The 70,987-nt window shown below is 38.3% G+C and overlaps 6 protein-coding genes across 7 annotated transcripts; 4 read left to right on the top strand and 2 right to left on the bottom strand.

Moving 5' to 3' along the window:
• The first annotated feature begins 34,180 nt into the window (after positions 1-34,180).
• Positions 34,181-35,630, top strand: LOC128857946 (abscission/NoCut checkpoint regulator). Its single transcript, XM_054093804.1, has 4 exons — positions 34,181-34,328; positions 34,394-34,632; positions 34,695-35,208; positions 35,269-35,630. Exons 1-4 carry the CDS (start codon positions 34,281-34,283, stop codon positions 35,548-35,550), a joined length of 1,083 nt encoding a protein of 360 aa, XP_053949779.1. The 5' UTR covers positions 34,181-34,280; the 3' UTR covers positions 35,551-35,630.
• Positions 35,631-35,722: 92 nt separating this feature from the next.
• LOC128857945 (glycosyltransferase-like domain-containing protein 1-like) lies at positions 35,723-37,932 on the bottom strand. 2 transcript variants are annotated; one of them, XM_054093803.1, is made up of 5 exons: positions 37,627-37,932; positions 37,456-37,543; positions 37,071-37,353; positions 36,487-37,002; positions 35,723-36,425 (listed from the first exon to the last, which is right to left on the bottom strand). In XM_054093803.1, exons 2-5 carry the CDS (start codon positions 37,532-37,534, stop codon positions 36,185-36,187), a joined length of 1,119 nt encoding a protein of 372 aa, XP_053949778.1. In that variant the 5' UTR covers positions 37,535-37,543; positions 37,627-37,932; the 3' UTR covers positions 35,723-36,184. The 2 variants fall into 2 exon arrangements, with proteins under 2 accessions (XP_053949778.1, XP_053949777.1); XM_054093802.1 differs by lacking the exon at positions 37,627-37,932 and having other exon boundaries at positions 37,456-37,620.
• A 106-nt stretch (positions 37,933-38,038) lies between these two features.
• LOC128857947 (CAAX prenyl protease 2) lies at positions 38,039-39,405 on the top strand. Its single transcript, XM_054093805.1, has 3 exons — positions 38,039-38,564; positions 38,622-38,858; positions 38,978-39,405. The coding sequence occupies exons 1-3, from the start codon at positions 38,165-38,167 to the stop codon at positions 39,241-39,243; spliced, it is 903 nt and encodes a 300-aa protein (XP_053949780.1). The 5' UTR covers positions 38,039-38,164; the 3' UTR covers positions 39,244-39,405.
• Positions 39,406-39,427: 22 nt separating this feature from the next.
• LOC128857948 (glutaredoxin 3) lies at positions 39,428-40,547 on the bottom strand. The gene is made up of 4 exons (XM_054093806.1): positions 40,357-40,547; positions 40,120-40,279; positions 39,813-40,060; positions 39,428-39,748 (listed from the first exon to the last, which is right to left on the bottom strand). Exons 1-4 carry the CDS (start codon positions 40,416-40,418, stop codon positions 39,571-39,573), a joined length of 648 nt encoding a protein of 215 aa, XP_053949781.1. The 5' UTR covers positions 40,419-40,547; the 3' UTR covers positions 39,428-39,570.
• Positions 40,548-40,882: 335 nt separating this feature from the next.
• Positions 40,883-42,996, top strand: LOC128856440 (succinate--CoA ligase [GDP-forming] subunit beta, mitochondrial). Its single transcript, XM_054091743.1, has 4 exons — positions 40,883-41,145; positions 41,216-41,357; positions 41,419-41,518; positions 41,595-42,996. The coding sequence occupies exons 1-4, from the start codon at positions 41,086-41,088 to the stop codon at positions 42,562-42,564; spliced, it is 1,272 nt and encodes a 423-aa protein (XP_053947718.1). The 5' UTR covers positions 40,883-41,085; the 3' UTR covers positions 42,565-42,996.
• A 13,494-nt stretch (positions 42,997-56,490) lies between these two features.
• Positions 56,491-62,502, top strand: LOC128857504 (uncharacterized). The gene is made up of 3 exons (XM_054093256.1): positions 56,491-56,605; positions 61,078-62,111; positions 62,182-62,502. Exons 1-3 carry the CDS (start codon positions 56,491-56,493, stop codon positions 62,500-62,502), a joined length of 1,470 nt encoding a protein of 489 aa, XP_053949231.1.
• The last annotated feature ends 8,485 nt before the right edge of the window (positions 62,503-70,987 follow it).

Here is a 70,987-nt window from a genome sequence, read left to right as displayed (position 1 = left end):
CTATTGTGAGTAATTTTGTCTAGAATAAAATATTTCCGACAGGTACAAAACAAAATGTGAATAAATTATTGCATGTTTAAAATAATTAAAAATCATATAAGTGCATGCACACAACAACAGCAAAATATTGTGTAGGTATTAAATATGGCGTTATAATTTCAAGGTATTTGTTCTTTGGCTTGCCTTCACTTATAAATATTCAGTTTTCCTGTGTGGGTTAGATAAAAGTGAAAAACACAACTATTTTTAATTGGCCAAATTCATTTTTCTACAAATAAAAATGTTAATTTTGTTGCTGTTTTGAGAAGATCAAAGGAAACAATACCGAAACTTCATTTTGAAGCACTCTAAGGGGACAATTAGTTGATTTAGTTTGCTAGTTATTTGTGAAAACTACGAAATTATTAAAGACTTTTCCATTTCGTTTTCATTTATTTCATTTACTTGATTTATTTATTTAAATCTATGATTACAATATTATTTACTTATTAATTACTTACTATTTACTTAGAATAATTACATAAAACAATTACAATAATGGCGTGCGTCTTGATGTTTTTCTACGAAATGGAGGGACCGACTCCGAACGGCAGATATTTTTTATGAGGAGTTTTTCATAGCAGAAATCCACTCTGAAGTTTGTCATTGCCTGCCGAGGGGCGACCGCTATTAGAAAATATTGGTGACTACCCACCAACCCATTCGGCTACGGTGGCTGCCAAAATTACAAATAATTACATAAATAAATATTTGAATAGCAAGCTCTATGTCGAGGAGTCTGTATTTAACTCAGTAAGAGCCCTCGTAATAGAGGCAAAATTATAGAAGTTTGATTTGGCTGTTTTGACTTCAAAGGGATAGTAAAATCGTAAAGGTTTGTGAGGAACATTGAATATAATCTGTTCATTCTTGGGACAATCAAAAGAATCGCAAATAGAGTGTAACCAATTAAAAAGGTCATAATGTAGTTTGGAAAATTACTTTTTTCAATTCAAAGTAAAAAATGTGTGAAAATAATACAAAAGTAAGAATCAATTTTCTTTTGCACGGTATGGCCACCTTTTGCCTTGACTATGGCCTTGAGACGGTCCAGAAACGAATCGCAAGCTGCCCGAATGTGACGTGCAGATATTTTGGCTCACTCGCGGACAATGGCTTTTTTCAGCGCCTCGCGACTAGTGAATCTTTCAGTTCGAACCCTGCTCTCCAAAATGGCCCAAAGAGAATAATCCACGGGACTCGCGTCTGGTGAACTTGAGAGCCATTGTGTGTAGGTTATGAAGCTCGGAACGTGGTTTCTAGCCATTTTTGGTTCATTCGAGCTTTGTGAGATGGTGCCGAGTCCTGTTGAAACGTCCATGGTCTGCCACCGAAATGTTTGTCTGCGCACGGCTTCAGAACAACCTCCAAAATACTTTCCCGATAATATATCGCGTTTAATAGCTTGACGCCAGGCTCGGTGAAAACGATTGGAGAGCTCCCATCTGCGGTTATAGCGGCCCAAACCATTACCTGTGGTAGCCAACCGATGACTCAAATTCTCGTATGAACGGTCGGTCAAATAAACCTTAGAAATGGAGGGACCGACTCCGAACGGCAGATATTTTTTATGAGGAGTTTTTCATAGCAGAAATCCACTCTGAAGTTTGTCATTGCCTGCCGAGGGGCGACCGCTATTAGAAAATATTGGTGACTACCCACCAACCCATTCGGCTACGGTGGCTGCCAAAATTACAAATAATTACATAAATAAATATTTGAATAGCAAGCTCTATGTCGAGGAGTCTGTATTTAACTCAGTAAGAGCCCTCGTAATAGAGGCAAAATTATAGAAGTTTGATTTGGCTGTTTTGACTTCAAAGGGATAGTAAAATCGTAAAGGTTTGTGAGGAACATTGAATATAATCTGTTCATTCTTGGGACAATCAAAAGAATCGCAAATAGAGTGTAACCAATTAAAAAGGTCATAATGTAGTTTGGAAAATTACTTTTTTCAATTCAAAGTAAAAAATGTGTGAAAATAATACAAAAGTAAGAATCAATTTTCTTTTGCACGGTATGGCCACCTTTTGCCTTGACTATGGCCTTGAGACGGTCCAGAAACGAATCGCAAGCTGCCCGAATGTGACGTGCAGATATTTTGGCTCACTCGCGGACAATGGCTTTTTTCAGCGCCTCGCGACTAGTGAATCTTTCAGTTCGAACCCTGCTCTCCAAAATGGCCCAAAGAGAATAATCCACGGGACTCGCGTCTGGTGAACTTGAGAGCCATTGTGTGTAGGTTATGAAGCTCGGAACGTGGTTTCTAGCCATTTTTGGTTCATTCGAGCTTTGTGAGATGGTGCCGAGTCCTGTTGAAACGTCCATGGTCTGCCACCGAAATGTTTGTCTGCGCACGGCTTCAGAACAACCTCCAAAATACTTTCCCGATAATATATCGCGTTTAATAGCTTGACGCCAGGCTCGGTGAAAACGATTGGAGAGCTCCCATCTGCGGTTATAGCGGCCCAAACCATTACCTGTGGTAGCCAACCGATGACTCAAATTCTCGTATGAACGGTCGGTCAAATAAACCTTACCGTTTTGGGAGTAAGGAATATCTCAATTTTAAAAATATTCTCGTCAGAAAACACATGTTCGGAAATTGACCGCTTTCGGTCATGCGAAGCAACTCCTTCGCTCTCTCAAGTCTAACTTGTTGCTGCTTTGGTGTGAGTACGTGCGCCTTTTGGATCTTGTAAGGCTTTACTTTGAGATCTTTCGCCATTTGATTGACACTTTGCCGGGGATTTCGCTCAAGTTGCTTACTCACTCTTTTCACGTGACTTTACAGTCTTTTGATGACTACCTCCATGACGTTTCGCGATGCTACCAGTTGTATCGAGTAATGGTGCGATGAACAAAAACTTGATTTACTTTAAGATGCTCGAGCTCACGAACAATCGCTGGTTGTGATTTTCCAGCCAAATATAATGCAGTCAAACTATTACGTTTGAAATCAATTACTAATTTTCTTTTTTCGTGTTTACTCTCGGCAAAATGCTTTGCGCGCTTGTAAACAATACTCTGGACTGTCATTTAGCCAATTAGCAGACAGCTGATGCACTTCGAGTGCCGTAGCCTGTAAAATTAAAAACGAATATCAAGGACTGAAGAGTACGTCTATTGGCAAGGAACGCCAGATTTACTAGCATTGACCGAGTACTGTAGGGCGGTAGGGGATCAGAGAAATGAAGAGGTTGCAAATCCAATCGAATAGAATGTCATAATACCCTTTCAATTCTATTTGAATGAGTGACATAAATTGGATTCCAGACCAAAGATGCATATTCCAGTTTAGAGCGAACTAAGGAGTTATATTCAATTTTTCTAGTATAAAGACCTTTAAAATCCATCGCATAGTGTCTTGGAAATGCTAAATTGTTAATTTGAAAAATGTTTTCCCACAATGTGGCATTGAATTTCTCTCAAGTAACCTTAAGCCATTAGGTGACTTGGGGAATGAATTTGGCGTTCGATGAAGGGGGTTTTTCGATAAATCCTGCCGCGCAAGAGTGTTCTTGCTGGATGCGTAGCGCACTAAACAAGCTTCGCTTATCACGAGCGTTTTATTCATATAGTGCCTTCAGAGATCTTCATAGGTGTCTTTTTTCGTCATGATGTCACGCGTTTTCTTTCATGCAAGCTACAAGTATATCCTTGATTTTTTGTACGGAAGAAAAAGTCAACATCATTTGTAGTTAATAGGGCTTTATTATACTGAAATTCAATGAGCGCTAAAACTGTGTACCCAGAAAAAAATCTAAAAACTAAAAAAGTTGAAAGTTGTAATTTGAATTTTTTTAAATTATGTAAACAGTTTGAAACTTTGTCTTAAAGTAAAAAAATTAATAATTGGCGCGTACAGTTTTGTTACGTGTTTGGCCGAGCTCCTCCTCCTATTTGTGGTGCACGTTTTGATGATGTGGACCTAAAGTTTTAAACCGACTCCGAACTGCAACTGGTTTTTACGAGGAGTTTTTTCAGGCAGAAATACACGAGAAGGTTTACCATTGCCTGCCGCATTAAAAAAAAAACTTTTTCTATCATTTTGCTGTTTCATGCACGGAGACTCGTCATGGCGGTCACCAAACTTGGAGTTACAGTTGTCTAATATTTAGAAGCGTGACCGCCATTACTTAGAATTTATTTGACCAATTCTATTCTCACAAACGATTCACCCAAAAAGAAGATTCATCCCTTAATGTAACGTTTGGCCAATTCCATTCAGGATTTGTTTTAGTCCATGCAAGCCTTTTTTCAATATATTCTGGAATTTGAGGTGTACTGCACGTCAACGTCCCCGAATAGTGTTTTTGGATGCATTAACACCACTTTTCCATAAAACTGCTTCTGCTTTACGTAACGATAACTTCGACCTTGATCAAGCAAATTAATAATTTTCTGAACTTGCTTTGGAGAGGTATTTTGTTTCTTTCTTAGTTTCTCAAATTACACAACGCCTATTTAGTAACATTTACATGCATTTTTTTATAATGAAGTTCTAAGTTTGAATTTTGCCGGTCACGCTTCTATTAGACAGACTGTGCCTGAGCAAAAATTGTGCCTGAGCGATTAAGTTCTGCGGCTCGCATGATCGGCAGGCAGCAGGTTAAAGTAGTCCCACGACTTCTTGTGTAAATAAATTTCAAAAAATCGTGGTTCAGTTCGTAAAACCTGCCTTGCGTTACGATGAGACTACGATGTGTTTAGCTTCGAGGCTCATTTTTTGCACAACAAGCAAAATCGCTGAATTTGGAGCGAAGAAAATCTAGATGGCATTGTCGAGCTGGCAAATAATGTTTGACTTTATACAGTCTGCTTTTTGCTGCGTAATAGTCCCACTCAATAGCTACGAAGCCAGTGCTAACTCAGGTTACTGTCGTTCGAAACTTTCTCGTAAACGCAACCAAATAAAAATGAGTGAGAAGTACGCAAAGCGTTTCGAGGCGGTATTTTTATGCACGCATTCGGAAGGCCCGAAATCATCTTACGCCGCGGGTGTAAAAGTGTTTAAAAAATCAAAAAAGTTTGTTGTGATGTGGAATCAGTGGTATAAAGTGTACCAAAATGTTGATGACTTTTCCGAGCGCGACTTGAAGTGAGTGACGACGAAGAGATTGTCCAACTTTTTAAGCAGGACCCTTCTTTGTGACTACGCCAAGCACAATCAGTTCTTGCTAGAAAAGGAATAGATGTGAATATCAACACCATCGAACGACGACTAAAGGAGGCGAACATATCCTACCGTCCCACATCATCAAAACCACTGCTTTCAGAAAAACATCAAAACAAGAAAATGGCGTCACAGTAATGGACTAGCCTTCCCAGTCTCCAGATGCCAACCCCATTGAAAACGTGTGGGGATTTATGAAAATGCATCTTGCCGGAAAGCCAGTTCACGATTTAAAGCAACTCGTGCTTCAAGCTCGCAAAATTTTGTCCTCTTTGTCGACGAGCTGCACTGAAAAACCGGTTCAACACATGCCGAGAAGACGCTAGGCTTGACACGATGGAGACTACATGGCTTATTGAGTAATTGCGACTTGTAATTTTGTATATACTTTTATGTAAAAAATAAGTTAAATATATATCTTTTATGTTCATGAATAATCGCTGTTCGTTTTTTCTGGCATAGACTGTATGTTTGTATATATATTCACAAATGATGTCAACCAGATTGTTCCAGTGAATTGACTATTCATATTCATGACTACTGTTCTTCGCATTAATGAAGAAATAATTTGGTTCCAACAATAAGGTGCAATATGAGATCCATTCCAAGTAGATTTAAAAATTTTTTTAAAATTAAAATCACAATAACTTACACTGCTTCTTTTACTGACTGCCACACTTTTGTGCAAAATGGCAAATAGCTGCGCATGGCATTACTACCCTTTATGGTGGATACATGGATAAAGCAGCGGAAAAAAATTGCGGGATATACGTAAATTAATTTCAATGATTTCATGAAAACCAATGAATGCTCGAATGAAATGTGAACTGTTCGGAATTAAAAACGAAATTTAAAAAAGTGCGCAATGGAATTTTATAGTAAAGAAAATATGATATTGTAATTAAATGAACCTGACACAATCACTAACAGCTACGCAAGAGATGCCAGTGTTGTTGTTTTCAAAAAATTGTGGGCAACCGCAAAGCGCATGGCTGTTTGTTGATTACGAATGAAACTCATATTCAATTGAGAGCTGCTGTTGATGCGCTGAAAACTCATAATTTTTCCATGTAATTAATATGGCCATCTTAATTGGAAGGTATATTGAAATGTCAGCATGAATGTATGGAAAATTCCACAGAACTACAAAGCTTATGGAAATATGTCAACGCAATCAGAAATGCAGCTGTGAATATGCAGTTGCCAACTTCGTAGCATCGTATATATGAATACTTCGCGAGAAAATGATACCAAATCAACATTTTGTCCAGCTTTGACCAGTTTTTTTTTTTAATCTTATATATAAAAATGAATGTTTGTCTGTATGTCATCGATGAACTCAAAAACTACTAAACCGATTATTATAAAAATTGGTATATATACAATATGTATTTTTCCACGGAGAAGGTTTGTAGAATATGCTCATTGATGCAACTCGCCACGAGGTGGCGCTGCAGAATAGCAACGCGCGCCGGGTACAGCTAATATAGTATTTAATATTTTTGTGTACAAGCATAGCTCACTGTCTAACAAAGAACCAAATAAATCCAATTTTAAAATTTTATATAAAAATTTGAAAAATATCTCAAAAAAAAGGCAGAGTTTTTAATTAAAATGTCAATATAGATTTTTGGCATGCCGTTCTATAGCTTATTACAATAGAATTTATCATAATGTACAAAATAAACAAATGCCGGGCAGAAAATGCACAACACGGATAAAAATTATAAAAAATCAACGGAGCATCTCCGACGCCGCTGTGTGGCTATCTCGAAAACTAGACTATGCTACCTGGGTGTTCACAGTTTTGAAAGTCTAAAATCTATTCCTGAGCTGGAGCTTGAACGACTCCTAAAATTCGCGAATAGTACGCGCATCTTAAGTGGTGCATATTTTCTCTAAAATAGGACTCTGATCTGGTATCGCTAAGGACCAAAAGGGTCTCTACGTGTCTTCGGCCAGCCGGTATAATCTAACCTAACTTAATGTAATATTTGTAATATCTGCTAACCTGTGTCTTATTACACTAAAATTTAAGAAACTTTAGAACTGCATACCAAAAATCTTTCCAAAAATTTTAATTCAAAACCGTGGAATTGTGATGAAAAGTTTGAGTAATTTTTCTAATTCATTTACAAAGTTTGATATTTATATTTAAAAAATGCACACGCATTCTTGATGCCTAAATATTGACGATTGGTTCGCTTAGGCATACCAGCTCAGGACCACCCATGTTAGAGCGGTTAATCTGGAGATGTCCGACTAATATGGGGCCCCAAATCCAGGATAGCATGAATCGTTCGAACTTGGTTGCAGTCGGCTGTAACAGACTGTATTTTGGCGTTGCATCTCACTTATATCTACCCACCTTAGTAAGTAACTGTTAGTCTATTACCAATGGCTCAGCGGACCTTCTTTCTCCTACCTCGCGGTATTCAGTTACGCACAAACAAATGATATAAACAAAAAATAAAAATAAAGCAGATGGATTCACAAATCGCATCTCAATTGGCCGATCTATTCCGAGCTACATCTCCAATATCGCCAGGTACTAACTTCTTTTTATAAACGAAGAGCAGCAAGACTGGCGGAGGGCAAAGATATCAAAGTACCGGTTAAATTTGGATCGGCGCTGACAGAATCTACGACTCGTAAAGTGACAGACTCACGGAAGGGAAGTGCACGGTAATTGGGCTTCAAAGATGTTTCGGCATTTCAAGCCCAAGCATGTGTACTGAACTGATTTCTATGCAAACTGCCAATTTCGGGGAGTACAATGACATGACAGGCCTGAATGGTTCAGGCACCAAGTAGCATCTATGCTAGCTCAAAGAATGCTTAGCGTCAACGGAGGCGTGCCAAATATATCATTGGCGCTTACACCCTTTTTATTAGATATTTGACTGAGCTCCTCCTCTATTTGTGCTGTGCGTCTTGAAGTTGTTCTACAAAAGGAGGAATCTACAGACTGCGAAAGGCAAATAGGTTTTTTACGAGGAGTTTTTTCGTGGCACAAATACACTCGAAGGTTTGTCATTGGCTGCCAAGGGGCGAGTGCTATTGAAAAAAAGGTTTTCTATTATTTGGAGATTCATGCACGGAGATTCGAACCTGAGCAATTCCAAATGGTAGTATCGCACCTATCCGTTTGGCTACAGCGGCCGCATAGCTTCGTATTTTGCAGAATATTTAGCAAACTGGAAGGATTCTAACCAAATTAGTCATTCGATCAAAAATGCCCTCGAATTTCTAAATTTGTATATACTCCACACACACTGAGATATACATATACGAGTATGTAAGTATACATGTTTGTACGTACATTGCCGTGAATGTCCTTTTGCTCCCACAATGGCTTAAAATGCCGAAAGTGTACCTTTACTGTCGAATATTCTTTGGTGCATACATACATACATATATAGTCATGTGACAACCCGCACGCATCGCCTCCATCAACGGCTACTCCTGGTGTAATATTTTTCGGGCTTATCGCTTATAAAGCCAACAGCATAGTGACACGTCAAACCCATCGAGGAACGCTGCTACGTCAAGCTCTTTGCCGAAAGCGACGAATTAAAGCCCATTCAGCCGCACATCACGTAAATTGGTCAAGTGGACGGTCAGTCTGGCGTTGTATGTAGTGGTGCGAACACTCCGAGAGGCGAGTTACATTTACCATTGGAAATGATGAAGGTCAGTCACCAAAAAGTACCGTAACAAAGCGAGAAAAAAGGGTCAGTGATGTTGGGTATGTGAGTGTATATGAGTGTGTGTGTGTGCGCGCTCATGTATTAAGTAGAAAAGTGGGATCAGTAGCATTTTTAGTGTGCCATTTAAATTCAATTACTACGATAGTCAACGCTTTTTTATAGACTGAACTCCATATCTTCTTCAATGTGTATGAATGAATAAACATTTTATTAAAGCAAGGAATTGAGGCTAACAACAAAATCTCCTTAGGTTTAATACGGGCCTACTTGGTTAACTAATAGTGCAATTGTAATCTTTCGTAGCCTAAGGCAAAACAAATATTCTAAGTAATAGTAAAAAATACAAAAAAAAGTAAGGTAGACTGTGGGTAGACAAAGTGGGTAGACTGAAATGACTGCCGATGGCGCAACAGCTCACTTATATTCAAAATAAAGATTCTGTAAAAGTATGATACAATTTAAATCCATCGCCCTCGCCGAAACAGTCAGTGTCTCTGGATGAATCGGATCAAGTATTCTAAATCGTTCTCCAGCATCTGATTCACATTTACATAGTGCAGGGTAGTTACAGGCCAGGCGGTGAAGAGTCGCTTCTTTCTATTTATAATTCTTACAGCTTCTGCTGTATCTTCGAAAAGCCACGAAGCGCCTTTGCGTATGTCCACCTCTTAGGCAATGCCTAGTTAGAGCGCTAGAAAAAGTGGCTAAATACTGTTATCTCGAATAATATACCCTTCGTGACCATTTCTTATCCTATTTAAGCCACGTTTTTCTTGAAATCCACCAGGCCTTACTTCGATTCTATCTCTCGACAGTTTGTCCAACTGGAAATTCGCAGAGAAGCTGTTAAAAAGTGGCATTATTTCTCAGAAATAATCTTTTTGGTCACCCCTTGACATGCATCTGTCATGCCAGAATTTTCTGGAATTTTCTCTTTGTTGACTTCCATTGTTAACGCCCTGTTACACACAACGGAATGGAACAAACAAAAAACAGTAAACGAATTTTTTAGTGTGAAATGTCACCTTGACAATGGCCATAAACTTTAAATTGTTTCAATCAACTTTTACTGCAGCCATCCACCGAGGAAATAATGGATTTCTATTTCACAAACTAATAATTGACGCTTACACCTTTTTTGGATGTTGGAAGGGCATACAATTTTATGCCTCCTCCGAAAGTCAAATAGCTTTTTATAAGGAGCTTTTTCATGGCAAAAATACACTCGGAGGTTTGTTATTACCTGTCGAGGGACGACCGCTATTAGAAAAAACTTGTTTTATTTGGCACATTTGGCCGATTTGGCATAAATAAGTCATGTAAAAATAGCTAAAATTTACATTCAAATTCAAAACTAACCGCTTCATTATCACAGAGTTCGAAGCCAGTGTCTTTTGTCGGTATGTCACGCCACACTTTGATTGTCTTTATTAAGTTTAAACGATTTAATTATGCTAAAACAATGAGCACACACACAAATCCACACAAACATGGGCAGGAATACACTATTGTTGTTTTTATGTACTACTGTGGGCAAAAAGTAAGGTGAATTTTGTAAAATGAAAAATCTTTATTAATTTTTGTAAATCAATTTCATCCCCTTCAAAATATTCCCCTCTCGATAAAATACACTTATGCAAACGATTTTTCCAATCCCCGAAACACGCCAAATAGTCCATTTACGGTATAGCCATCAGCACCTTCTTCGATTCAGCTTTTATCTCCTCAATCGTGATGAAAAAACCAAGAGTTGTTGGCCCATAATTCTGGTCTTTTTAGACGAATTGCTTCACGTAAACGACGCATAACGCTCAAATAATATTCCTTATTAACAGTTTGGCCAGGTGGAAGGAATTCATAGTGCACCACTCCACGAAAATCGAAAAAAAAACTGTCATCATGGCCTTTATTTTTGAACGACTTTGATGTGCTCTTTTCGGTCTGGCCTCGCCCTTAGCACGATATTCGCTTGATTGGTCGGTTGTTTTAGGGTTGTAAGCATAAATCCAAGTCTCATCTCCCGTAATGATGCATTTGAGCTTGTCCTGATAGTCTGTAAGCATTGCTTCACACACATTATCGCGACGACTTTTTTCCAAGAAATTGAGAGTTTTCGGTACCAAACGAAATTTGACTTTTCGTAGGCCCAAATGGTCTTTCAAAATGGTTTTTACAGATCCTTCTGATATTCCGATCATATCAGTAAGTTCTTTAACAGTCAACCGACGATTTTTGAGCACTAACTCCCTCACTTTATTGACGTGTTGGTCATCTGTTGACGTCGATGGTCGTCCGGAGCGCTCCAAGTCATCAACACGACATTGTAAAAACACGACACAGACATTGTAAAAATCGAAAAATACACCCTTGGTCAGTTGGTAAACACAAGCGTAAATATATTACTGATAATGACATTCACATGAAAGGTGGCCCAGATGTTATTAACAGTGCTGCCAACTCATGAAAAAAATAACTAGAGCGAAATTTTAATCGCGCGAAGTTTGACAAATAAATTCACCTTACTTTTTGCCCACAGTAGTATGTACATAAAGCAAACTTATATACACTTGAGTGAAGTGAAATAATTAATGCATAAAAAACACTTAATTCAGAAAATTAAAAGGAACATTTTGAGTGCCCCAAATAATGAATAACTACTTAATAATATTTACTTGCCGGTCTGATGAATATCTCATTGTGTGCATGTCTAACGAAATTTGTACACATCCAAAAATAAATGCCCTTCGCAATGTCTACTACTGCCAACTACAGCTTGTTAAATAAATGAATAAATATTATGCCATTTGTACGAATTTTCATCACTTAAATCACACCGCAGTGTCAACACATGGTCAGCACGCAAAAAAGCACCAACGAGCACACACACACACACATTGCAAGTCCCCAGCAACACGCATGCATACTTTTAGCAGATCTCTCCACTCGCGCTCACTCACCCATTGAACTGTGGGAGCGTGTGAAGTGAGGAGTAAAGTCGTTGAGCTGTGCTATATTAAAAACCTAATCCGTGCCATTTGCCTGCGTGCGTGCAGCAAATGATAATCGCACAGTTAAAGCCAAGGTCTTTGTTTCACTCACTTCTTTTTCAGATGACTTTTATGCGCCTAAAAGCGAACTACGCATGTGCGTATGTATATATGCATAGGTACATTTGTAAAATACATTCATTAGTTATGCACACGGGTATCGCTTGGAGTACTCGTATGAGAAATGGAGGCTACATGTCGGTGGGTGATTGGTCATTTTATTTGGGGATTTCATGTGTCTACTTAAGCTTAGACGCACCTGGTGAATTTATCACAAAGTTGCCGTGAGGCTACAGCTAATAGGCTGAATAGTACGAGCTCACTGTTTTCTCAGCAATAAACCTACAGTTACTTGGTAGACTAATATTGGTGGATTCTCCAAACTGGCAAACAGACATTGAATTTTCCAATATGCATTGCCAACTCGTTAGGTATGCAGAGTAAACGCTTTGAATGAAGTTATAAAAGTGTCACTCAATCAACACATCACTAAAGTGTGTTTATGCATGCATGTAGGCAAGCGACGGCGTATGCGCACACACACACATATGCACATAAGCACGGCCGTTGTTCATTCCACCCTGGGCTGAACGACTAAGCTGGGCTCTAAGCTACCGTGGGGGTCGGCAGGTTGCGGATAGCCGGAATGCCTGTAGTAGCAGGTTAGTTGCGAAATAAGTTTAAACGAATAAGCAATCCCCGACAATGAGCGGCCAGAAGCGGAGGAGGCGGCTAAATGATAGCCATCCGATGAGGCTCCCGGTGACAAAAAAAAAAAAAAAAAAAAAAAAAAAAAAAAAAATCCAGGCGCGGCGGTTTCCATAGTGGACGGCTTCCTGGTCAGCGTCTGTTCACCATGTTAGGTGCGGCTGCTAACTGACCGGTATATGCCGTGGCGCACTGGGAGTCTCTCATCACTTCAAGAACCATCTCTGTTGTTGAAGTGAAGGGAGTGATGTGAGCTTGCTCTGCCGAGGTGTTAGCTGCGGGGTATATCAGTGACCAGCCCCTTCGGGCCCTAGTCAGGGAGTGTGTATTGGACGCAGAGGTAGTAGTATGCGTTGCCCCGGGTGAGCTCCGGTCCGTCCGTGTTTTCCGGGACCGGTAAAGCGAAGAACAGGCCTCAGGGAACTGGGGTAGGGGCACCGTCCCCAAGGGTATACCCGTTCCTGTTTATTTCGGCCCGCCCCCCTACACACGATGCGCTGGTAAACAAAAAAAGAATGGAAAAATCTTTGAGAAACACAAACAACAGCAGTAATATTTATGGAGCCATTATGGGCAGCGAAAATGAAAGCCTGGAAGAGGCTAACAGAAAGGTACCAGGTGCAAGTGGATCGAGTGATCTACTAGTGGACCTAACTGAGGAGTACAAGACCCCCAAAGGCCGTATAATCACGGGGGCTGATCCCTTTAAGCGTGCACCAAAGCTGGGACGGAGTCCTATCAAGACGCTCAGTGTAGAAAGGCCTGAGAGAGCAAAATCGTCGCCACCTGCGCTGCAAGAAAGCAATGAGAAAGCAGCACAATCGAGTAATGATACCTTAACGCTTCTTGGTGAGATGATTGGGAAGTTGACTGAAGCAATGCGTCTACCGCAACGCTCGATTAACAACAACATAAGGGAACTCCTCGAAAAGATCACTAAGCTACACTCGAGAGCCCAGGAAGAAGCGAAAAGCAAGGAAGCCAAGCGAAACGTTCCTGGAAGTGTAATGGCTGAAGGCACACCGAAAAGACCACGCGACGATAAGCAGCCGGGCAGAAAAACGCCACCCAAAAAAAGCAAGACTACACACGAAGAAGAACACAAAGTGTCAGCAAGTGCAGACAAAAAAGCCAAAGGAGAGAGTAATGCCAAGAAGACAAACGGGGTTATGGAAAATGGCTGGATGAGTGTCAAGCGCAAACCAGCCAAGAAGAAAGTGGCAAATAAACCACCCCCGAGGCCGGATGCGATTGTCATTGCGCGTGCCGGAACAATGACATACAGTGACATTCTCAGGGCGGTTAAAAAAGATGGTGCCCTGCAGGAACTCGGCGAAAACGTTACGCGTATAAGAAAGACGGCCAAAGGCGAAATCCTGCTTCAATTGAAAAAAGAGCAGATGGCCAATACAGGAGTCTACCAGAAGAAGATTGGTAAGGTGCTAGGTGACCAGGCGCAAATCAAGGTCCTAACCCACGAGATGTTGGTGGAGATCCGTGATTTAGATGAAATCACAACCAAAGAGGACATAGGTGAGGCAATACGAACGCAAGTTAAGGAGCTTAACCTATTTAGTGCAAACGCAATAAAAAGCGTTAGAGCGGCGTATGCAGGCACGCAAACAGCGGTGATAAGCCTACCAGCACTGGACGCAAGGCGACTGCTTGAGAAACAAAAACTCAAAATCGGCTGGACGGTATGCCGAATAAGAGAAAAGCCTGACTTGAGGAGGTGCTACAGATGCCTGGAGTATGGACACCTAGCGAGGGCGTGTACAAACGAAGACGACAGAAGTCAGAACTGTCTCAAATGTGGAGAAAAGGGTCACCAAGCAAAAGTATGCGAAAAAAAGCCCTTCTGCGGAGCTTGTAAAAGGAATGGAAGAGAAGATACAAGCCATCAGATTGGAAGCAGAAAATGTCCCCTGTATCAAGCGGCGTATACTAAAACCAAAAAATGAGGATTGAGCAGATCAATCTAAACCATTGCGAGGCTGCACAAGAGCTCCTAAAACAAAGGGTATACGAAAATAAGGTGGATGTTGTGCTAGTCAGCGACCAGCATAAAAACCTAAACGCCGGAACGTGGGTCTCGGACAGGAAAAGTAAAGCTGCTATTTGGGCCTGTGGAGGAAATACCCTGCAGGACAAACCGCACACCCACAGTGATTACTATACCCGAGCAAAAATAAGTGGCATATATTTCTACAGTTGCTACGCGCCACCGAAACTGACGCAAGCAGAGTTCGAAAACCTGCTGGATGAACTTGTGCAAAACGCTCGTGGTACCACACCAAACGTAATTGCGGGTGACTTCAATGCGTGGGCCTTGGAATGGGGTAGCAGATACACCAATCAAAGGGGAGATGCCTTGATCAAGGCATTCTCACTGCTTGATGCGGTTCTGCTAAACACTGGGGGAAAAAACACCTTTGAAGTGAATGGTCGCGCATCAATAATAGACATCACTTACGCCAGCAGGGCGCTAGTACGATCAGCAAGCTGGCAAGTGTGTGATTTCTACACAGGCAGTGACCACCTTGCCATTCAGGTGGACTTTTCGCATGGAAAAGAAGCCGTACAGAAAAAACAGAATAAGGGCTGGAGGGTGGAGACGCTTGATGAAGAAATGTTCCAAATCATGCTAGAAGAGAACCCGACTAACACCAACGATGTGGAACTACAGGCGGAGCTGCTAGTAAAATATGTTAGCAGAGCTTGCGATGCCGCTATGTGCAGGAAAAGACAGAGCGCTCCCAGAAAGCCTGTATACTGGTGGAACGAGGAGATCAACACCCTAAGAAGCGAATGCAAAAAAGCAAGGCGCCTTTCCCAAAGGAGTTATGGGTTGGCAGAACACTGCAGGCTCCGCGAGAACTACAAAAAGAAGCGGAAACAATTAAAGAAAGCCATTAAAATTAGCAAGGCAGCCAGCTTTAAAGAACTGTGCCAGAATGTGGACGAAAACCCGTGGGGCGATGGCTACAAACTCGTTATGGCCAAGGTCAAAGGAGGCAGAGGACAGGCACCAACTTGCCCCATTCTTTTAGAAAAAGTTGTACGTACACTCTTTCCAAAGCAAGACATGCAACCAAGCCAGACACAGTCCCACGCAGCAGAACGCAGTGTCACAATCAGTGAAGCAGAGGTGATTTTGGTGACGGAAAGTTTCGGCAATGCTAAGGCACCAGGACCTGACGGCATCCCGAACAAGGCACTGAAGATAGCTGTCAGGCGCAATGCAAAGCCATTTGCAGAACACTTCACCAGGTGTATAAATGAAGGCATGTTTCCGAAAGTATGGAAGAAGCAACAACTAGTCCTACTTCAGAAACCGAATAAGCCAGCGGGTGACCCAAGTTCTTATCGGCCACTCTGCATGATAGATACTATGGGTAAAATCTTGGAGAAATTAATCTGCACGCGCCTGGAGCAGCATCTGGAGAAAGTGCCGGCTGAACTATCCGAACATCAGTTTGGTTTTCGAAAAGGTCGTTCAACCATCGACGCCGTCAGGAGGGTGACAAACATTGCAAGCAAGGCTATTCAGGGTGACAGGTGGATGCATGGTGATAAAGAATACTGTGCAGTTGTCACTCTGGATGTTAAGAACGCATTCAACTCGGCATACTGGCCACATATTATAAAGGCTCTTGAAGAAAAAAAAACCCCAGCATACTTAGTACGGGTTATAAACAGTTACCTGTCGGAAAGAGTACTTCTGTACAATACAGATGAAGGCCCTAAAAGATATGCAGTGACGGGCGGAGTACCGCAGGGATCTGTGCTGGGCCCTATCCTATGGAATGTACTATATGATGGGGTACTGCAACTCCCAATGCCGAGGGAAGTGCAAATAATAGGATACGCAGACGACATTGCGTTAACCATAGTCGCCAAAACAATCCCTCAGATTCAGAGTATCTGCAGCGAGGCCACAACGAAGGTCAAACAATGGCTAACGGCGGTTAAACTACAGCTAGCAGGGCAAAAAACAGAAGCAGTTCTCATTACGAGTAGAAAAAAGTTAGAAACGACCACACTAAACATTGATGGGTTTAACGTCACAACACAAGCGGCACTACGATATTTGGGTGTAATGATCGATGCCCGACTAAGCTTCAAGGAGCACATTAAAAAAGCATGCGGAAAGGCAGCCATGGTGACGGCGGCACTGTCAAGAATCATGGCCAACATCGGTGGTCCCACTCAGAGTAGAAGAGCGCTCCTGGCTAAAGTTACCCAGTCTACGCTCATGTATGCAGCACCCATATGGGGTAAAGCCCTGATACAGAAAACATACGCGAAGAAGGCGGAAATAGTTTTTAGACTTATTTCCCTTAGAGTTGCCTGTGCTTTCAGGACAGTGTCGTTTGAAGCAGTATGTGTCATATCGGGTATCATGCCACCAGATATAATGGCCTCTGAACTGGGTAGAGTGTACGACAAAGCCAAAAGCCTAAACAGGAGATTAACGGCGGAAGAGCGTAAAGAAGAAAGACTGGGGAGCATAATTGAGTGGCAAAATCGCTGGGACCTAGCGACAAAAGGGAGATGGACGCATAAACTCATCAGAAGCGTACAGGCTTGGGTTGAGAGAGGACATGGTGACACAGATTACTACCTCACACAGTTCCTGACGGGGCATGGATGCTATAGAGAGTATCTCCAAAGACTCGGCCACGAGGACGCAGCTGACTGCTCGTTCTGCGGCAACGGTAGTGAGAACGTGGAACATGTCTTCTTCTCCTGCCCGAGATACGCATCTGAAAGAATGTGCATTGAAGAAATCATAAAAGAAAAAATAACCCCGGGCAACATTGTAGATCACATGCTGCGGTCGAAGTTGGTGTGGGCCAAGATGAGAGAATGGTCCGCAAATGCGTTACAGGAACTGCGAAAAAAGGAATGGGAACGCAGTAAAGAAAGAAGACAAAGAAATAATGAAGGCTAAACGGAGAAAGAGATAAAAGTGAAGAGCCATAATGGCCAGCTTGGCCCTGCGATGCAATGCTTAAACGGCGGTACCGCAGGGCAAACTAAAGCTACAGAGGTCGGAGTTAGGGTTTAGTACGTAGGTGTACTGTTTCGCAAGTCCAGTTTAGTAGTAATACTGACTGTGCGTGGTCCCGAATGAGGTGCACCCTTAGCGATCAGTATGAATCGTGCATGCCATCTATATTGACGGTATCTATGTAAGATTCCCCCTTCGGATAAAAAAAAAAAAAAAAAAAAAAAAAAAAAAAAAAAAAAAAAAAATGCACATAAGCGCAGCGTGTGTGACAAAAATGTACAATTGGTACTTATACTTGTATTTCTTCGTATGGAAGTACTTTGTGCGTTTCGGTGTGAAAAGATGCTCAAAAGAAAAGAAAAGAAAGGCTCAAAATCCTTATTAATATGTGCTTGCGTATGCTTCTGCATTGTGCGCCAAAGCTGCGATTATTATGTGCTAATTATTGTCTGTGCTATGTTTCAAGCACAATTGTGCTAATAAATTAACTTTGCGCAAAGGAAATTAAGTGTCAGCAAATGTGTTTGTTGCATACCTGAGATGCTTAAGTGCTTTTAATGGCATGTAAAGCGATCTGAAGTGGAGTATGCAGATGCAATAAGGGACAAAGGATATTTGAGAATTTACAGTGGCGTACATAAATATATGTTTAATACTTTATTTATATTAATTTGAATGAAAATGCCAAGTAACAGGGATGTTGACGAGCTGGCTGTAAAGGGCACTCTTTCTCTTGGCTATCCGCTCGAGTGAGGAATGACATATCTGAGCGAAACTTTCCTAGACCCCGGTTAAATTTCTATTAAAAATTAACAAAAATCGAACACTAAACGCGCTTAACTTTCAGATAACGCTTACATTCAAAAATACCAAAATACAATGTTTCTAGAGTACACACTTACACAAAAAATTGTACAAATTTGATATACAAGGTGGCACAAAATGAATCACCCAATCGGGAAATATGTAAATATTATACCTGTGAGCTGTAACAGTGTAGTAGTAGTCGTAGTATATTTTGTAGTGTTTATTGCAAATAAAAGTAGAATATGCAAAATTTTGATAATTACGTAAATATTCTAGTGTTAGGTAGGTAGGTAGATAAGATAGCAAGACTACCCCAGGTATACTTCAAGTAACACTTACGTGCCGTTTTGATACCATAATGTGTGAAAAGATTTAGGGAAGAGAAAAACCGTCTACAGCCGTGCTGTTGATGTAGTGAAGGAGCGAAAAGGAATCTAGGCTGGAGAATTTCTTCAAGTCATCCCCAAAAGGCACGCTAAGGAATCTTAAGCGCCTAGCCGCCAGAGCCAGACATTTGCAGAGAAAGTGACTGTGGAACACTTTCTCTGCAGGATCCCCACAGCTTCAACAATAGGGGTTGTACGGAATTCCAAGCGGTGACGACAGGACCTTGATCGCAGCTTGACTACCAGAAAAATATTAATGTCTCCCTCTCAACAGCGATCCCGAAGCATTTTGCATGCCTATGAGATCGCCAAGACCTCTCCTGGTTTCCGACAGTTTAAAGGAGACCGAAATGCTGGCTGATTTAGAGTAAACCCCCGCTTCCACTCCAGACTCCATTTTGAATCCATCAGTGAAAACAGAAGTATCTATATCCCTGCCGACTCTCCCCTCTTTCCAATCTTGTCTGCTCGGAAAGATAGCCCTAACACAACCCTCAACACACAGTTTGCGGATGGAGAGATCAGTGCGAAGAACTGAAAAGGAAGAGGAGATCTGCTTCAAGATGCTACTATGTCCTACAGGAAGTTGTCTCCAAAGGTCAATCTCCTTCAACCTAATGGCACTCTGAGCAGCAATGGATTTAACTTGCAGATCCACAGGAAGTAAGTGCGGAATTCTAGTGTTAAGAAGTAAAAAATATTTACAAAAATTTAACGAAAATGGCATGAGCCGTCTTTCGATTTAATTTTCGTGCAAAACAATATCTGGTTTTCGGTTTTTAAAACCAGTAAACTCTTTTATTAAGTAATCTTTGTATTTAAAGGCATATTTATTGTAATAAAACGGAAAAGTGTATCCCAATGATCATTTCCGCCTTTGAAAAGCTCAATCAGTTCTGAATCGTTTAAGGTAAATTTTTGAAAAAAACTTTTCTATATTCTCTTTATATTGGGCAGCGGGCCAGAAAATGTGCTATGCATTCAAGCTCGCCTAAAATACACATTGAACAAGTTTTACTTTCTGTGTCAAAGCTGTTGTTATTTAAAATTACCATGTCACCTCTAGCCCTCATTATCCCCATGCTTGATTCTAAGTCATAATTTTTAAATAAACCAGACCTCTTGATCGGTCTAATTCCTTACATGTCCACCCTTGCCTGGTTGTGGTTTGTTAAGAACAATTTTGCATCTTCTATCCAGCTTTTTGATTATATGCTTTTTATTCGCCAGATGACATCGTTTTTTCTAAACAAGTTTTTTAAGTCTCTAATCCAGAAGACTTCTTTTTTTATAACAATTTTGGACAGATAATGTGGCAGCCGATTTTCTGAGTACATAAACAAAGTTCTGTGCATTTACTTAAGGAACAGTTTTAAAGTGAACAAAAGACTCTCTTTCATGCCGGTTTCCAAAAAAAGTATGTAAAGCGTTTTTCAGTAAGAGCGCTTCAACTTTTTTTTTGAATAAAACACAAACGGTTTGACTTTTTTAACTAATTTTTTTTTTATTATCGAGTTTGAACATATACATTTAAGTATGAAATTCGATTTCTTTTGCATGACCACCGAGTGCACGTTTTACGAAGTCCAATCGTTGAACCCAATTTTTGACCGCTCTTTTGCATAAATCGGCCGAAATTCCAGCAATTTCGCGTCCAATGACTTCACATAACCCCAAAGAAAATAGTCTAGAGGCGTCAAATCACACGAGCGCGGCGGCCATTCGACCGGTCCATTTCTGGAAATAATGCGCTCATCGAACTTACTCTTCAACAAATCAATTGTAGCGTGTGCTGTGTGGCTTGTGGCCCCGTCCTGTTGAAACCACACGTCGTCTAAGTCCATACCATTCAATTGCGTCCAAAAATAATCGTTTATCATGTCGCGGTATCGATTTCCATTCACAGTAACGTGGCGATCGTTCTCGTCAACGAAAAAATATGGGCCAATTACGCCGCCGGCATGTAAACCGCACCAAACAGTGATTTTTTCGGGATGCAACGGTGCCTCATGAATCACGTGTGGATTGCTTTCTGCCCAGTAACGCATATTTTGCTTGTTGACAAAGCCATTGAGCCAAAAGTGAGCTTCATCACTGAAGATGATTTTTTGGAATTATTTGGATTTAATGTAGCAGCAACAGAACGATTATTTTCAAAAAAAATTTGCACGATTTGCAATCGTTGCTCAAGTGTGTAGCGTTCCATGATGAAATGCATACTAATGAAGTTTACAAATGACAAGCGAAAAATAAAAAATATTGCGTCGTTCGCCCTCCCTATCGGAAAAAAGTTGAAGCGCACCTATTGAAAAACGCTATATGTAGGCATAAGTGATGGTAGCTTCAGAATTCACTTTACAAAATACTTTTGCAAGATATCAACTTCTTCAACCCACCCAAAACCCCACACCTGTGCTGCCTATGATTGTATTGAATGGCAAACTGCAAGAAAAAGTTTCCATTTAGCTTCAATTGAAATTTCTTTCTTTTTTAAATGACAAGTCCCCAAAGCATTAACACCATTTTTTGCTGCAGCTGTTCTGTTTATACGTTTTTTTTTTTAATTCATCTGAGGTGTTATTTCCACTCTTAAGTAAGTATATCGAGACACAGTCTGTATTTCTTCCTTACTACAATTCCACTTCTCCACTTTACTAAGTTTCCCACCTCTTCTAAAGAAACATTATTGGTGACTTTGAGCGGTTTACTTCAAGGTTCCATAGGTTGCAGTAGCTTTCAAGGTCATTAATCATCTCTTGTAGTGTGCGTGGGTGACCCGCTAACCAAATTATATCATCCGCATGCATTAGAAGTCTAATATTTTTCCCTTCTATGTTTAAACCTCCATCTAAGCTTTCATTTAACTCGTTTATGTAAAGAGCAAATAGTATTGGCGACAATAAGCATCCCTGTTTGACGCCTGAGTTTGTTTTGAATGTATCTGAAATTTCTAAGCCATTCCATACAACTGACTTTGTATTGTTGTATATATTCTCTATGAACTTCACTACTTTCATTGCAAGACCAATATGGCGTAGCTTATATATCAAGGCGTTTCTTGATACTCTATCAAACGCCGATCTATAGACGACAAAATACGCGTAAACTTTCTTCTTTTTTCGAATTTTAAATAGGCAATAGCGGCTAAATTGAATATACGACTGTGGAGTAATTCTTTCTGAAGCCGCCTTGATACTCGTTTAAAATACTGTTTCTTTCAGTCCAAGAGATTATTCTTTCATTAATTAGAACTAGCATAACTTTAGTAATACAGTTCATAAATGAAATTTCTCTGTAGTTTTCAACTTTTTTGAAGATACACAAAACTACGCTAGCTCTAAAAGCCTCGTCTAATTTGCATTTGTGTAAGCACTTGCCACAGCCACATTTTTTAAGAACTCATGGGGAATTCTATCAATCCCTGGAACTTTGTCTGGTGAAAAAACTGTCTCAAGCAGATCTTCAATGTGGAAGTTACTGCTGGAGTATACAAACGGATGAGTATTGGAGCTCGTAAAGGTCATTCGGGCGCCGTAGCCGAATGGGTTGGTGTGTGTGTACCATTCGGAATTCAGAGGGAACGTAGGCGTGAATCTCGGTGAAAGACCAAAATTAAAAAAACGGCAGGCAATGGCAAACCTCCGAGTGTATTTCTACCATGAAAAAGCTCCTCATAAAAAAATATCTGCCGTACAGAGTCGGCTTGAAACTGTAGGTCCCTCCATTTGTGAAACAATATCAAGAGGCACACCACAAATAGGAGGAGGAGCTCGGCCTTTCACCCAAAAAAGGGTGTACGCGAGCTAGTCTGAATAAAGATGTGATGGAAATCTACATAAAACATTTGTTTTTATTTAGTAAAAAAGTTATTCAAAAGGTAATTTGATGACAGCAATATCATCGGCATACACCGGCAATTATACGTTTTATAATAATTTGTGCCTGAGCGATTAAGTTCTGTAGCTCACACGCTCTTTCCTAACATTCATTAACACATTTGAACGACATTCGCGTTGTTATCTTTCCTTAACCATAATTTTAACGATTTTGCTATTCGGTAACCCATTTCATAGCAATAATCGGTAAAACAAATGTTGTTGGGTAAACCTGTCGATTATCGCAAACTAAGCGGCAATAATTTAATTAAATTAAACGAGAAAAGAAGAATTAGTAGTTTAGATTAAAATTTTTAAATTACAATACATTAATAAAAACTTATTAAAAAACACGAATATGTCCTTTGACTATATGACTTAACGCGTAGAGATGAGGTAGTGAACCCTCAAACGGTGGATCGGCGTTTGCCCCGGGATGTGGGCAATCCTTTCCATTTGACTGCAGGGGAGCTCCCCAAACCATTCCGGTTAGCTCCAGACTTGACTGAGGACTCTCAGGTTGACAGTCATCTTAGAGATTCCAGAATAATACCGATTTCGACTGAAAAACAGGTAAATCTTGTAATATTCAAGCTAATTTAACTCTAAACTCTGCCTTTATATTACAAAGCTCTAGCTACACTGCGATTTTTTACAACTTGTCCGTCCACCAAAGCATACATAATGTAACAGATACAATCAACTGTTCTATGTTTTGCGCAAGGGTGAGGTTTCCTATGATCCCAGTGGAGCGGCAAGCGACAAAAGAAATTTTGATTGATTGATTGACTGAAAAGATTATTTTAGTTTCTTACTTTGTGTAACTATTCACAACTATTCACTCATTTTGATATTTAATTTGACAAAGATGCCACTCTCTATCACTTTGAATAAATAGAAGAAGGCAGCTGTTTAATGTTAGTTAACATAGGTTTGTGGATAGCACAATCGATAGTGCAAACGGAAAATGCTGTTGACTAAAATATCAATTATCGAATCATTAAAAGTTAATGAATCGCACTATAGGTTAAATAAGTCACAACGTAGTAAGTCATCTATCTGAAACTTCGTTTGAATCAAATGGCTCGAAGACGTCTTTTTTTAAATTCTGACAGCACTGCTGGTATTGCTCAACGTCATCTTGCACAGTCGTACTAGTTTTGCGAGGATAACAAAATCAGTCATCGTGGAAAATATAGTAGGCAACTTATAGTCGTACGACAGTCTACATACACATTATTCCGCAAAACGAATTTTCGATTATCCTTACATGATTAGAGCTCTGACATGTCACTGAAAGTATGCGGCAAGTATTTAAAGTTCAGAAGCGCCTGTAAATAGATATTTCTGGACTAGGTTTTTAGTAATTTCATTGTCGAAAAGGGTCGCTCTGCAGTAAATTTCTAATACAGGAAAAATATTTGCATACGTTGACTTTTACACTCCTTAATTACAGTCCTATTTGCACACACACACACAGCAGAAGCGGAGCCCCATGCATGTTGATCTGTACACAGCACTTCTTTGTTCGTCACTGTACCTACATTTATAGGTATTGAGTTTCGTGGAAATTTGTGATTTTGTATGCGAAAGTTGTTTCTTATCAACAGCTGCAATCTCATTTCCATTGCAAACAGAGAATTCGCTCATTCGCCGTTTTGCAGATATGGAACGTAAGTGTATGTTATTGCATATGACTGCACAATGGATAATTAATTTTCGCAGAATTATAAGTCTACCATTGTTCCTATATTTGAAAAAACAGATGCAAACATTATTTTTTTTTTTTGTTTTTTTTTTTAGAAAAAAACAGGTGTGCATATAACGAATGAGGCAGCAATTTTTAATGGCATGCTTTTTAATTTTGCCAACACAATTTGCAACCTGATGCTGTGTTACGCGACAGACGAAGCAGCAGCAAGATTATTAGCGCCGTGTCAACTCTATACTTATGAGTGAATCGGGCTTAAAATTAATGAGCATGAAGAAGTCTATGAAGAATAAGCCAATACCAGACACAAAATAATTTGATAAATGTGCCTTTGAAATGTGAAAATTTAAATGTAAATTTTTTTGAATCAGCAAAAAATGCCCACGGTGAGTGGCGTAAAAGGTGGATCGCCTAGTTAGAAAGGGGCGAAAATATTATATACATATACATATATGTATATGCACCCTTTTTGAGTGTTTGGCCGAACTCCTCCTCCTATTTGTGGCGTGCGTCTTGATGTTGTTCCACAAATGGAAGGACCTACAGTTTCAAGCTGACCATGAACGGCAGACATTTTTTATGAATAGCTTTTTCATGGCAGAAATACACTCGGAGGCTTGCCATTACCTGCCGAGGCGATATTACACAATTAAATAGCGGCTACAGTAGCCGAGTGGGTTAGAGCATGACTACCATCACGTCGTGCCCGCGCTCAAAAGCCCGGGCATAAGCCATCAAATGATAGAACAAGTTTTTTCTAATAGCGGTTGCCCCTTAGCAAGCAATGGCTAGTGCATTTTTGGCATGAAAAAAACTCCTTACAAAAATCATTTGCCGTTCGGAGGCGGCGTAAAACTGTAGACCCCTCCATTTGTGGAAAACTCATCAAGGCGTACATCGGAAATCGGAGGAAGAGCTCGACCAGAGCGCCCAAAGGCGGTGTAAACACAAATCATATATATACCACCTTGATCAAACAGTTCCCGAAACAACCGTCAGGTGACGCTCTAAGTCAGCTGATTTGAGTTCAGTTTTCTTGTTAGGTTGCCACATCTGTGATTACTACATCCTTCCTACCAAAATCGTCATTGCATGACATTTGTAAAAGTTACGCCGTCTTGAGTAAATCTACCTTTGCAGCTGTTTTCGATTTTTTACAGTTATAAAAATGGAATTGAATTTGCAATTTATGCGTTAAAAAAGGATTAAATGGTAGGAAAACCTACCATTGGGAAACTGTTTCGTTAATTATACCCTCAAGAAAACACCCGTTTACGAGTGGCATGAACGTTTCAGAATAGATCGTGAGTACAGCGAGGATGACGTATAGAGAACGTAGTACCAGCCGGCTACATCGAAAACTGATGAAAACATCAACAAAGCGAAGGAAAAGTTGATCAATAACCGCAAATTAACCATCAGGGGGCTGGCAGAGGACATGAACATTGCTTATGGATCCATCCAGGCTATTGAAGTTAATGATTTGGGTTTGTCTCAAAAAAAAAACTGAATTTCATGCAAAAAAGGGACCGCGTTGATAGCGTCAAAGACATGATTTCCAAGGCTGAGTCCGACCCAACACTCATCAAACGCATCATTAGATTCATGTCTTTTATGACTACGACACATTATCTAGACATCTTGGGAGTGCATGAAGAGCCCCGAATTAACCAAGACCAAAAAACTCACGTCGCTTGTAGTCAAGATAGAAAGCTATGCTCACGATATTTATGGATTAGAACTGTATTGTGCACCACGCATTTTTGCCAGAAGATCAGACAGTTAATAAGAACTATCATTAGGACGTAAGAGACGCTTACGTGAAGCAATTCACCAAAAATAAAGGGCAGAGTGACAGAGACTGGACTGGACTATATTAGTGTTCTGTAGTTGATGTGCGCATATAGGTTTCGTGTGAAGAGCGAACTCGCTTAGAACGGCTGGATATTGCTCGATGACAATCCGCCGTCCCATGTCTCACTCATCGTTCAAGAGTTTTTCGTGCAAAAAGGCATCATCAGGAAGTAAAGAAAGCCACAATGAAAGTTTAGTAGAGAATGCTGTTTAGGCCACACTCTAAAATCCTGAAACCTCCAGCCGACCTAGTGTTATAACGTCTACAGTTCCGGCTGATGCAGAAGTTTTGCTGGAAAACCGTTTCAGGTCGTTGCAATGTTAAAGCCATTAACCCATTTCCCCGCCGAACAGTTAAAACGTTAACGTTACAACAACATTCAGCCAGCAAAGGGAAGTATCCAAAGGTTAATTAGACCAAATTTATATATGTATATGTACTCTTACGACGGCCGCCGTAGCCAAATGGGTTGGTGCGCGACTACCATTCCGAGTTCAGAAAGAACGTAGATTCGAATCTCGGTGAAACCCTAAAATTAAGAAAAACATTTTTCTAATAGCGGTCGCTCCTCAGCATTCAATGGCAAATCTCCGAGTGTATTTCTGCCACGAAAAGGCTCCTCATAAAAAATATCTGCCGCCTTGAAACTGTAGGTCCCTCCATCTGTGCAACAACATCAAGACGAACGCCACAAATAGGAGGAGGAGCTCGGTTAAGCACCCGGATAAGGTGTAGGCGCCAATTAGATATATATATACGTACACCACTTTCAAAGAAAATGGCTTCTATGTATGTTTCATTCCGCCTCTCCGCCTTTAAGCAAAAGTAGATCACATGAACTGGAGACAAACGTTTGTTTTACCAGCTTTATTCAAAAATAAAAAGTGTTAGGGAGACACTACAATAAGCAAGAGATTATCGGCTCGATTAGTACAGCTCAGTCTTTGATTTACAAAAGAAAATTACCCACAAACAAAAAAGTCAAAGCTCGTAAACTCTTTTTCAGCTGAAATGCAATGGCTAATCCAGAAGCTTATATAAAATATTTTTAAACGATCTACGCCGTAATGAAATGAACATGAAATTAGCAGGCGGCTGTAAATAGGCTATAAGCCGATGTGTGGAATATTTCTGTTACAACAAAATCTTCATCTTTCAAATGCCTTTCATAAAGTTCTACTTATAACGAAAACTAGAAATTTTCAAAATTCTGAAATTGTCTCTATTATTCACTATGTCAATCTCTGCGCTATGATTAATGATTATTAAGGTTAATGTCTTTCAAGTACAGGTAAATGCTGGAATGCAACTTGCATGCCGTAAACAAGTGAAAGGACTAGAAGAGTTTTGTTGTTATAATGCTTGCAGCAAAACCACATACATCCCACTACTGCATAGTAACACTTTATATACATAGCGCATACATGCACATATACACTACATAGCCGCATGTATTCATGTAAGTGTGTGTGAATGTATCGCAGACAAAAGCAAATTTTAGTAACAGATGAAAAAAGTGTTTGCCTAAGGGACCCAGCATTGCCCAATTGGACTACTAGCATTAAGCAGAGTGCACTTGTGTTGAGCTTTCGTAATCCATTCGCACATTCTACGCCATTTTAAGTCTTTTACTGCCTCATCTGCCCTATTTCTGTTGGCTCTCCTATCCAGAGCCACTTAACGCCGGCCAACATTGGCAATTCGAATAGCTAAACCTACGCCAGAAGAGTAGCGTCTGATAAAGGCTACTAAAACATCATCAAGCAGCGTTACTACAGCACAATGTTTGGCAATTCAATTACTTGGAGTATGAAACCATCACTTTTCAGGCCGTAAATAACATTGACTTGTAGCGCTCTGGCTATTTTTAAGCAGTTAACCCAATACTGATTTTTGTATTTTTTTTTTTTGCACGGGCGTTTTGCAGCGCGCTCCCTCAAATGGTCCTATGAAACCAGAACAAGTTTATTATTAGCACACGTACCTACTGCCAAGCATTTCTTTTAAGGGCAGGAAAAGCGAATTAGTCGCCACTCATACGCCGTACTCTTCCTTAGCCTTTTCAAAGTCTTTATTATTGCATCGCATGTTGTCGCCCATTTTTCGCTGTATCGCAGCATGAATTTCACAAATGACTCTGACGTGTAGCTTCCGCCAAATATATTGCAAAACTTGTATCTTTTTCTACTCTTCTCCTCAGTTCACAGTAGACGCAAATAGGATCTTGATCGAATTTGAACAGATGGAGGTATGTTTTAAAGTATCCGTGCCCAGTTAGAAAGGGAGTCAGGTGAAAATTTAGCACTTCAAGTATGGGTATTTTACGTACTACGGAGCGTTTCGTCCCATTCCCAGGAATAATTGAGTGCATTCCCGCAGCTCCCAGCACTGATTCATCTAAAACAATGTTAAAGGCGCAGCATAATCGAAACGTTATCTTATTGCTACGAACGAGCATTGCGTGGTCAGATGCCAGATAGGAGCCCCGTATAGGATTTTACTCATTACAAATGGAGGGACCTACAGTTTCAAGCCAACTCCGAACGGCAGTTATTTTTACGAGGAGCTTTTTCATGGCAGAAATACACTCGGAGGTATGCCATTGTCTGCCGAGGGGCGACCGCTATTAGAATGTTTTTCTTAGTTTTGGTGTTTTACCGAGATTCGAACCTACGTTCTCTCTGTGAATTCCGAATGGTAGTCATGCACCAACCCATTCGGCTATGGCGGCCGCCAATCTTGGCTTACGTGCCTTTAAAATACAGCTCGTGCAAGTATTAAAGACAAATGTTGGCATCGCATTTTTGCCTGATCATTCAGATTGATTGGAAAAATTAATCCAAAATAGGACTGATCGAATGGATCATGTAGCTTGTAGCCACGGCGGACATATGCTGGACATCATATTCGAAAAATAAATTCCATGAGAACAAGAAAAAAATTCCTTCCAATAATATTTCTGTTGTGTATGTATTATAATTTTAAGTTCTCAAGCTTGCCACCACACGTCTTTACTCAAGAATTTCAAATGGATTCTGCTGCATATATCGAGGCTCTAGAGACAGTAGTAAAACCGTAAACACTAGTATACATGGTGACAGCCCATACACGGCGGTCCTCGCTTCTTCGGGATCGAACGACTAAGTTGGGATCTAAGCTGTCGTGGTGGATGGGAGTTTGCGGATAAGTTTTAACAAATAAGCAACTTCCAACAAGGAGCGCTATAGAAGAAGGGAAGTCCTATAAGGCTTCTGTGTCAAAGCTTAGCAAACACCGCCTTCAATGCGTTAAAGTCCCACACCACGGCTTCGGTCACAGGCTCTTAATGTTTCGTCTCCTCTATACGAAAAAAACAAAAACAGTCCATACATCGTTCAGCAAGACTCTGCTCCCTCACACAAAACGATGGCGACACAAGATTGGATAGCTGAAAATGTCCCAACTTATGACCGTCGAACTCTGGATTATTACGTATAGACGCCCTAGTTGAACGGAAACCAATAAGCATCCTCATAACACCATTTCTTCCCGGAAGGCTACAATTAATACCATTATGGTCAATATGTATAAGGAGCATTCCCTTTCTGGACTCGGATCGAGGAGGTTATTACAGCTATTTTTTGCATAAGCTAATGTTGTGAAGTTTCATTAAATTTGTTTCAAATTGTTCTCAAATACCGTGCGCACCCTGTATTGACAATAACACAACAAAGACGATTGAACTATAATAGACAGCCGGTAGCGTTAATCGGGATTAACGACTTAATTCGGAATTATCTCAGGAATTAAGTGCAACTAATGCATTTGGCAATTATACATATTTAATTCTCATAATTTAAGCGGATTAGGCAAATTTTTGATGCCAACATTGGTGATAATGACAGTTAATATCTATTGTGAATGAAAAGCAATGAAACATTTTAAGAGAAGAACAAGAAAGACTGGATGCAATGCTACTTTACGCTAACACGTTCGAAATTATTTTCATTGATTTGATATTTCGGAGTAGTTTGAAAAATTGCAATTTACGATTTTTTATTAATAAATATTTTTTAGTATCAGGGGAGCTAATACTCGTACCCAAAAAGCAAATCAGTTGTTTACTAGTCCGCATAACAATCGCCTGTCACATTACAATTTTGATCAGAATTAGCTGCGCCTGTAATCTCGATCAACGACATCGTCGGTCTAGACTATAACGGCCATGCAAAACGAATGCATCATACTGACATCGAAAATTTCGTCAAAAAAGTCAACGGAATTTATTACATTAACAAAATCTGATTTTCAAAAACCAAGACTGCATTAATTTTTTTTTTAATTTCAAAACAAACAGCCCTAACTTCAAATTTTCCCTACACTGCATATCAAGGGAATCAATATAGACCACTTTGTGAACCATTTGCGCTAATTACTTTAAATGCTTTTCTAGATAAACGCACGATAAAATGGAAGGGTTTAAATTTCCAACAATAACAGAAAATGTCTATTCAACACCCCAATGGCACATTTTAGGCATTCCCACTGGGTATGCTTAAAAGCGCGCGCAATCTACCAAACTTGCCCCAGGCAATTGAAAAAAATTGCCCTAGGAAAATATTTGCTAGACAGCGGTAAATCTGTGGTGTAAATGGTATTTATTATGGAACGAAACATTTAGGGACACACATGCATATGCATACATACAAACATAGATATGTATATGTGTATGCAGTTTTCCCAAAGCGCAAAATGAAATATGTAAAAAAGAGAACAACTAATCTCGCCTAATGGGCAACGCGCCAAACCATTTGAGCACTGGCAAACCGCTTCAGAAATTTGCCGTACAGGCCAAGCAGATAAATAAAGATGTCGTTGACGAAAATTTTACTCGACCAAAAAAAAGGGAAATGTTAATATTAAATTTCAGTATGCGAAAATTCCTGTAAAACCAAAATCAAAACACAGTTGAAAATCAGAAAAAAAAAAGAAGAAGTACACTTCACACCAGACAAATGAAGACATACGCCAGAGGCGAACAATTGAAATCGTAGGTATGTATGTGCATATGCGAATTTCACGCTTTAAAGTTCACTCTTAGCAATTGGATCTAACACACATATGTATGTATATATATATCTACAGTTCAAACATGCAAAGTCACGCAGATGTATCCAACCTACGGCCATATCGCTTTGTCATCCTTTGCTGCTTTCGCCAACAGTCATTGATTACTTTCACGCTAGTTGTTTACCAGCCAGCCTTAGCTACTTTCCAGCTTGATTGGTTGGTGGTGTGGATTTGTAATTTTGATCACGTGCCTATTTATCGCTAAGAAATGCAGGCGCCTTTTCTGGTTGGTTATTAAAAATTAAAATTATGTATTTGAACAAAGAGATGGGATATCAGTACAGAATGTCTGAATTTATTGGTCATTGTTCGTGACTTTAGATTCAAATTTTCCACATGAATTGTTGAAGTAAGCCATCATTTAAATTTTTCCATTGCGCGGAAAATATTCAAAAATTGTTTACATTTTTATGATACCCTTTTGCTCTCTCTACATTATTATGAATTTTTTGTGGTGGGAGTCACGTTCCGATTTGGCGAATGTTTCACAGATACAATCTAATTAAGGGGTTAGGGGTAAATTATGATTTTCAATAATTCTGTTTTGCTAGTCAATTGCTTTATTTTACAAAAATAAAATCATAGCATGAATACATCATGTTTCGACTTGATTTTAGCAAAATTAAAAAAAATATATATAATTGTAAAAGTTATCGCTGTTTGTGGGGAGCCCGTTTCTCCAGAAGCCCCTTGCGGTGATCATCACAAGTCGTTGAAGATTCATCTAAAATAAATCGGACAAGAGAAATAAGTTTTATTTATAGACAACCTTGTGCCTGATCGAGTTTTTTCACAATTAACAATATGGTGGCCTCAGGAAATATTTTTCAGATTTTCATGGGAAAACCCGAATTAATTGTTAAAAAAATCGAATTTTGTTTTCTATCAGGCACGAGATTTTTATGTTTTTCAACAGCAGTATAAATTTTATTGAAATCTACCAAGCGGTTTTAAGTTACAGTGATCGCCAGTTCAAAAAACATATTTTTGAGAAAAACGCATTTAGACAACACAGCCGATGATCCTAAGGCCCATTGTAATACCTGCATTTGATTCTTATCCCATAACTAAGTTGCTTAAACCCCTTAGATCTTTTTAAGAAGGTATCTAGTCCCACCAGTGAAACATTTTGCAAATATCCCAGGTCTTCAAAGAAATAATCGCCAAGATATTTGGTACGGCTTCTTTGAAGTGCAGGACATTTACAGGGGAGGGAATTCATCCCCACAGCTCCTGCAGAAGTCATTGTGAGGTACACCTATTCTACTGGCTATGACGCCAATAGCGCAGTGACCCGTTATAACACCTGTGAGTACGCTGGTAGTTGATCTGTTGAATCCAAGCAGATATTTTGCCCCTTTAAGATACAGCTTGGCCAGACCGCTTTGGAAGTCCTGCAGTTGGTAGTCAGAAACCATCTTCTATTGGTTTTTGCGATTACGCTCAAGTCAATCGCAGGGTATAGTTCATTTAAAGGAATGTTTATGTCCGCTACCACTCGCTGAAGGTCAAGCTCAGCTTTCAATTCTCTCAACCCAGAGTGGCCGGGAATCCAACAAAGTGAGGTGTTGTGTTGTTGGATAAGCGAGACCGACCTCCAGTGCCTCGATCGCTGCTTGACTATCAACCAAAATGGTAAGGTTTGCTGTAGGTAAGTCCATCAGTCCTATCGTTTTTCCTGCTTGATCTATAGCGTAGATCTCAGCTTGGAAGACGCTACATCAGTCTGGGAGCCTAAATGAGCGATTTAAGTATAATTATTCCGAGTACACTACCGATGCAGTGCCATTGTCCACCTTTCCACCATAAATAGGGTGACTACTATCGTCTGATTTGTCTGGTCTGTCAATCATTCCTGCCAGGTATTCGGATTGAATCCAAAATTGGCTACGTTGTTGGCCGAACCGGCGTCGTCCTGTTGCACCCCTGAGCACATTGTTGGCCACGTCAAACTCGACCTCCTCATCGTCCTGCGCTTTCCTTACGCCAAACCAAATTTTGTTGTCCATTTTTTCCAGAGGCTCGATACTTTCCCCCGCGATTTGGAGAAGAAAGGACACACTATTCATTTTTATAATAGAGTCGGGCCATTTCTCCAAATGCAGGTTTACCGCGGTTTCTTAGTTCAGCCACCAACGCAATTTCCAGGTGACCCCGTGCCACCTCATTAAATGCGTGTTTTGCTGATTTGGGCTTTACCGCTTTCATCTTGTGAACGATTGTGCTTCACGCCTTCTGCCTTCTGGGTTGCCTGGAACGCCAGGTACTCGTCGATCACCTTTTGGTACCTTGCCTTATCGGCCTTACGCATACCGGCAGCACGCCAACAATTGTTACTTGACTAGAGGCCAAGAGCTCATCCTCTGAGGGAGTTCCCTACATTGTTCGCTAGTGTCCGTCCGTTTGGCCCATTTGTTCGTCCGTTTTTCCGTCTGCTCGTCTGTCCGTTTGTTAACGATATCCGAATTTTTGAGTTTTTGATTATTCATTTTACGCTTCTTGACAGGTTCCCTCGAGGGGACAAAAACAACACTTCACAAGAATTTTTATCACACACAATTTAACAAAACCAAAAATCCGTTAAAAATTATATTTTCTTGAAACATTCAAAACTACATTTCCGGTCTACTGACTTACATCCGTTTAGCGCAACAAATAATTCTGAATCGTACAACTGACAATCAGATGTCGCCCGAAGCGGCCTTTGTAAACAACAGCTGACATCAGCTGATAACGAATGAACAATAAATAATTCAGTACTTACAGTTAATTAAATTTCGTAGTGGTCAGCAGTTATTGAAAAATACGGAAAAAGAATATTTTATATGTTTTAAGTCGTAAAAATGTCCTGCTTTGGCTGCAGCAAAAAGTATGGACTTTTCACAAAGGAGGTAATTTCTACATTCACTAAAATCAACACAATTTAAAGAAATTTCTTTTGTTGCCCCGCATAAAGCACGGCTGCCCCAATTGTGGTTACTCGTACTGCATTAAATGCCTCAAACGGCCTATGCCAGTGCCACGACACGGTGGTAAGGTGCTTAATGTGTGTCTGATATGCTATGACAAGCTTTCAAAAGAGCAATCGACCGAGAAGGTCGTTGACATCGACGCATTGCCTGGTACATTGGTGACAAAGGCAAAAGGAAATAAAAACACAGATCCCCTAGTTGCAGCAGCAGCAGCGTTGCTAGAGTAAATTACTACTTAAATATTGAAATTATAAATTATGCTTATTAGAACAACTATGCTTTCAGAGATGATCCGCCGCCTGATCTGGGTGAAGTTCTCGCACCTATCTCAAACTCTGTTACTGCTGCTGAAGTCACACATTCCAATACAGAAAATGCTGACATCGAGGATAATCTTGACACCGTAATTTCGAAACGTTTAAAGGATCTGAAAACTATTGATAATCCTGGCACGGACGACGAAATACGCGCGCGGCTTGAGAATTTAAATGGCATGCCACAAAAGGATTATTCCAAAAAAGACTTACTTCTCTCTACAGACGAGCGCACGGATCAACAAAAAATGCAAGATCTTCTTGAGCAATTTATGGGTGAAACCCAAATCGATAGGCAAATAGCAAATGAGCGCAGCGACAATATCTCAGATATTGAAAGACGCTTGAGGGCTTTAAGAGAGCAACCAGTGGATAGTGCAATCAGCTCCAATCTAGGAGCTTCCCAGAAAGAAAACTCGCCAGACACCAATACGCCTAGTGATAATGAAGACGATGAAACGGTTTTGAAAGCCGTTATGGAAAAGGTAGGAGAAAAATAGCGAACCGCGCGCAAAATTTTTATTACACGAGTATGTATTCTTTAGTATTTGGCGGAATCACGTCTGCCTGCACCACCCCCAGACTTGGAAGTTGAATTGGCCTCGAGCGTGCCAGCACCTCCAGCAGGCACACGGCCCGGCGATCTCGAAGAATTACCATGGTGCAATATCTGCAACGAAGATGCGGTGTACCGATGCAAAGGCTGTGATGGTGAACTATTTTGTGCGCAATGCTATCGCGAGTGTCACGACGACGACGAAGAGTATCGAGCGCACGAAAAACTTTCGTATTCCGCACCTCCAAAATTTAAAGAAAACCACTTCTAGCGCAATGAACTGCACGGGGCTAGCTCAACCACATTACGTAAATATCTGTCTATTCGTATATTAAAATCACGCAACATATATTTAGATGTATTATTTGTTAAGCATTTAGCATAATAATGCGGGATACAAATTAAGAATTCGTATAAAAGGTTCTTTTACTTTACGATGACTTATAATAGAGTATATATTTGTATGGGTACATATACTTTATGTACATTTGTAAGGATATGGTGAACAGTAGTTTATACTTAAAAACAACAAACAATTATTATATATATATTAATATTTAACTGTAGAATAATAGTTCCTTTTTTTCGATTTGAATTTCGTTGAAAACCAATGTTAAGTGTGTAACAAATTTCAATATTGAATTAGGATATCTACCTTGTCATAGATAGTAAATTTTGTTCTACAAAATTGCTAAATCTTTCTGTCCGTTAACTTATAATATAACCATCATTTTGTAAGGGCACGTATTATTCCATCCCCATCGGAAATTACCGCTTCCAGAACGTAGTTCTCCAATTTAATTGATACGCTTCCGACATTTAACTTAAATTTTTGTCATTCGAATACGGTTACGTGATATTGCAGCAAATATGTTATAGGATAGTCCAACCAAGTAAATGCGACATTAAATGCGCAATTTCTCTAGAAATTTAGGCACTAAATGTTGCGCTGAGTAGCGGTCGAATGTAAAGTATTCGAAAAATGTGTCTCTCTGACGCCGAAATAGTTCCGGATTGCGACACCAATTGTACAGCATCTTAATTAGCTGATTGGAAGTGTTGTATAAATTCTCTTTTGGATATATTTCGGGGTATACGAGTTTATTAGGCGCAATCGGCATACAGCCGCAATATGTCGCTTCCAACCTGCAACCAAAAAAACAAATCGTTAAATTTTTCACATAGAAATAATTTACTTTGCACATACATAGCAACGCCGTAGAACTCATGCCCTGCCGTTGAAATTACAACGTCACCGGACAACAGTGTCTTAATGTACTTATCACGCGGCAAGAAGCCAAAGTTTATCAATTTTGCACCTAGCTTATCTTGTAAACCATCGAAGGACTCTGGTGCCGCCTGATAGTTCTCGCCACATATGGTCACTTTGAAATCCACTTGCCGCTTGTTCAGTTCCAACAGCACCTCCACCAATAGTTTTGGATTTTTGTCGTGCTCCCAGCGATGTGGCCAAATCAAATGCAAACAGTCTTTATCACTCATCAACGCAGTTAGAGATGGCTCTGCGCCGCCGATCATCAGTCGTTTATTAGGGAAGGCATGGAATTTAATGGGATAGTATAACACTTCGCACTTTTTCTCAATTTTCTCGCGTATATGCTTCAATTTAAAATCGGGTTGAATATTGAGGAACGGCGTGATGCTATCCAGAAAGGAAGTGCGATTGAAATTTGAGTTGAAAACTATATTGTCGGCTGCAAGGCTGTGTAAGAAAACAACCATATATTACAGAAATCAAAATAAATTAAAGCATCATTTAATAAAACCTACCAAGTAAGTATTTGATTCAAACCGTATTGGCAATCGCGCTCCTTCACCTCACGCACCGGGTAAACCAATTGATTTTCGTGGAAGTAGACAATCTTTTTGCAGCTTACTAAATCCGGGCGCACGCCTAGTAATTCGGCTAAATTCAGCACCGAACTGGTGAAGAGCACTTTGTACTCATGATCTACTGGTATGATTTGCGAGAAGTAAAGCGCACCGGTACGCGCACGCCAGTGCCATTTTTTCGCCGGCAGACTAAATATTTCATAGTCGCATATGTTTAAACCTATGCCAATGCATAATATAATCAATATTAAGAAACAAAATATATAAAGTGATAGGAGCAACTGCAAATGCTGCGACCGGCACTCTGCGGTTCACTACTCACATTCAATAATCGTGTCTATCAACTGCTTGTGGCTACCTCCATAAAACGGTTCTACGATCAATATCGACGGCTTTGACATGACAGCTCGCTGAAAAAGCAATTTTTTAATTAAACTTTCCGCATTAATAAAAATATGTTTTAGTTTGCACAAATATAAAAATTTGTGTGTACCTTATCTGTTTGCGGAACAAAATCACTTGTCCGTGGTGTGAGTGAGTTAGAGTTGCATCAATTGGGATGAATTGATTAAGAAATAATTTTAGTTCAGTTTTTAAAAAGGGCACTTCCCATTACAGCCACGATAGCTTTGCTTACTATATAATACCCAAGTGCTTGGACCTAATTCAAACATTATTATACACAAATGTAGTCAATGTATCAGCGTATGGATTTATAGTATTTTTTAAAAATTGTTCAATAACACAAAGAAAAACGATCTGAAATACCATAAAAAATTAGTCATTCGATTTTACACCTATGGACTAAACTATTTTCATTTATAATTAAGTAAATTTTTAATATGGCTTATTTTGTCCGAGAAAATTTGGCAGCACCAATTCACAAACAGCTGTTTTTGTTGTTGTTTTTTTTTGCAAACTTTGAACATCAAAATTAACTCATCCCATATGTAGGTGATTATTTAAGTTTTAATTTGAAGAATACTGCAACTCAAAAAATTCAAGGCCATCAATAAGTGTAACCAAATGCCATGAATGAAAGCAGCGAAAGTAACAGCAGCCAGGGGACTTCTGGTGCACCTGTTCCTCTACCGCATATACCAATTATAACCTCAGTGAGTTGTTGTCTTATACTCTCTGTGGTTTATGTCGCCAGTTTATATGTGTGGAACACTAAGCACAATCGTGACCACCCGACAACGGTTAAGCGACGCTTCTTCAGCGTGTCGGTTGTAATGCTAATTGCACCACTTTTTGTATATAAATTTTCTTCACCTGAGCTATTGGAACGCGTCACCTTTGCCGAACTCTTAGGTTTACGTTTGCAAGGACTATTCCCAGCCATTGTAATACCGTGCTTGCTAACAATATTGTTATTTTTGGGGCCACTATGCGTACAAATGCAAAATGAGTCGCTAAAAGTGTTTGCCGGTAAGTGTGTGATTTGGAGTAATGTCAGTTTAATGCGTAAGACATGTTATGTTTTAGATCCTGACTATTGGATCGGTTCATTTAAAAATATACTCTGGATACGTAATCACGTTATGGCCCCACTCAGTGAGGAATTCGTTTTCCGGGCTTGTATGATGCCGCTGATCCTGCAGAGTTTCTCACCTTTGACGTCTGTCTTCATAACGCCACTATTCTTTGGCACAGCGCATATACACCATATTGGTGAGCGCCTTAGCTTGGGTATGGAACTAAAAACTGCCATAGTGATATCTTGTAAGTTTGAAATATCTGGCTTTAACAGATTGTGTGCCCAGCTGATTATATTTGTATGACGCTGCACGCAATATATTTAGCTGATTATTACTACATAAACGCTTTCTTCCGTTTTTTAGGCTTTCAGCTAACCTATACAACAATCTTTGGTTTCTACTCAGCTTTCCTGTTCGCGCGCACTGGTCACTTTGTTGCACCATTCCTTGTGCATGCATTTTGCAATCATATGGGCTTACCGGATGTCCAAGATTTGTGGCAGCAACATTTGGTACGCCGTATACTGCTCATTATTTGCTACTTTATTGGGTTTATTGCTTGGATCATACTACTGCCAATCGCTACGCAACCTTCACTATATTCAAACAATTTGTATTGGAATACTTAAATGATGGAGCGGAATGTTCATTGAAATTACATTTGTACACAAATGATTCATGTGACAAATTTTGATTAAGCTTAATATTTTATAAATATGTATTTCTACATATTTGAAATGTAAGAATAATAGTATGCGTTTTTTTATATAATAAATAAATATTTTTTGTTATACACATTTTCTATTTTACAGCATCTCCTTGGTAATTGATTGAGCATGTTTTTGATTGTAAGTTTAAAATACTGGGAACTTTTGTATTGTGTTACAAAGCCAGTTGTCAATTTTATTTGCGCAATAAATAAAATGTTCTATGTAAGAATGTTACTGAATCAAACGTTAACCTGTCAACGCAGTTTCCAATTCGTTATTTGCTTTCAGCTCTTTGATTATATCCAATCCGCCAATTAGCTCGCCTTTAACGTACACCTGCGGATACGTTGGCCAATCTGAGTACGTTTTTAGACCTTGCCGGACTTCTTCGTCATTCAATATATCGAATGTCTCATAGGGTACTCTACGGCAAACAAATTTTTAGTAATCAAACATTTAAATCTAAGTCTCATATAAATTCTACATACTTTGTTGCATTTACAATCTCGATTAATTGACGCGAGAAACCACAACGTGGAGCAGTACGGTCACCTTTCATGAATATCATTAGATCGGCTTTGTTAATAAGCGCCTTTAAACGATCTTCCAATGATTCGCCGCCTACCGTGCCACCAAGCTTTTTACACTTGGCAGTGATTTCAGCTACATTAACACCATCTACGCGGTCCACTGCCGAACCTTTAGTGAAGAAGATAATGGTGGGCACAGCTTCAATCTAAACAAAATTCAAGTAATTCAAAAGTGAGTGCCTGGTTTAATAGAAGATTACTGTACCTGGTGTTTCATCGATATCTCCGGAAAATTCTCAGCAATTATACTGACAAACTGCAATTTGTCGTTCAAAATCTTAGCCAACTCTTCAAGCGCTTCAAGTACATGTTTACACTGTTCAGCCCAATCGGCTGTGAAGAGCACGACTGTAGTCTTTTCGGCACTTCAGCATAGAACAAAATTCCATGGCAATTCGTTAGCGAAATTAAGAATCAAACTACACTAATATATGTAACTTACTTGACTAGTTTATTATACTCATCGGCACTCGTAACTGAAATAACTGATGGTTTGGCGGACATGTTTGTAATGTTTACGAAAAATTTAGTATACTGAAACTCCTGTTATAAATTTTTATGGAATTATCGGCAGGAAGACGCAAAGTTTAGCATCAAGTGAGGTTTTTAGGTTATGGTCAAACAAATGACAAAATTGTCAAGTGAATATATCAATATTGACAGCAGAAGTGCCGTTGCCATATGTTTCACAGGACCTTTTAAACACAGATTGGAAACACTGCAATGCAATTTCATTTTTGTTTAATGTGAAAGTTAGTTGTCTATATGCAAGTTTTGCCTATCAAACTAGTTATTAATTGAAATAGATACATCATTTTACAATCAAACAGCCGGTTGTTAAATTTTAGTACACTTTCTATATTTCCAAAATATATACGTAATTTAAATAAAAAATAATATCACGGTGCACCCTTATGCTATCAGCTGTTTGTCACTTTAGTTCTTTTCTCTCGAATCTCTCTTGGCCGTATTCATTTGATAAGAATTAGCCTATCATTTCAATAGGGAAGATAATTCCATAGACAATAGATTAAAAACAGAAGTTCAAAGTGCTGCTGTTTTGTCCAGTTTTTCATTTAAGCTTTATCACCTCAGTATATGTAAATATTATTTTTTAGTGGGAATTCGCACAGAAATACTTTCGTTTGTCACTCGTAAGCCATAAAACAAAATGCTGTCACTGTTACGCGCTACCACCGGCCTTACTCCTGTCGTGCGAGTACTTCAAAAGGTTAGGTTGGGCTCATAGGCACATCACTTGGGCATGATTTTATCATCTTTACCACTGTTTTTTATTTTAGGCAACACATCAGCACCAAGTGCGGAATTTGAATTTGCTGGAGTGCAACAGCAAAGATCTGCTGCAGAAATATGGTGTCTCTATACAGGAATTCAAAGTGCTGGATAAGTCGCCAAACGATGCGCAGAAGATCAATCAATTCGGTTAGATTTTGTTTATTAAACATTGATCTTAAATCATATTCGTTATTTTGTTTGATGGCAGAATGTCCGGAGTACGTGGTGAAGGCGCAGATTCTAGCAGGCGGTCGTGGTAAGGGGACTTTCGACAACGGGTTCAAAGGTGGTGTACATCTTACCAAACAGTCAGTATCATACCTATTAACATGCATCGCGCAATCATCCCAAAATTAATTACTTATGTCTATACATATACTTCAGGAAAGACGAAGTTCTAGAGCTGACAAATAAAATGATCGGTCACCGTCTCATTACTAAACAAACGCCAAAGTCGGGTATATTGGTAAAAAAAGTAATGGTGGCACGTAGCGTAAATATAATACGTGAAACGTACTTATCCATAGTGTTGGACCGTGAACATAATGGTCCAGTGCTCATTGCCTCGCCAGCTGGTGGTATGGACATCGAAGCGGTCGCCGAAAAGACACCAGAGAAAATCAAGACTGTACCCTTAGATCTCGACAAACCAATACCACAAGAGACACTTAGCGAAATAGCTAAATTTCTGGAGTTTAAAGGGCAGTGTATAGAGCGTGCCGCCGGCGAGATTCAAAAGCTATTCGATCTCTTCAAGGCAGTTGATGCCACACAAATCGAAATAAACCCATTAGCAGAAACCGATACTGGCGAAGTTATATCTGTTGATGCGAAATTAAACTTTGATGATAATGCCGAATATCGTCAACATGATATTTTTGCACTTCACACGGCGGAAGAAGACACAGATCCACGCGAAGTAGAAGCAGCTAAAAATAATCTCAATTACGTAGCGATGGATGGAAATATTGGCTGTCTGGTAAATGGTGCTGGTCTCGCTATGGCCACTATGGATATAATCAAGTTAAGTGGTGGAGAGCCAGCGAATTTCCTCGATGTTGGTGGTGGTGTTAAGGAAAGTCAAGTGTTGAAGGCCTTTCAAATTGTCACATCCGACCCGAAAGTGAAAGCTATACTTGTTAATGTTTTCGGTGGTATTGTTAACTGTGCTACCATTGCAAACGGTGTGGTAGCGGCTTCAAAAACTCTCAATCTTAAGGTGCCACTTATTGTACGATTGGAAGGCACAAATGTGGATGAGGCCAGAAAGATTTTGAAGGATTCGGGACTGCCTATACAAACAGCAGTGGATTTGGATGACGCTGCTCATAAAGCTGTTGCTGCTTTGCATTAATGTGTTCTCGAAGTGCTCAAATATCTTTGGATTACTGGAATTTTCAAATACAACATTGCATTTTTAATATACATATGTACATATGTACGTATGTATTAAGTTCAGGTTAAATGCTTAGAAAAAGTTGTGCGTTTTTATTTTCGTTTCAGTAGTTTATAGCAATTTTCAAATTTTTTTATTATGTGATAATTGTAAATTCAGTTGTTGGTAGTTGAGTGTTAATAAAAGTTAACATATTTCTACATAAAAGTCTAGTCCCAGAATACTTTTGGCAAAAAAAAAAAAAAATTCCACAATTTTCTTTAATTTTTTACTGATATGTATATATTTATGTTATTGTTACCCAATTTCGTTCAGAATGTGCATATAAGTTGTGTGTATATAAGTGCATACCAATTTAGTTGCGAGTTGCGAGTATAGTTGGAGGTTTGTTGTTTCTTAGTGAACTTAGCTACAATAAAATTTGATTATCTAAACAAAATTAAATTTTATCTTCCTTTCTTACAAATATCCCTAGAACTTTTATTCATATATTAAAAGTTCTCTTATGGCCCATTTTATAGCACAGCACTGTAAATAACATATTCTGTTAAGGACATGTAACATTTCTGTTATTTAGTAGCCCTTTCGTATTTACTGTTTGCCACGACCCCTATTGAGAATTAAGTAACTGTTAAACAAATTTCGTATCAAATATTCCCTGCTGTAAGGACACCGCAGATTCTGAGGGATTTTTAGTACAAACAGGCTTTAGCTATAATATTCTAAGTCCTTTTAAGTTGACAGTGGTAGCTTTTTTTCGAAGCTTTGAAAACAAAAACTTGAAAGATTAACATATGGAGACTTTTGCGTCTGAAAATGCACATCTCATTTCCGTATAACTACTATATGCATCTCTCTATATCTACATACATCTACAGCGATACCGGCTTCGTTCATCGTAAATTACATCGGTCAACCAACGGTCAACGAAATTAATTTCATCAAAGTCAAATTGGGCATTCAAAGCTCGTCACAACTGCTTAATTTTAGACATGAAATTTGTGAATTAACGTTTTGGTAAGGGATTTAGGGATTAAGGAATTGATCGGTACCCACCAGAGGTCTATATTCCATCAAAATTTCGAGAAAATCCATTTTTGAAAAATCGAAGGCATACTATACATAATTTCAACGTCACGCAATGAAATTAGTATTAAACGAAAGTCGCGGCAATTGAAAAGGTCCTACATAAAAATTTTGCCGAAAAATTACGGAAAATTAAGTTTTAAAATTTATCTTTGAATATAATTGAAGAAAAACCCAAATATTTTCGTCGACAAAAAGAAAATACATTTCAATAGGTGGAATTTTTTAATCGTCAAAATACAGGGTGGCTGATGAAAGCCGCTACCAAAAAAAAATTGAATAACTTTTTTTTCTTTTTAAGTTACCTGTTCCATTTTTGTTTCAATTTGCAGATTGATCTTTAAAATTTATTAAAATGGATAACTGGGACACGCAAACAAGAATTTGGATAGTCCGCCGCTATCACGCACTGGAGTCCGTAGTTTTGGTACAGAGAGAGTACAGGCGGATGTTTGGCGGCGATCCCCCGAGCAGATGGACCATAATGAGACTGGTGAATAATTTTGCTGAGCAAGGAACAGTCGGAACAGAAGGCCTTATCATCGAAACCCACCAGTTCGGACGGAGGAAACGATCGCTGCTGTAGCTGCAGCTACACAAAGCAATCCAAGGGTTTCAACAAGAAGCTTATCTGCTCAACTTGGTGTCAGCCGACAGTCTTTGCAAACAAAAATGCACAAAGATTTAGACTTATTTCCCTACAAAATTCAAATGGTTAACAAACTGAATGCAGAAGACTTGCCGATTCGCTTGGAATTTTGCCAGAAGATCCTGCAAATGGTGGAAGAAGACCAAAACATGTTAAACTGCCTTTTCATGTCTGATGAGGCCCATTTCGATTTAAACGGCAATGTGAACAAACAAAATTGTCGAATATGGAGTACTTCTAACCCACAGATACTCCACGAGACGGAATTGCATCCTCTTCGCGTGACAGTGTGGTGTGCGGTTTTTTCACGCTGTATTGTCGGGCCTTATTTTTTTGAAGAAAATGATCACACCGTTACGGTTACTGGAGACCGTTATTTGAAAATGCTGAAAGAATTTTTCTATCCAGAACTACGCCGAAAGAGAATTCCTTTCAACTCTGTGTGGTTTCAACAAGATGGGGCAACGTCTCACATAGCCCAGACTGTTATGACAGAGTTGCGACGAAAATTTCCCAATAAACTGATTTCAAGAAACTCCGAATTTCGTTGGCCCCCCAGGTCGCCTGACCTTACTGCACCTGACTTTTTCTTGTGGGGTTTATGTAAACAAGAAGTTTATAAAACAAAGCCAACAAATTTGGATGAACTAAAACAATCCATTCGGGCAACAATTGCGGCTATTCCTGTCGCAACTCTCAAAGCAGCAATGAACAACTTTTTACTAAGATGCCGCACTTGTGTCAACGAGCATGGGGGGCATTTAAATTCAATTATTTTTAAAACTAGTTAAGCTACATTTAATAAAATTTAATGACCTTCAACTTGAAAAAATAAATAAATGAATTCCATACACTAAAAAAAAAGTTATTTGAGTTTGTTAATGTAGCAAAATTCATCAGCCACCCTGTATATTTTGTCTCCTTCAAAATAGGCTCCATTCGAAACAATACACTTAGGCCAACGATTAATGATTAATAAACGCGTTCGAAGATATCTTCTTCAGCTCCTGCAGTGAATTCTCCTTCATGGCCTCTATCGACTCAAAGCGGCGTCCGCGGAGTGGCAATTTAAGTTTTGGGAAACGGAAAAAGACACAGTGGGCTAAATCCGGTGAATACGGTGGCTGTCCGATGATATTTGTCGAGTTTTTGATCAAAAAAGTGTTCACAATATGAGCCTTGTGAGACGGTGCGTTATCATGCTGCAAGATCTGTGAGTTTTTTCCACAATTTGGGCCGTTTCCGACGCACATTCTCTCTTAAAAGTCGCATAACTTCCAAATAATATTCTTTATTTACCGTAGAACCAATTGGAATGAATTCCGAGTGCACAACACCATGATATTCAAAGAAAACGAGTAGCCAGACTTTCACTTTTGGCCCACTTTGTTGTGGTTTTTTGGGTTTTGGCTCATGTGGATAGCGCCATTCAACCGCCCGTGGACTGGTTTGCATGTCAAACTCATATACCTACGTCTCATCACCTGTTATGATTGGGTCCGAGTTCACTTGCTCAAGCATGTCTTCAGCCACCTTCTTCCGATGAATTTTTTGAAAGAAATAAAACTCTCTTGGAACGAGTCGAGCAGCCATGCATCTCATGTCCAATTGATGGTGCAAAATGTTGCGAATTGATTCGTGAGACACGCTAAGGTCACGAGCCACCTCCCTCAAACTTAAATGATTGCTTTCCAGCACCATTTCCTTGACTTTGTTGACGTTTTCAACCGTTGAAGACGTTGATTGGCGACCAGATCGGGGCAAATCTTCCACGTCTTCTTAGCCCTCTAAAAAAATGTTTACTACTCGTAGACCCGTATTTTTGATAAATCACACTCACCATAGGCTATCCGCAACATTTTGAACGATTCGGCACACGAAATTCCGTTCAAAATACAATACAAAATTTAAGACAAATTCTTTATTCGATATTTTTATCCACAGTGAGAATCGCAGAGTACCCCTACGGTTGACTGATATAATTAAATGCCAAAAACAAGCTAATTGGCAGATCACCCTCAAACTCTGCACACTATAGGGGACAGTTGTACCAAAATTCTTAATCTATACATCAAAGGTTATCGTCGTACGTGCCAGTTGTTTATATTTTTTTTTTTTCGAAAATGGTGCAGGTTTGAAAAATGAGTTTGTGTTTTACCCTTTTTTTGTTTTCGAAGGGCTTGAAAAAGTATTAATTTTTGGAATTTTCAAAAACGGCTATGTACGACTGTAGCCAATACATGTAAAAATTAAAAAAAAATCCGTTCATAAGTCTTCGAGAAATCGAGAAGTCGTGTTCAGAAAAGTCGTTTTGAGAAAAACGCGTTTGCAGTTTTCATTGGCCGTTGCTGCCTGCGTTGTTACCTGCACTTATTGTATTGGGTATAACGTCGTCAATTTTCAAGGATTTAAGTTAATATTTTTTTGACACATTTTTGAATATATCTTCTTCAAGAAAATGCAAAAAAAAAAATTTTTTTAATCACAGTGGTGTTCCCCCTTAATAATTATTATTATTTTTTAATTATGGATAATGATTATTTTCTATGTTCTATAAATTGAATTATTTTCCGTGGTCTCCACTTGATTTGCGTGAGCGAAAAAATAATTCGTTAACCAATGTGAGCGTAATAAAATAAAATTTTGCTTTTAATAACCCCACAAAGCCAACATCAAAGAGCGTTGCCTTATAATCAACTATCCTAATACGCCAACACTCCAACAAGTGGAATTCATACGAAAGCCTAATTCAGCACATTCTTGTAGTTCTCTCGCGCAAAACGCTCTCAAAACTCTTTCAATATTCTCTGTGATTTATTTCTTGTTAACATTTGGTCTAAAAATGTTGACAAAATCGAAATTTGCCAGTTCTGCTCAAGTCAAAGCACCAAATAATATTTATATTAACCCCTAGCGGGTAATCCTTGTCGATTCGAGTAACGTTGTTTTTCTTATTGTATTTTTCACTCCATTCGTCATATCGGACTCTCTTTTCCTGCTTGGTATCGTTTATTATTATGAAAAGAAAAGTGAGAAACGTGTATGCATACATTTTCCATACAAAAAACAGTAAATAAAAAGGACTACGTCGATACGAGGAATCTTAGTTTTGAAAGATGCAAAATAACATTATTTTTTAAGGGTTAACATAAAAGTGAAAGCGAATATAAAAGTTTACATGTATATGACTCGAGAAATAATTTTAAGCATAGTTTAAGAGCGTGAAAAATTACTGTAAAAAAACTGTTATGCACGTATTTATACGAATCTACTCATATCCACGCCATGGCCAACTGCTACTAATATACTTACATACTCTCGTACGTAAAACTCCCTGTAACATTTTTATTCTGCCATCCAACAGCTTACTGCTTCTTAGCCTTTCGCTATTTTGCACCCGATTTGATGACGTTTGTGACTTTGCTGTTATGACTGCTGCAACTGTTGTTGTGCTCATATGTAGCAGTTATGAAGCTACCCAGCAGAAAAGGCCTACAAGAGTGCAACAAAATTTTGGTTCGGACTACTTAGTATCGTTTGGGCAATGGTGAACTATTTCACGTTGCAGTAAGTGCTGGTTGGAGTCGCGAAGGAATATTTTAGGTCGAACGAAAAATCCCACTTTGACCCATTTAGAGTGCTCCAATCGAGTCCAAATGTATGACCGACCCCCACTAACTTTGGACGGCCGATCCACCCATGCCAGTGGGACACCCCCTGGAACTCCCCTGGGGGTTTCCCCATACAATCATTTCAAAATATCACCATTTTTGGCCTTTACATGAGAAAAGAAACTAAAAAGTTCGACCCAAATTGGGGGAATCAGAATTCGTTTTAGAGGTATGGTTCCTTCGGCAAAGTTTCTTATTTTGATCCCTGGAATATGATTTTCACAGAGCAATGGGCGATTTTTTTGTCTCCCCACAAATCGATCCGGCCTAATGGCTATGTATGGTAATAAAGTGTCCCGTTAGTATTATCGTGAAAAGTCCTATTTCCATTTTTGAGAGACGCATAAAGTTCCTTACTCATCGTTTGCCGAATGTAACTGTTTCAACTACATATTTACATAAGTAAAAATATCAAACAAAAAATGTGTTTGCTTATCTCAAGAATCACACCTAGTATCTCCTTAAAATACGCCAACGTTCTAATCAATCGACTACTGAAGCAACTTCATCAGTGCGAGTTACATTCGTTTACTTGTGAATTTCCCTACAGGGTATGAGTGCTTCTCCCAATGTCACATGCACTCGCATAATCCCTTTTGGGTGCCATATATTCGCTTTAGACTTCTCTTCCTACCGCTGCATTTGCGTTGTAGGTATGAATGTTTTGCATATTGTTATGATTTTTATTGCGTGAATTCGCAGAAAGCAACTTTGTGTTTTTGTTTTTTGTACTTTACTTTTTTGATTTCACCAAAGTATTCACTTTTCCTGTTATTTTTTGTAATCACAGTTATGCAGTCGTAGTTGCTGTTGCTGCCGGAAGCTCTACACAGTTACACCCACGCCAAGGTCGCTGTGATGGCAACATGCGTGTCAACGGGACAGGCGACTAACAATGCAAGAACAACCAAAACCATACATACATACATACATACATACAAATTACTACACTACATGCATTGAGGTATAACAGGTGCTGTTTGCTTGGTGTTGGCAACAACACTAGTTATGTTATTGCACTTGCATTCGCCTTCAGGCGTTTGTAGCATCTTTTTTCTGTGGTTGTTGTTTTAGCTGCATTTACCATTACTTTTTTCTTAATATTTTTTTATTCTATTTTAGAGATATGCAAATTATGCATTAGCACCTTTCGCCCGAAGCGCTTTTCGCGATGCTAAACGAAATTGCATTAGAACTTCGCAAAAACAAGCTGTAAAGATGGAGCGTGTGGGTGGCGACGATGACAAACTTTTACCCAGCAAATGGCAACGTGTGAAAATTACAGGTGCTAAGTGCTTTTGATGTTATGTTGCGATTTCATTTCCCAATGGGAAAATTGCAGAAAGCATAAGGGCTTAGGGGTAGTTAGAATTTAAAAAAGAAAATGGAAAAAAAATGGGTTTTTTTTGCATATTCTTAAAGTATAATATCTTAACGATAACACTCGAGAATGGAGAATACTACGTAGGCAACAGCAAATCGATATTTTGGAAGCTCCAATAGCGGCTGAAAAACTATTACATATATGGCCCAGGAATAGATGACACAGTGTAAGTAATTTCAATATTCCTCAGTGAAGTTTACGGAATCATGATTTTTTCTGGTTAGGGATGGTAAGAACTAATTATGCTTCCAATGCTCCAATTTCTAGAGCTCTGGGTGATTTTAATTCGCTTTCAAATCATACTGGCCTGGATTTTTTTTCCACAAAGAATCACTTCACATTGGTTCAAAATAAATTGTTGAACCAAATTCTTAGTATTATCTAATAATCTTCCTCTGTAAATTATAAGAAAAGGTTTTTTTTCTTTCACTCATTACTATTGAAACTAGTTAATTATAAGTTTAATTTTACTTTGATTAATTTATTTAGCATTAATCTGTTTTTATAATATGTATTTTTTAGACCATCAATTAATTAAAAAATAAATAAATAATTCGTATAACTCCACATAAATCGACAGCAAAACTTTAAATGCGTTTTTTTTCAAAACTATGTTTTTCGAACTGGTGATAACTGTAACTTAAAAACCGCTTGGTAGATTCAATAAAATTTATACTGCTTTTGAAAAACATAAAAAACTCGGGTCGATCGTGTGATCGAAGGATTTTTTTTTTCAAAATTTGGATTTTTTTAAACAATTAATTGTCGGTTTTTTTCTCGAAAACCTGAAAAATATTTCCTGAGATCGCCATATTGTTAATTAAAAAAACAAAAGCTTCGATCAAGCAGAAGGCTATCTACAAGGGACTTCTAGAGACACGGGCGCCACACAAACAGCGATAGCTTTTACAATTAATTATTTATTATTTTTTTGTTTTTTTTGAAATTTTGCTAAAGTCAAGTCGAAACATGATGTATTAATGCTATGTTTTTATTTTTGTAACATAAAGCAACTAACTAGCAAAAAAAAATTATTAAAAATCATAATTTTTTCGGGCCTCTGACTACCCCTAACCCCATAAATAAAATAACGTAAATACTAATATAAAAAAAGTCGGGTTTAGAGGTACGGATTTTGAAATATGAGCATATAAATATTATTTTCCACATATGGAACAAAAAGTATTCAAATCAGACGCCTTTAATTATAAGTTTGCACTTAAGCACAATAGACCACATCAGAGGCCGAGTCTATTATGGCAAAACAATAATAATAATTATTACCATTTTCATATTACTTTCGAATTTGTTGTCTAATATTTATTAAGAAATAAATGCATTTCCTACGAAATTTCTAATTAAAGACTGCGTTTGAAAACACAAATCTATACAACTTTTTTCGATTGATTTCTTTTACAACGCAACTACATTTTTTTCTTTTGCATAGTCAGCCTGGAAATTAATATCAAAAGTTGTGGCACAAAAGCTCTTCAAATTACATAGCAAGTTGCAAGTTATTGGGAAAATGCACAAAGGCCGAAAAAAAATGTTGCAAATTTACGAGCGGGGCAAAAAAGTTATAAAAGTTGAATGAAAACCATTATTTAAGAACTTTTTTGGATCATCTAAATAACTAACACAGAATTTCGTTATTTATTTATTTTGTTTAATCTATGAAACAATAATTTCTTACAGAAATTATACTTTTTTCTTTTGTTGTAAAACGATTTGTTTGCTGTTTAGCAAAGGGTAGGTATTCATTCGATAGAACTCTTTCTGCTCCACAAAGCTATGTTAATTGTATTTTTGAAGTATTTAATTTTTTATTAATTTTGAGGCTTATATTTGGAATACCCAGGAGGTAAAAATCAACACTTTGACGTCGATAACACGTTCCGCAGCAGAAGGCCTTTGAAGAAAAACCTTTTGGAGAAGAACAGTCGCCAAACCAGGTGTGAATTGGCGGAAAAAATTAACTACCATCATAAGGGTCCTTCAGCATCCGCCGTATTCTTGGGACCTTGCACCGATCGATTATGCGAAGGTATAGGATGCGATGTTATTCTATCAACGTAGAATTGGTGGAAAGGGCACCAGATTATTTTAGCATACTCCAGATACGAGCCAAGAAGAGAGGTATAAAAAAGGTTTATTGTCAGTCACACCGCATCGCTATCTGACTACATATATTCGATTATGATTCCAACGATTATCATGAACTACGACATTTTCAACCTAAGAAGCCCCTTTAAACGCCTTTGAGCTATCATTGGCCCGATGAACGCTGCAACCAGCCGACCTTGTTAGTATTATTATAATTAAATAAAAAAATAAAAAATGCGTAGAACCGCAACAATACACATCCAAAGTGACTGTAGCGAAAATATGAGTATTCAAGCCATACATCACGCATTCGTTATTTATGTTCATGTAGATTCATGCGATAAAACACAACCTAAAAATATATCATACGATATTTGCTGGTGGTCGCAGAGAAAGAGAAAAGTACTCTCCGTGTTGGAGATGCCGGTTAGCACGACCAAGAAGTGGCTGCCACAATTCGTTGAACTAGCCAAAAATCCTAGCCCCTGCCTTTACTGCGCTATTCGAGCAGTACATACGAGAACATAAAGTACTCGTACGTGAGAGAACATCAATTTTTCAACCTTTTTACCAACTTCGACTAAGCAGCAAAAAAATTGGTTAGCTTGTCTTAGTTTCGTGTTTGGTTTTGATCGTTTGTTTTATTGCCATTATTTCTTTTTTAGTTGTGTTAAAATGAACCCACAATTTGTTATCAAAATTTGACAGTCACTCCTAAAAGCTCTGGACAAAGGCATGGTTCCCCCTACTTCCATATTTTCGCGCTGGGTTGCCTCTCTTTTTATTGACTTATATTTTTTATTTTGTTTATATTTTGAAGGGAAATTTTAAAGTGAGGGAGACTTAGTTATTACAGTAAAATAGTAATGCATGAGTGCATTCTTAATACAACTGAGTATATATGTATGTACATGAATACGTACTCGGGATGTCAATCCTGATGGCCCGGTGTTTTTTAACTATCGAAAACATCTTGATATGAATCGTGGGATAATTTTTTTTTTCGAAGTTTAAGTGTAGAGAAGATTTGGAATTAATAGCAATCAAAATTATAATATTTTCTTTTTTTCTTGCATTTGCTATCATATTTTAAATGTAAAATATAATATTAAATATATATATATAAACAGTAATAATAAAATTATTTTTAAATTAAAGTTATTATTAAGTTGAAGTTGTGAGACGAAATTTTTTGACGACTTTATCGAACACATTGGTCCTTGTAAACATCGAAAATCGTATGATTAATCCAGCAGCTATTTCTCAATTCACTACTCGTTTGGTTATGGCACCATTTTTCAATAAACCAATTGCTGTCCCTGAGAATATTGTGGTCAACCAACCAACTGGAGTCGAGATACTAACAAGAAGAGAGATTGTAGTCTTTTTCTACACGGAGATGAAAAGTTTCGTCTAGGTAAACACTCGTTTCTATTGTATTGTATGCAAGAATCCAGTATGTCAATAGCACTCAAATATCTCTTATACATGTTTTGCTTGCCCCCAATATATTCCTGCGATACTAAAAATTAATTATACAGCCTGTGTTAGAAAAAAGGAACCTCGATTATTCATGCAGTATAAAGATATATATTTAAAAATTGTTTACATGAAAGTATGTATGATACAAAACTACGAGTCGCAATTACTCAATAAGCCGTGTAGTCTTCATCGTTGTTCAGTATAGCCTGGCATCTTCTTCATGCTTTGAACCAGCTTTTCTGCGTTGCTCGTCGACAAACAGGACTAGATTTTGCGAACTTGACGCACGAGTAGCTTAAAATCATGGACTGACCTTCCGGCAAGATCCATTTTCATAATTCCCCACATATTTTCAATGAGGTTAGCGTCTGGGGAGTGGGAAGGCCAGTGCAATACTGTGACGCCATTTTCTTGTTTTGTTGTTTCTCAATGTGTTTTTCTGAGAGCAGCGGTTTTAATGATGTGGGACTGTAGAATATGTTCGCCTCTTTCAGTCGATGGTGTTGTTACTCACATCTATCCCCTTTTTATCAAGAACTGATCGTGCTTGGCGTAGTCACAAAGAAGCTGCTTTTTTGTCGTCACTCGCTTCAAGCCGCGCTCGGAAAAGTCATCAACACTTATACAACTGATTCCACATCATAATAAACTTTTTTGATTTTTTAATTACTTTTGCAGCCGCAGCGTAAGATAATTTCGACCCTTTCGAATTCATGCATAAAAATACCGCCTCAAAACGCCTCGCGTACTTTTCGCTCATTTTTGTTTGGTTGCGTTTACGGGAAAGTTTTGAACGACAGTAACCTGAGTTAGCACTGGCGTCGTAGCCCTTGAGTGGGACTATTCTGCAGCAAAAAGCAAAACGAAATATATCTTGAAGTTACAAGAAAAAAACCGGTTCTTTTCTTCTGACACAGACTGTAAATGTGACGCAATTACCACATATCCCCATACAAATGCATGTAAATACATAGGGGTCCAGCCAGACCGAGGTGCCCAAAGGAAGGTGTAACCTTTTAAATCCCTTTTTTCGTCCTGTTTGAGGATTCTTTTTAAAATAGAAAGATAGAAAATAGATAAATAAATTTGGCTAATTTAGAAACATATTTAATTTACGTCCAAATTCGAAAATGGTCTGGCCAGACCTGGATGCCCAATGGAAGGTTAAGGTACATGGTCATTATAACTGGATGAATCTTGTTACCTTTCCTGTTTTTATTCTGAAAGTTTCAGCATGGGCTCAAAAACACTTCCTAACCTTACTAGGAGGAGTTTAGGTAATAGGTTTTTTTACTGATCGTTGTAGCAAATTTGGTCGATACACAGGAAGGAGCTGAGAAACTTTGTGAAACTCTTACCAAGCCCAGACATAGCGCAATCTAAGCTAAAAAGTTATGACTATATGCACTGTCCTCTCCGCGGTTGTGTTTGATAGCGATAATTGTTGATCCCGGGACTCGTCAAAGCATAAAACTTTCTAAAACTCGTTAAAACTTTAGTAAATTTGATATTTTTCTTGTAAAAACTTAAAATTAAAGATAAACAATAAATAAATTTGCTTTTTGAATCGGCTATAACAAAAAACTAATCAATATTTTTTCAAACTTTTTTTTTATTTTGAAGATTGAACATTGACATTTATGAATAAAAAATAATATCGTTCAAATGACTGCCACGACTGGCTTTACAGTAAGCCATTCGATCAACCCAATTTTTAAGCACATTTTCGATTGTTTGGACTCCAATTTCATGAATGGCAACTTCGATTTCGTGTTTTAAAGCATCAATCGTCTCTGGATGCTTCGCATAGCATTTGTCCTTAACGGTTCCCCACAAAAAATAGTACAACGGGCTTAAATCGCAGCTCCGAGGCGGCCAATTGATATCGGAAATTCGGCTGATTATTCGGTTTTCAAAAACGGTAGCCAAAAGTTCGAGTGTAACTTTGGCAGTGTCACAAGTTGGCAGTGTGACAACGCATAAGAGGCCTTCCTCTTCCTCTGCTACCGCATCGAATACTTTCAGAGCCGGAGCCGGAGCGTGTGTATACATTCGGACGACATGACTCAGCCAACGTATCCGCTGGATCTTTATTCGCTGTCTATGTCGTCGTAAAGCTCATACAGCTAATCATTCCATCGTTCTAAAAAACTTCCGTAGAATCTTTCTCTCAGACACTCCAAGCGGCGTTTCATCGGATATTGTCATCGTCCACGCTTCTGCGTCATACGTTAGAACGGGCATGATGAGAGCTTTGTAGAGTGTTGATGTTGTTCGTCGAGAGGGGTCTTTACTACTCAATTGCCTACTTAGTCCAAAGTAGCACTTGCTGACAAGAGAGATTACACGTTGGATTTCAAGGCTAACATTGTTATTGGTGTTGCTGTTGGTTCCTAAATAAACGAAATCTTTTCCAAACTCGAAATCGTAACTGTCAACATCGACGTGGGTGCCGATACGCGTGTTGGTCGACTGTTTGTTTGATGACAGAAGGTACTTCATTTTGTCCTCGTTCACCACCAGACCCATTCACTTTGCTTCTTTATCCAGTTTGAAGAAGGCAGAACTAACAGAAGAGTAGAAGTTATTACTTCTGTACTGCCAGTACACACAAAGTGCAGTCCCTAACACCAGACTGCCGATATATGGATTCTAAAAAGAAAAAGATCTCCGATAATGAATGCACCCCAGCGGACTATACCATAAAGAAATACACTTAAATGGGTAAAAAAATATTGTACAATATTAGTTTTTTCATGAATTTTTTTCTAATTTCATTATTATTATTTCCCCCCCTTATGACACGATTGGGTAATCGTCTTGTGTTTGGAACTGCTCAAGACATGCGTTAGTATTCGATATCTTATATCGAAAAATTTCAGTGAGTCAAAAAAAAGTTTGTATTATTGTAAATTAAAATATTTTCTTAATAGTTAAGACGGTTCTTTCAGGAGTAGTTAAGTATTCGACACCTTATGAGTTGATCGTTTAGTATACATACATACACACATACATATTAAACATACGACAGAAATGGCAGGCTTTACACTTTTGGAATATTGAACTTTCATTATTAATTTTAATTCATGTACACACACATACATATACAAAATTAGCCATATTTTCATTATTCTCAAAAAATTCTGAAAACAACTGTTCAAATCTAAATGAAGTCAATATTTGGTTAAATGGCTGCACGCTACTAACTGCATAGTATAAAGCCAGAAAATATTGAAAGTGAAACCATACGGATGCCTTCTATTCGTCGCTGAAACTGACTGTAGGGCCCGTTGGTAAACATTCCAACGTTTTTGCCTCAAATCGAATGGCCATCGCCGCAATGTTTTATTTTGAATGCCAAATCTCAAGCCAACACCGAAATTGCGACAGTTTAAGGCACAAAGTCGAGGTGTCATTATCTATTTCTGTAAACGCGGATCGAACTAGAATTTTTATATTTGCATAAAGTACATATAGTTCTTATATTCTATTATAAATTTGAAAAAATAATGCATGTCAAGTCCGCGAATTTCGCGCGCAGCTTCGCCGCTTTGCTGCTGTTGCAAACACTTTTGCCACAAGGAGCAGACACTAAGCCAGTTGCTGCCGTAAAGAGTTTACTCGGTGGGTTCGAGAGCCAAATTGGGTGTTGAAAAGCTTTTCGTGCTTATATCCTGGCAGAAAATATTTTATTCAAAGTTAACGCAATTAAAAGTTAATTTACTTAAATTTAGTTTATGCAATTTTTTAAAACTCCACCATCGTAAAAAATTAGAAAAATAAAATAAAAACAGACAACAGCCGCTAATCACTATTAGCGACTATTAGACCAGGAATATTTTTCAACATAAATATTCATGAAAATCATTACTTAATATCATTAAGTCTAAAAAGTTTATAAAATTGTTACGAGATATAAAGTTGCGCTTTATAAAATTAAATTAAATAATATAATCTCTTAGCTGATAAATCAAACATACAATTTTTATTAAATATTATTACTGTTTTGTTAAAAAATATTTAGTACAAATATTGATGACTTCAGAGTGTTCATCCCGAAACGGCAACTAGCAATGACTTTGTGAATAGTGGTAAAAGATAACTGTCTGAATTCTGGCATAAAACTTGTCTCGTCATTCCATTTATATTTATTCATTTTTTCATCCATTAAAGTACAACTCAAATAGATTACTAATACTAATGCTTAAATACAATATTGTGTATTGTAAACAATACTGTGAGATACATTAGTCTCAATTCAAAAAGTGTATCTACAGATTAAATTTTGACTTGAGAGGCTCTCGTGCGTTAGAGAATATATCTAAATTATTATATAATTGTTTAGACTGCCTTATACAACGTGCAAGTGGTTCATTTCGACTAAACTTTGTCTTGTGATAAGGTGAATGGAACATATTGCTGAGTCTAAGCTTACGAGTGGGACTATTAAAAAGTATTAGCTCCAGCAAGAAGTGGCATTTGATATGGTTCGTAACTATGTCCCTTATAAACATTACCGATGAAATTTTTCTCCGCATATCTAAAAATGGCAATGCTAACAAAAGACATCTACTTTTATATGCGGGCAAACTGCAAGGCCAACTAAGTGAATCAATAGCAAATCTAGTGAAACGTTTCTGAACCTTCTCAATTCTTAAAGATGAACCCATATATCAGGTCAGTCCTTAAGTTCGTGCGTATTTTACCCATAATTTCACTTTTGTAAGATTTTTGCATACAAAAAATTATTCACGGAATATAACGGAACTATTTATATTTTCTTTGATATATTGTGCATTCAACAAGTGATTTTAATCGCGGATAGAAGCACGTGTTGTTAAAAAACAAAATGGAATCTTCGAACGCGTATAAGAGGCATATTTTGTACTTTTTTTATAAAACTGGTAAAAATGCAACAACTGAGAGGATACCGTGAGTGTAAGGACTGCGCAAAAGTGGTTTTCAAAATTCGGAAGTGGTAACTGCGACGTGGAGGATGCCCCGCGCGCTAGTCGTCCTGAAGTCTTTAGCTCAGACGCCTTGCTCGAGCTAGTGGAAGCTGATCCAAATTTGCCAGTCGATATGATAGCTCAGAGGGAACAGCTCACAGACACCTGGTTCAGTTGAGAAAGGTTTCAAAGCTAGGAAAATGGGACTTTCCGTCGCCAACCTTCAGCAGAGAGTGAATGTGTGTTCTCAGCTGCTGCAACGGCTTGAAAATGAAAGTTTTTTGAACCGTACCGCTATTGGTGATGAAAAATGGGTCCTTTACACTAATCCTGTTCGCAAACGCCAATGGTTAGATAAAGCTGAAACACCAGAACCGACCCCTAGAGATGGCCTTCACCCCAAGAAGACTCTCCTGTCTATTTGGTGGGATATTCCCGGTATTGTTTATTATGAACTTCTGGAACCAAACCAGACGATTACTGCTGATTATTATTCCCATCAGCTATCAAACCTGAATGAGGCACTTAACAAAAATCGACCGACTTTAGTGAATAGACGCAAAGTTTTGTTTCACCACGACAACGCAAGACCTCATACCGCAAGGCAAACATTAGGCAAGCTGAACGAGCTCGGATGGGAGCCATCCACCATACTCTCCGGATATTGCACTTTATGATTATCACCTTTTCCGTGGACTTCAATCCCATATGAGTAACAAGAACTACTCCTCAAAAGAAGCTATCCCTTATATCGAACCGTATTTTGGCTCCAATGATTAATAAATACTTTTAACATATTTTTTATTAATTTTAAAACCACCTTTAAAAAACGCACGAACTTATGGAGTGACCTGATAGAAGGGATTCCAAATAATGTTGCAATATTCGAGGTTTTATCTAACAAGAGAAAAATACATATTCTTTCGCTTAAAAATATCCCGGAACTCCCTTGAATTCCTTATTACAAAGGCAAGCATAAATCTAGACTTGGCAATCATAAAGTCTATATGTTTAGAAAACTACATTTTCGATGTAAATATGACCACCAAGTCTTTCTTTTCATACATTTTCTGATGGTAGAAATGCCCAACTTGTAATCCAAATCAATCTTTGGGTCTACTGAAGGAAATGTGCTGGCATTTACCAGCATTAAGAGGTAAGGAGTTATCATTACACCAAGCTTCCAATCTTGTTAAGTCTTCTTGAAGTCTTATGCAGTCAGTTACGTCCTCTATCCGACTGTAAATTTTCAGGTCACCTACATACATCAGACAACGTGATGTCTCAAAAAGTCTGGAATATAATTAACAACTATTAAGAACAATAGTGGCCCAAGAAGGCTAACTTAAGGTACGGCATCAGATTTTGTGTTATTTATACGAACGAATTGAGTTATATCTGTTAAATAAGATGCCAGCCACATAAGAAAGCTAGGATGAAGACCGATTGGACCCAGCACTTTAAGTAGGATACTATGGCTGATAAAAGATTTTTTCCAATTATTTAAAAATTCACCAGAAGCTAGTGATTTATTGCAGATAATTGTTAATGGTTTTGCTAACGATTTAGCACAGTTTTTTAAATAATATAGGAAGGAGGCCATCTTCTCCAGGAGTTGGGTCATTTGCCAAGGCGGAAAGGCTCTTGAGTACATCATTAAATGAGAACTGGAAACCTTTATTTGCTCGTGAGCTGTTAAAAGAGGTTTTTTCGATTTCGGTGTCAGATTGACAAACATAAACAAATCGAAAAAAATATGTAGAAAGGTTACTAATTTTTTGAATGTCCGGCAAGGTTTCCCCCAAATAAAGCATTTTTTTCGGAATTCCAGTGGTTTTCTTTTTACAGGAGCACGCAGACCGCTCTCTACCTAGTTGATGGGCTGTAGAAGATATAATATGAAAATGTCAAAGTATATTCTTAAAATACTATACCTTCGAAATATCGAATTTCGAGACCACCGGGTTCCCTTGATTCCAATTGAAAATACCTATTTACACTAATGGCCTAAAATTGATAGATTTAGAGCTGTCGAATCATAATAAACTGGGTCGCATTCACACCAATTGTTGAGCTTTTAAATCAATCCAACTTCACTAGTTTCAACTAAAGATAATCATTTTTGGCTGCCGATTTTATTTTTAAAACATAACTGATTCGAAAATGGGTGGGCAGCGACAAAAACAAAAAAACTTTTACACTTCTCATATAAAGTGGCGCAAAATTGTCACTCAACTTTGTTTTTGAATAACTTTTTTATCAAATAATATATAAAAAATATGATTTTGAGTAATGGAATGAATGTTTGTATTCTGCAGCTTTCTATGTAGTACACAAGCGTCATGTGATGAACCTATGACGAAATTTCCGATAAGCGTAATTAATTTTGCGCTCCTTATATGTATGTATATGATGGGCGTTTTAATGTGTGTATCTATGTTTGTTATTTGATCTCTGTTGCGTAAAGCTGAAATATACTTATTTTGGGTTAAGGCCATATGTATATATGTATGTATATATAAGCAAATAACAAATCATGCTATGTATTTTATTTTATTTTACTTCTTTACTTTATTTTCATTTCTTTTTTCTTTTATTGTGCTTAATTTAACTGTATTTTATTTTCATTCATTCAATTGATTTTATTTCTTTTACTATTTTATTTATTCTATTTTATTTTATTTACTTTTTTACTTCATTAAAGTTTTGATTTATTTTGCATAATCTAATTGATTTTGTTTCTTTTAATTAGTTTGCTTTACGTTTTTATTATTAGCTTCATTTTGCTTAATTTAAATGTATTTTATTTCTTTTATTTTTTTAGTTTATTTTATTTCGCTTTATTTTTCTTTATTTAATTTTACTGCAATTTATTTTATTTTACTTTAATTTGTTTTATTTCACTTTATTTTATTTTGTCTAATTTAATTGCTTTAATTTATTCTTTAACTTATTTTTTTTGTTTTATTTTATTTTATTTTATTTTATTTAACTTAATTTTATTTTATTTTTTTTATTTTATTTTATTTTATTTTATTTTATTATTATTATTATTTTTTTTTTTTTATTTTTTTTTATTTATTTATTTTTTTTTTAATTTTATTTTTTTAATTTTATTTTATTTTATTTTATTTTAAACCAATGCAGAAGGCATGGCGATGGGAACGTTAGGTGGTATAGTTTTGCATCATGCCGTAGCTAAACATATGCAGCATCAGACTCAACAACAGCAACCAATTGCATCACAACAACCTCAGCTATTATCATTACCACCTCAATCTCCAAATGTGGCTGAACATCAACCTAATGAATATGGACAACCTCAATACCCACTGCTCCAAGCTCCACACCCAGCCGAACAAAATTCCGCTCAACTTGGACATCCACAATTTCCACAATCAGCAATTCAACAACCTCCTCAATCTGGCTATCCTCATCTCTTACAACCAGTGGTTCAACAACCGCCTCAATCTGGGTATCATCAACTGTCGCAACCAACGGTTCAACAACCTCCTCAATCTGGCTATCCTCAACTCTTACAACCAGTGGTTCAACAACCGCCTCAATCTGGGTATCATCAACTCTCACAACCACCTGTTCAACAACCTTCTCAATCTGGGTATCATCAACTGTCGCAACCAGCGGTTCAACAACCTCCTCAATCTGGGTATCCTCATCTCTTACAACCAGTGGTTCAACAACCTCCTCAATCTGGGTATCATCAACTGTCACAACCAGCCGAACAACAACCTGATCACCCTCAATTACCACAACCAGCCGACCAGAATTCTGCTCAATTAGAGTATCTTCATCAGATCCCACATGCAGCCCAACAACAACCTCCTCAACCTGGTCACGTTCATTTCTCACAACCAGCCGTGCAACATCTTCCTGAATCTGTTCAACAACAACCTCGATCCCCGCCACCAGTCCAACAACAATCCCCAGAACAAGCAACATCATTGTATAGCTCACTAATTCATAGGCTTCACGAATTTAATAGGAATGATATGTTGAAAAATAGCACAACACAAGAGGTGCAATCACCACCTACAGGTGGTATACTAGATTCTCTTTTACAGATTAAGCGTCCTGTAGATCAACCGAATACACCACAACAGCAACATCAAAACGCACCACAGAATCCGGACGTGCAAGCAGCCCCAGCGGCACCAGGTGAAGTAAGTCTCTTGTTCAAATACATGATTGTTGTTTTTCTTTTACCAATATTTCTAAAACATTTCATCCCAGCAATCTGCTCAACCCCATCCGGTAATAATAGTTAATCAAGCACCACTTGCTCAAGACATCAATAAACAGCCACCTCAGCTAACTGCATTGCATCCAGCAGTGGTACAACCAGCGACAGTTGGCGGCATTCCCATACAACCTGTTCAGCACGCCCAACCGCCTCAACCCATATATCCTGTGCATCCAGCGCAAGCTACTTCGCAAGTGATTATTCCATCTAAGAAACCAGGTTACTTTGGCAAGTCTTCCGCAGACAAAATACCCCAAATGAATTTCTTCTTGATGGCAATGATGGCATTCCTTCTCATTTGGTGCAAGTAAAAGCTTTGTTGCCGGGAGAAAAGTAGGAGTATTGTGTACTTATCTATGCTTGCCCTAACCACTTCAATGTCTTCTCATACACCGCGTTGCAAAATTGTAATCACTAGTTTTTTGTAACGCAGTTCGTACTACAGCAAAAAAAAAAACAAATAATATAAAATTTCAAACTTTGTACACAAGTTTTCAAAATATCATCAAAATTTGAACTTTTTAACCAGAATTTGTATAATTTTTCTAAACTTTAAGCATGCCGTTTTATAACCTTTTCAATTTTAGTGTATCAAATGGCAAGTTTCAAGTGACTAAAAATGTAGTATCATTGATTTTTGACTATTTTCCCCCTTAGACGTCACGCCTTTTCTTCGATAAAAAGTACATGCTCTAGTTTTTTTATATAGAAGAACAACCCTAGCATCCTCAGCCAGCAAAATTCCCTTAAAAAGTATAAACTTTTGATAGAACTTTGAAATTTTTGTACAAGGTTTGAAACTTTGGGTTGAAGTCAAACTTCCATAGCTCGAACTTCTAAAACTGAACTTTTCTATAACCCAAACTAAATCGAGTATCAAAACGGCTTAGAGAGCAATATAAACTCCATTTTAGTCCCAGAACTGAAACATCTCTACCTGGAATTTCTCTATAGCTCGAGTGAGAATTGTGGCACATGTTTTTACGTGTTTTTTTTTTTTTGTAGCATGAACTGTATATTTATAAAAAACGTAGCTTTGTTTATAGTTTCACAACGAGGCAGAAGAAATCGAAGGGTCGTAGAGCCAGTATATCATCGAACTATCACAGCGAATATCTACAAATTAACCATCATTATTCAATTTTCAAATAAATAAATGTCTTCAGTAATTAAAAAATTTGCTATGAGTATGTTTTAAATCCCTTTTGGATATGTATTTACCCTCGACAGATAGCTGGTAAAAAAGAGGTCCGCGTAGTTAGTCCGCTATAATCTTTTCTTATTTGTGGGTGAATGCCTATCTTTCCTGCGGACAAACACTGACACCATTCACATCTACTTTTGGGCACTTCTACTTTAAAAAGTTGGCTCATATATCCGCTCTGTCCGAGGGGTAGTCACGCAAAAGCTCACGCGGCTCTGACGGCCATACGATTTGTTAACGTTGTTGAGGCGTAAGTCTTTCCATGATGAAATGTCAATGAATACTAAAGAAAATTATGTATTTAGTTTGACAGTAGTCACGCGTGATATGTCAAAAAACCCCAATTAAAGAAATGCCCCTAAACTGATCACCCTTTGTATGATGTTAAAATATAGCCTTTCCACTCAGTTTGGATCCCCGTTAAGCGATGCGCTATTACTATGCTGAGCATATGGGAAAACGATAGGGATACACTTAGGCCTTTTTCCATGGACATATGGTGTCCAATTGTGGCTACCATGTCGAGTCTATAATTTGTCCACAGATTATTAGTGGCACAGATTTTAGTTATTTTTCTGTAGCCAAAGACAGCCGTAGTGTCCGGCGTAACTAGTTGAATATTTATCGAAACCAACTTTCCCCCCCAAATAGAATTAGAAGGGAAATAGAACCAATTATAAGTTCAATTTTGGCAGATATTGTTACGTGAATCCGGGCTCTGGTGAGCAAAACTCACAATAAGCATAAGCAGTCAGAATAACCAAAGCGTTTTTTTTGGAAATTTCAAACAAATCCCTTATTAAACAGTTGGTCTAAACACAGACAACTATGAAGGGAAAACACATTGCAAACATTATCACATGCTAACATAGATACTTACTTTACGCGGACGCCCTAAAAGTTTTTCCTTCGATTAAGAGTTCTGAAGATGCTTTAAGACTTCAATTAGAAATTAATAGATTTCATTTCTGGTGTTGTCGGTCTCATCTACATCTCAATATAAATAAATGTTTTCACGTTACGTTCTCGAAACTACGTAACGTAGTACGAACTTCATACAGTATCTCTGGTACTCTCTCTCTCAGCCTGTTGACGAGATCAAAGACCTTGCTGTAATCTTTGATGCCTTTTTCTTATTTAGCAACCACATAAATTTTATCATATCTATATCATATGCTAAGGTCGGGCTTTGTTCGTCGAAATATACTATTAGTTCCAATTTCAAAGATCTCTACACTCTGAAGTCACTCTATACATCTTTTGTTCGCCCAAAGCTTTGAACTCATCTAACGACTTCAACATAAATTTGCTATTGATAGATTTGAGCGTATTCAAAAGGTTTTCCTTAAATATTCGCTTTCTTCACTCCGATCCTTCTGTACAATTCTCGCCTCCTTTTGATTAACAGGAGGACTATTCTTTCCTTGTCCTTTGTGCATTATTTGGTAAGCGGTGTAATTGATTGCTCGGCATTACTGTTAGCTATCCAATTTCTTATTCTTGCGAGAACACTTCGTTTGAGTTTTCCTTTTTACGTCACGACCCTTAGTACGAATTACGTAGAAATGCCACATTAGTGCGTTCACTTCGTGAAATCAATCGAATTCTATTATGCTTGATTTTTCTAAATTACTAAATTCAATTTTATTTTAATGCTAATTATTATTATTATTTAATGCTATTATTATTATTAGAAGGTCTGGCACTGCGACCAGAATTGATCTATTTGCGCAAGGCTTATTTTTGTATCTCTACAGTTTTAGGCTTTTTAAAAATTTTAGCACAATTTTAGGTTTGTTGTTCTAAAGAGTGCATGGAGATACTGCGGTACCACCAAGGAGGTAAAGTCTTTGACTGCACAGAACCCATATTCTGAGCCTTCGCAAAAACGGCTGGCATGTGTCTCAGATAGACCAATATTATTTAAATGATACCTCAGGCTGCAGTGACCTGTGCGATATCTAGTTAAAAAACGCAGATATACTCTGCTTGGTGAGAGTAGCTTGTCAGATATTCCTCTACTGAGGACTTAGAAATTGTATGGCTTGACGCTGACTGGCACAATTTAGCCAGTGTCCGGCGAACTTCCTTTCCTCCCATTTCCCAAGAAATTCATTAATGTGGTTTTCTGTGAGTCCACAGAAAGGCTCAGGACCAGTAAGTTGCATATTTTTTCCTCGTTTTGCGAGGTTATCAGCCATCTCATTTTCCTCATGTCCTTCATGTTCCGGAGTCCAGCCTAGTATTACTGTGTTGAGATTCCCTAACGTGTTCAGAAGGTTTAGGCAAGCATTTGCCAATTTAGAGGCGACCGCCGTAGCCGAATGGATTGGTGCGTGACTACCATCCGGAAATTAGAGAGAACGTGGGTTGAATCTTGGTGAAAGATTAAAATAAAGAAAAAGTTTTTTCTAATAGCGGTCGCCATTCGGCAGGCAATGGCAAACCTCCGAGTATATTTCTGCCATGAAAAATCTCCTCACAAAAAATATCTGCCGTTCGGAGTCGGCTTGAAACTATAGGTCCCTCCATTTGTGGAACAACATCAAGACGCACACCACAAGTGTGTAAATGTGAGTACCTCTCATTTTTCTGCGAAGGCATTCTTTTTCACATATTTCAATGGGTGTAGTTCGTTCGATTCGAACTCAAGCTCTGATATAAGCTGGACATGACGCCTAGAGCAGTTAACACTTTATTCTAAACTAAAGAGAAAGTAATCCCAATTAGTTTTCCTGGGGCTTCTGTAAATTGTCATTTGTGGTTTGGTCGCACCTATATCAAACCTAATATGTCTGTGACATAGAGATTTCCTCTGACACATGCCAATTTGAGACTTCGGACAAAGCATTATGACTCGAGAGAGTGATGTCAAGGAAATCTCTTCTGATTACATTAATCAAAGTCAGTTCGGTGGCTCGATTTAGGATAAATATATTATGCCTGAGTAGAAATTCAAGAATTGACCTCTAGGATTTATGTTTGTGCTCCCCCCCCGCTGTGTGGTGCGCATTTGCATCACAACAGAGGATCCACCGGAGACGTTTTTGTTGACGCTCCCTTGTAGGAACAGTAATGTCATCCCCTCGAAGGTAAGTGGAAGCAAGTACTACCTCATGCTTTCCTTTGCTCGTTGGCACTTCTACCCAAATTTCCACCAGGTCTTCTGTAATGAACTGTGGTAAAGGTTAGTTGATTATTTATTATCAACGCCGCTCTGGGGTGATCACTGTTAGCAGCATATATCAACTTACGGTTTACATTCTGGAGTCCCACAACGACTCCTTTACGTACCCATGGTTCTTGAATGAACGCTACATCCAAGAGTTCTTGGTTAAATCTTCTCGTAAGCACGCCCGAGGCTGCTTTTGAGTGTTGGAGATTTACTTCCGAGCTGCCTTCTGCAGTTACGAGGTTTTTGGATTGAACTTTTATCGGCTTGCAGCGGGGGTCGCATACGAAACCCTCAAGCAACTTTATCGCGACATGTTCTGGTTGTTGTTGGTTTACCAGCAACGTGCCTGGAGCAATTGGCTTTACCGCCCTGGGCTATTGAAGCCGTTGGGTCGAAGTCTTTCTATACTTAGTTCTAAGTTATAGTCTTAACCAGTAGGAACCTTTGTAGTTTATTGACTTTTTGAAAATAAATAAATAAACATATGGCCGGCCCCCTTGGGTGTCATACTCAGTCCAAATTGAAGATGCGTTATTAAACGATATCTTTCTCAGGCCTTGTGTGTGATGGGTGATTGCAAAATTTCTCTGACTTAGCAAACCTACTCAAATGCATTCATTCATCTAACCTAAAAGAGCAGATTTATATGGCGTGACATCCTCAAAAAAAAAAAAGCACACTCACACTATCAAATCAATGAAAAAAATAACATCCATTGCGTAAATTCATTACATGCTGGGCAAGGGAGTGCAAGGTCAAGTTACGCGCGGCAGAAAATCAATTCCGTGATGAATGTAGCCTACGATAGCCTTTTACAATTCAAAAACTGACTCTGGCATGCAAAAGTCGACAAAACGCAGAGAAACGAAATCGCACAATTTACTAATAGCAGCTACAGAAAAACAAGAACAATAAAGAAAAAGCATAAAAACCGAATGCGATTGGTTTGCGTCCAGATTCAATGAACTGATATATAGAACTCGTTTGCCGGATGAACACAAATAACCCAGTTTACAATGATTTCGACCAAAATATTTTGCAACGCAGCAGTAAGACACAAAAATTAAGCTATCTGGCAGAGAATGCATGGCTTCAGCAAGCTACCGACCGCAGCCACCATTCATGGCACGCAATAGCGGCGCCAACGTAAAGTCAACTTCTTTCATTTTTGCAATACTTTGGCTACAAAATTTTGTATGTTTCATTCTTTTTTAGAATGAATAGGTGCTTGGCCTACAAATTTGTTACAGTTCACCAGTCCTTTTTGTGTGTCTTTTATTTGTTTTTTTTTTTTTCTTTCTTTCTTTGTCATGTTGCCAGCAGGCCAACACACGTGGCATAGATACACACTCGTACTACACCTCGATATCCATTTTGATTGGCGCTGCCTTGGTCACCAGATTGTGGTGCGTTGATAGCAAAAATCTGTAATGTCAAAGCAGAAATTGCAATTCACGTACCATCTACCTCAATATATCTACATATATGCCAGGCTACACTGGGCGCACATACAAACTCATATATGTTTGCACATATATACGAATACGTGCATGCCACACACTGATTAAACAAAAAAATTATAGAAAGCTTTAAACCATTTAAATTTGTCACACACATCCTGTGGCTATCCACTCACAAAGAAAAAACTACAATCGACCAACGGCATTTATCAGCGCCGGCAAGAGTTCATTGTCCTTTTTTGCTGGCACTCGTGAAAGTGTCCTTCGGAAAATGTTATGTTACTTTAACGGCTTAGCATTGGAGCGTGTCCAAAAATTTTTACATACAATAACAAACACACTTACATCAAGGATTCCCAAACAATTGTGTGTCCACATGAAAGATTGAAATCACCCACTAAACAGGAGTTGTCGGGATCGAGATGAGCGCAGAAACAATGTTTGTTAAGCTCTGGCCGCGTAGAGCTTCACGAGTTCGTAACTGAGTAGATTTGGCTGTTCGCAGACCTAAAAAAATGCTCGCCGGTAAGAAATTTCGCTCGAACGAAGAGGTTATCACTGAAACTGAGGCCTATTTTGGGGCAAAAGATAAATCGTTCTACAAAAGTGGTACTGAAATATTAGAGCGGCTCTGAAATGATTGCGTAGTTCTTGATGGAAATTCTCTTCTTCTTAATTGGCGCGATAATCGCTTACGCGATTTTGGACGAGTTTAACAAAGAGCGCCAATCGTTTCTTTCTCATGCTAACCGGCGCCAGTTGGACACACCAAGTCCTTCTCCACCTGATCTTCCCAATGCAGATGCTTCACTTAGTGTGTCCAACTGGCGCCAAGCCCTTCCCCACCTAATCTTTCCAACGCAGAGGAGGTCTTCTCTTCTTCTGCTACTACCTGCTTGTACCGCATCGAATACTTTCAGAGCCGGAGCATTTGTATCTATTCGGACGACATAACTTAGCCAACGGAGCCACTAGATCTTTATTCGCTGCGCTATGTCTATGTCGTCGTAAAGCTCATACAACTAATCATTCCATCCGTCCGAATGAGTCGACAATTCAAAGGTTGTTGAAAAAATTTCAAGAAGCTGGTCCTGACGAAGATGGAAAAAGGGTGGGCGGAGCAAAAACTGTACGTTTAGTTGAGAATATTGTTGCTGTAGCGCAAAGTTTTGCTGAACAACTTTCAACATCTGGACGTTCTGAACAATTAGGCATTGACATGCTTGAATAGACTGTTTGGCGGATTTTACCTGTAGACGTGCTCATGGTGGGCATTTAAATGATTTCAATTTTCATCTATAGTTGTTAAGAGCCCTTTATAATATCTGTACTATTAAACATTTATAAGTTGTAGACCTCTTTTTGATGTCGAATGATTCGGAGTGGTTCATTGGACAAAGTAATTTAACACTTATGCATATGTATGTATATATTAATATTTATTTAACCTTTTTTTGCTTATTGGGTATTTTTGTAAATAATATACTAAAATCTGTTGTTGGCACTATTAACGCCCACTTTTCATTTATATATCTGCACAACTATGAGTGAGGTACACAAATGTCGGATGCCAAATAAAGATTCAATATTTTGATGTTTTAAAAAGTGCAGTATATACCCGTTAATTTGTTAATGTAAAGTGTAGACATGGAGGATGTACCTAAACGAATCTTATGGTAGTAGTCCAGTGTAACGACCGAAATGTCGACGTTGTTTCATGAATCTTTTTTAAAAAGAAAATGAAATGCGATTGTTTTAAAGTTTTTACATGTTTTTATTGATGTTTTGAAGCATATAAAATAAAATTTTAAAGTTAATTTTATATTATTGTAATTTGTTTAAAATTTTTGACGTCAAAGTGGAGTCCTTAAAAAATAGATGAGTTGGTTCGGGGAAACACACAGCCTTCCAAAGTCATCTGAAATAAAAAACTTAAAGATTATTATTTTGTAGACTTTATTTTAGGTTCCGAACCTAAAATATACATAAGAATAAAAAAGTAAAAACAAAATGGCGGACTTGTGAAAAAAGTTCTCAAAATCTATTTTTTTCTTCATAAATTGTTTAAATTAAATAGTTTATTATTAAAAAATTAAATGTTTTAAAGGTCCAGGGTTTAGATATGTGTGTCTAGAATAACGGGTTACATTTTTAGCCAAATTGGTTGAATAGTTTTGAGTCAGTGATTCCCCGAAATTTCGAAAACATGGTTTTGAAAAAAACGTGTTTAAAGTTTCAGAGCAGCTGCTGCTGGCGTGTCACACGCTTTGATACACACACTATTTAAGCTATAACTTTAAAATTAATTAAAATTTCTGTCTGAAATTTTGAGATGTTTTTCTTCCGAAAAATGTAAAAATTTTTTTTTTTTTAAATTGTAACTGATCCGCGTTGTGTGTAAAAGGGTGGGCAAAAATATCAATGGCAACATTGTGTAGATACAACCAGACACACACACACACACAAACCGATATATTGTGTAAATATGTAACTAAAAGTACGCAGTTGTCCCCTACGGGATGAGTTTTGCTCTCTAGGGGCTGCGCTAAGGGACTACGATACGTCGGTCACTGTGCGTGCACTTAATTCCATTGTGAGGTCACATAGTGGATAGGATAGTTTTTTGGTGCCAGCCATTATTTGCATATTTTCATAAGTGCTTGTATTAGGTGAAGTGAAATGTTCAGAGCATTTCCCGCGAGATGTCTTTACTGAACCTTATCTCTTGCTTTCGAATCACATTGTACGGCAATTAAAAGATGGCATTACGCCTTAAAAACAGATCTTTAACAGTTTTGCGCGTTACAACATTTCAAAATAAAGGTAAAGCATAGAAAATTCTATACAATCTTCAGTATCAGTATCACCAAGTTGAGCAGTCGGGGTAAGCGACCAAAAAAAAATGATTCTATTGTTCTTAAACTGAAGGTAAGCTAGAAAACTATTTGAAATCAAAT

The sequence above is a fragment of the Anastrepha ludens genome, chromosome 3 (genome assembly GCF_028408465.1).
Source record: "Anastrepha ludens isolate Willacy chromosome 3, idAnaLude1.1, whole genome shotgun sequence".
In the NCBI taxonomy this organism is placed as follows: Eukaryota; Metazoa; Arthropoda; class Insecta; order Diptera; family Tephritidae; genus Anastrepha; species Anastrepha ludens.
Note: the sequence above shows the minus strand (reverse complement) of the source record. Positions and strands in the feature narration are given on the sequence as shown.

What these genes read in the sequence shown, in the direction of transcription:
- LOC128857946 (XM_054093804.1), top strand. Translation starts at nt 34,281, where the DNA reads ATGTCCTGCTTTGGCTGCAGCAAAAAGTATGGACTTTTCACAAAGGAG. An exon ending in ATGGACTTTTCACAAAGGAG is followed by an intron (nt 34,329 to 34,393) that starts GTAATTTCTACA and finishes CCCCGCATAAAG; the next exon opens with CACGGCTGCCCCAATTGTGG. An exon ending in GCAGCAGCAGCGTTGCTAGA is followed by an intron (nt 34,633 to 34,694) that starts GTAAATTACTAC and finishes CTATGCTTTCAG; the next exon opens with AGATGATCCGCCGCCTGATC.
- LOC128857945 (XM_054093803.1), bottom strand. Translation starts at nt 37,534, where the DNA reads ATGTCAAAGCCGTCGATATTGATCGTAGAACCGTTTTATGGAGGTAGC. An exon ending in TTGAATCAAATACTTACTTG is followed by an intron (nt 37,003 to 37,070) that starts GTAGGTTTTATT and finishes TTTCTTACACAG; the next exon opens with CCTTGCAGCCGACAATATAG. An exon ending in GAGTTCTACGGCGTTGCTAT is followed by an intron (nt 36,426 to 36,486) that starts GTATGTGCAAAG and finishes TTTTGGTTGCAG; the next exon opens with GTTGGAAGCGACATATTGCG.
- LOC128857947 (XM_054093805.1), top strand. Translation starts at nt 38,165, where the DNA reads ATGAATGAAAGCAGCGAAAGTAACAGCAGCCAGGGGACTTCTGGTGCA. An exon ending in GTCGCTAAAAGTGTTTGCCG is followed by an intron (nt 38,565 to 38,621) that starts GTAAGTGTGTGA and finishes GTTATGTTTTAG; the next exon opens with ATCCTGACTATTGGATCGGT. An exon ending in AACTGCCATAGTGATATCTT is followed by an intron (nt 38,859 to 38,977) that starts GTAAGTTTGAAA and finishes TCCGTTTTTTAG; the next exon opens with GCTTTCAGCTAACCTATACA.
- LOC128857948 (XM_054093806.1), bottom strand. Translation starts at nt 40,418, where the DNA reads ATGTCCGCCAAACCATCAGTTATTTCAGTTACGAGTGCCGATGAGTAT. An exon ending in GAGTATAATAAACTAGTCAA is followed by an intron (nt 40,280 to 40,356) that starts GTAAGTTACATA and finishes TCTATGCTGAAG; the next exon opens with TGCCGAAAAGACTACAGTCG. An exon ending in AGATATCGATGAAACACCAG is followed by an intron (nt 40,061 to 40,119) that starts GTACAGTAATCT and finishes AATTTTGTTTAG; the next exon opens with ATTGAAGCTGTGCCCACCAT.
- LOC128856440 (XM_054091743.1), top strand. Translation starts at nt 41,086, where the DNA reads ATGCTGTCACTGTTACGCGCTACCACCGGCCTTACTCCTGTCGTGCGA. An exon ending in TCGTGCGAGTACTTCAAAAG is followed by an intron (nt 41,146 to 41,215) that starts GTTAGGTTGGGC and finishes TTTTTATTTTAG; the next exon opens with GCAACACATCAGCACCAAGT. An exon ending in GCAGAAGATCAATCAATTCG is followed by an intron (nt 41,358 to 41,418) that starts GTTAGATTTTGT and finishes GTTTGATGGCAG; the next exon opens with AATGTCCGGAGTACGTGGTG.
- LOC128857504 (XM_054093256.1), top strand. Translation starts at nt 56,491, where the DNA reads ATGCATGTCAAGTCCGCGAATTTCGCGCGCAGCTTCGCCGCTTTGCTG. An exon ending in TGCCGTAAAGAGTTTACTCG is followed by an intron (nt 56,606 to 61,077) that starts GTGGGTTCGAGA and finishes AAACCAATGCAG; the next exon opens with AAGGCATGGCGATGGGAACG. An exon ending in CCCCAGCGGCACCAGGTGAA is followed by an intron (nt 62,112 to 62,181) that starts GTAAGTCTCTTG and finishes ATTTCATCCCAG; the next exon opens with CAATCTGCTCAACCCCATCC.